Source organism: Cavia porcellus, unplaced genomic scaffold (assembly GCF_034190915.1).
Source record: "Cavia porcellus strain 051 isolate PalLab524CR breed Dunkin Hartley unplaced genomic scaffold, mCavPor4.1 scaffold_10, whole genome shotgun sequence".
NCBI lineage: Eukaryota > Metazoa > Chordata > Mammalia > Rodentia > Caviidae > Cavia > Cavia porcellus.
This window is the reverse complement of record NW_026947493.1, coordinates 63969579-64041667: the sequence shown is the minus strand read 5'-3', so window position 1 is coordinate 64041667 and position 72089 is coordinate 63969579. Positions and strand designations below refer to the sequence as shown.

Here is a 72089-nt window from a genome sequence, read left to right as displayed (position 1 = left end):
ACTGATCTGGAGGGGAGGGGCCAGCATATGCTGCCCCTGTTTGCAACTCACTAGCACAGTGCAGTGGGAAGGGTCACCTTGACAGCATGCTTCAGAAGAATTGTAAGCAACAAAGAAAGAAACTGGGGCCTCCTGGAAGAAACAAAAAAGATGGGAAGAGGGAACAACAACAAAAAGTCCCAAGGTCCCAACCCTGAGAACACTGATCCAGGACAGGTAAATACAAGGAGAATGAGAACAGCAAATGTGCAATTTCAGACACGGTGCCAGGGGACATACAGCAATATCTTCTGGATCTCATAGATGAGTTCAAAAGTGAAATATTTGACCAAGTAACGGAAGATATAAGAAGATTAGTAAAAGAGATGCTAAGCACCCCTCAAGAAGACACAGGTGGAAGAAGGGAGGAACTCAAACAAAGGAGAGAACAATTTGATGAAGAATATAAACAAAATATAGAATACATGAAGCAGATTCTAAGAGCTTACCAGGAAACTAAAAACTCTAAGGAAAGATGGCAAATCTGCTTGAAAGAAACTAAGGATAGATTATCCAAACTGGAGAGCAGTTTTGCAATGTGGGATTATGAAAGGAAAAACTCTTTAAAAATAACAAGGAAATAGGTAGTAACAATACGAAGGCTAGAAGATGACAAGAGGATCTATAACTTGAGAATAAAGAATGTGAATGAAGAAGCAGGGGTACAAACAAAGGAACTACAAAGATTATTCACAGAAACAATTAAGGAAAACTTCCCAAACATAGGAAAAGGAAATGATATTCAGATGTATGAGGCATACAGAACTCCAGCCACCTATAACCAAAGTAGAGCTACACCCAGGCATTTAATAATCAAGTTGCCAGAAATTTAGTGTAAGAACAGAATATTAAAAGCTGTTAGAAACAAGAAACAGATAACCTATAAAGGAAGGCCCATCAGAATAATGGCAGACTTCTTGTTACAAACCATCAAGTCAAGAAGAGCCTGGAGTGAAATATTCCAAGCCCTGAAAGAAAATAACCTCCATCCCAGATTGATATACCCTGCTAAACTGTCTCTAGAAATTAATGAAGAAACAAGATGCGTCCAAGACAAAGAGGAACTTGGGAAATTTGCAACCACCAACCCAACACTACAGAGAATACTGCAGGACATTCTAGAGAGAGAGAAAAGTACTAGGATTCCAGGAACAGTGGCAGAGAGGCCTCAATGAATGGAGCAGAAAACAGAATGAAGAAGATAAGCAGACAACTCGTGGCAAAAAAAGAACATAACAGAAATGAGACAGAGAAGGTTGGTTATAATCTCTAATATAGATGACCTTGATACACTAAATTAAAAAAAGGACTACACGTGGAGTAGATCAAGAGGTAGAGCCAACAGAGATGCTATTTAGAGGAAATATAATTAACGTGAAAAAAGAGTACATGGACTTAAAATCAAATATGTGAAAACAATGCTCTATGTGACAGAGAACCAGAGAATAATAGAGGCAATTAGACTAGTATTTGTGTTAGGTTGGAAAAACAGGCTTTAATAGGTAAAGAAATACAATTAGAGATCAAATCCAGGAGAGAGAAGGTTCGGAACTACTTAGGTAAATAGCAGGTTGCCCCTTCCAATTTAAAACCCAGGGTCTTGGTCAGACCCAAAAAAGTACAGTGTACCCTGCGGAAGTGAAAGGGGAGGGGTAGTCTTAAAAAAGATGGAAGAAGATATTGTTAATAGTGTATCAGGATTTAAAACCCACATTACTCACACTACTCTGCTTAGATAGATTTTATTCTGTTCCAGTTTGTCTACTTGCATTAGATTTGAGGGCACAGACAGATATCCCCAAAACATCAGGATATAGCACAGTAATCATCTTTAATTCCCTATTAACTTACTCTGGAACTCTGTATGACTTATACTGCTTTATCATGACTGATCTTAGTTAAATCTGGTTTGTTTGATTGCTGTTTGGTATCAACACATTTTATTCAAAATGATATGATTGATAGTATCAAGTCTGAGAGTATAGGCAACTACACTGAAAGTGACAAGACTCTACAATCACATTCTGGTTTGATAACTGCCTGTTTTTGAAGGTTTGTACTATATACAAAGTTGGGTTTTTATTATTACTATTATGTACTGATATATTCAATTATACTATGTCTGATGATATAGCCAATTCTATTGAAGATAACAAGAGACAACACAGGAACTATGGTAGAACTCCTTGTACAACGGTCTTATATGTCTTTTTCATTTCATGTGTTTATAGGAATATGTTTTATTTTGTCTTGCTTTGTTTTGTTTCTCCCTCTAATACAGAAAAGATAGAAATATATGCATCATGCATTAAGACTCATGCATGTATAGAATCTATAAACAGTTTATGAGAACTGATCTTATGACACATGATGAAATTAACAAATACTTGTTAGAGTACACTAAAGAGACACTAAAATACCCAGTGCTGATCTGCAGTGTCATAATGTGAAACCCAGCAATAGTATTATTCTTTGTTCAGAGTGATATTTGCCTGTTTGGGTTTGTTCAATCTCAACATAATTGAAGATATGGATAACTGCATGTATGTTTAAGTGTATAGGATTGATAACCCTATTTCTAAGTTTTTGTTGGATAGTTGAACAGAACTGGTTGCAGTCTCACTATTTGAATCCCCACTTTATATGCTCCACTTTAGTATCTTGAATAACTATTTGTAAGAGGACAATCTGTAATCATCAACTAGTGATTTCTTACTGATTATTTTTTTCTTTGAAAGTATGTATTATTTTTACTCGTTTTCTGTTTTGTTTAGTCTTTCTTTAAATAAATTTTTTTAAAAGACACTACAGTACCCAGTGCTGGAGTGTCATGATGTGAAATCCAGCAATACTATTATTCTTTGTTCAGAATGATTTTAGCCTGCTATAGCTTGTTTAATCTCAACATAAATGAAGCTGTGGATAACTGCATGTATGTTTAAGTGTATAGGATTGACAACCACATTACTAAGTTTTTGTTGGATAGTTGAACAGAACTGTTTGCAATCTCGCTGTTAGAATTCCCACTTTATATGTTCCACTTTTGTATCTTGAACAACTATTTGTAAGAAGACATTATGTAAACATCAGCTAGTAATTTCTTACTGTTTATTTTTTCTTTGAACATATGTGTTATTTCTACCTATTTCCTGTTTTGTTTAGTTTTTCTTTAAATAAAATTTTTAAAAGATTTTAAAAAATAAATAAATGAATAAAGTTTATTCAGCAAATAATTTATTCATAGTTTTATTCCTTCCCATTTGCATTTCTGAGGAAGATGCCATCCAGTCTTTCACAGAGGTTTTCTAGTATGGAGTGACTTCTTGCTCTTGCTAAAAGTTAGCCTTTCCATTTTGAAATACCAAATTCTCCCTTACCAGAGAGAAGTGCCAAATTCTTAAAATTTGCTCTAGATAGGTATGCACTGATTATTATATCCATCTTTCTCTTTTTTCCTCTATTCCAGAAATGCTGTTCTGATATTGTGGTAGTTAAATGGATTTTTTAAAAAGAATGAACTTGCCTTTGTTTGTGTTTTCTTTTGCAATATGCTTGAATAAAGTTTTTTATTGCTTTCTGTAAAACATTAGATAATCTCTTTTGGGCTTCCAGGTAAAGGCCTTATCAGCTATTTATACAGAACAAACTATATTAGGCATCAGTGTATTGACTACCCAAAGCTGAGAAAAATGGAATTGCCTTCAAGTGTTATTATGAGGAGAAAGTAACATTTAGCATACTAGGACAAGGATTACAATATTACAGTAATATACAATTGGTAGTGGTAGCATACTATGCAGAAATCAAAATGATCAATTGTCTGATGATATCAAAGAACGTATACATTTGACTATGTCTTGAGATATATATATATAAGCTTTTACCAGGCAAACAAATGAAAACTTTCAGGCCAAGACAACAATATGGGGGGAAGTTTCAATACTTGAGTGAGCATTTTTTATTTAGGAAACATAAGGTATTGAACACTGGATAACAGAATATGAAAGAGGAGCCAAGAATTTAGCTCAGTGGTGTAAGTGTCTACCTAGCAAGCATGAGGTCATGAGTTTGATTCCCTGTACCAAGAAAAAAAAGAGACAATATAAAAGGTGTTAGAGCATATATAAACCAGTTATCCTCATACTTGGCACAGTATAGCTTCTCAATAAGCATTCATTGGATGAATGATTTGGTTCTACGTGAGAAAGGTTATAAATCACATTGTAAACCATGTGGAAATAATAGCCTGAATATAACTTATGCTGTACAATCAACAAATTTACCCAGAAATGAAAATCTGGAGGATGTCTCAGAACTTTAAGTACCCCCTCATAAACATGTAAAGAGGTAACACTGTTATTGTCTTCATAGTTGGTATTAGCTCTCTCTTTAAGAATTTTAACAATTGGTTTTAGGACTATCTGACTACATTGGGAAAAAATGGACCAGGTACCCAAAACTATCATCAGTGCAAAAGCCAGCATCCCTGGTCAAGCCAAGAATGTGTTCTAAAACGAGGCATGAAATCTGGAGATCCTACCTGTGAAGTCCCTATTTCAGAACAGAAAAGGAAACTTTCTTGAAAAAGAGGAAGACAGTCCTTTGGAATTCTCTTCTTATCCACTTTTGAGACCCACACTCATGGTTTGCAACTCAAACCACTTTCCTTGTCAGAAGTCATCATCCATGTGACACTGCCAGTCAAAGCTGCTGCCAATCAAAGCTCCTGCAAAAGCACTTTAAACCACTCTTTAAAACTCTGAGTTTCAGGAGACAGAAGTATGTGATATACATAGAAACCTTCCTGGTTCTCCTAGGGGATATAATTGTTTTCATTCCTAGAAATTTGAATCAAAGTGTCTGACGTCAGCTCTAGGAGCTACAAACAGAGATTTTAGGTAACAGTTGCTAGTTTACCATGTTGTAACCGAGATAGTAACATTCATTAAATAATCTATTTACTCTTCAGTACTTCCCAACCTCTTTATATCCAGGTAAAGATATAAAACTACTTCTAGTCAAAGAAATGTGTGCAGAAAAGCCTATAAACACTTCCCCAGTCTTTTCTCCTAGCATGATGTCTGAATGAACACTACTATTAAAATTGGCACGACTACAAAATCATGAATCCTCCATCCACCAAATGACCAGCCCTCTGTAAACGTTGACACATTACAGGAGGAATAAATAAACTTTCATATATTAAGTCACAATGAATTGGAGGTAGCCTCTAGAAACACAATTTAGCTTCGTCTGATTAGTATATATTATCTAAATATTGGATTTTCAGTTATTCCTAACATAATATCTCAACAGAGATTTATTGTATCCCAATTATATGGACATTAGTGAGTATTTAGAGTATATCTGTTAACGTTTTAAAAGTGCTGTCCATGTGGACTTTATAATTTAAACAAGAATATCAAATCACTATCAATAAACATTACCATTAAATACAATAACCTTTGACACATATACATATTTATATATTTGATCTTTTCCTAAAACACAAAACCTTATCGAAAGATATAGCATTTGTTTATATTTTATTCAAATATTGATTCAAATTACTTAGAATATGCAGTATTTTGAAAGGAATATCGTCAATTTTAACAATTCCAGGGAAAAGTAAATGAAGAAGCAATCACTACCTAGCCCAAGGCCACTGTCATGCTAAATACAGTAATCAGGCTGTACCGATTCAGGCAAGTCAATCAGCATCAGCTCCTAGTCATTATTTTAAAGGCATTTAGAGGGCAAAGGCAGATTTTGAAACACTGAGACAAAGTTATCAAATTCAAGTGCTTGTGGCTCAAAAAGGCAATAAAAGAGTCAATGTTATGGTTTAGATGTTCATCCAAAACTTCATGCACACTGAGACTTTTGGGAAGTGACTGGATCATAGATGTGTGACAGTCAACTGTGGATTCACGCACTGAGGAGTTTATAACTAAATACGATGTTGGGAGGTGAAACCTGGTCAGAGCGGGTAGGTCACAGGGAGCATGGCCTGGAGTGATCTATCTCCTCCCTCCTTCCTTGACCTCTCTCTGCTTTCTTCTGTCATGCCATGGACTCCTCCTCTTTAGCCCTTTCTTTCTGCCATGCCATCCTGCTTTGGAGTCAGCCCAATATGAGCTGAAACTTACACAAACCATGAGCTCCTACTTTAACTTATAGGTGTCAAGAAAGTAAGAAAATAAATCAGATGATTTTAAAAATTAACTGCTAAAAATGTAATCGTTTTTATGTTTACTAAAGTATGGCTTGTATAAATAATATAAACATGTATTATGTTAGATACTATGCTTTAGACCACACATTACAAATATATACTAAAAACAAGTCATTAAGTAGTCACTTTTCTCTTTCATTTTTTCTTTGATTTAGAATTGCAAAATTTAGCTAGGTGTAGCCACATACATCTGTAATCCTAGCCCTCATGAGGCTGAGAAGATTGCCATGAGTTCAAGGCTACCCTGGACTACATAGCAAAATCCTGTCTCAAAAAAAATAATCAGGCAGAATTCATCCCTTTTTTGCCACACCAAATTAAATTAATTAGAATTTTGCTATACTTTATCTTGCTGTGTGCAGTACAGATTTCCACTTTAAATCATTTAGTGGAAAATTGTTTCATTTCAAAAAGAAAGTTGCTATTACATAACATTACATAACAAACATAAATAAATCAACATGTACAATCTTGCACAATGTGTTTACCATTAAGAAAACTACTACACAAAGTTATTTGTAAACTTTTTCTATACTTGAAATTTGAGTTTTCAGCAGCATAGTTCTGCAATTCAGAAATTTTCATTTGAGACCCTTCATTCTCATGGTTTAAATTAATTAAGAGAACTTAATTTTATTAAAGCTGAATGATGGTTCATTTTTATAAATCTGAAAATCAGAGAATATTTTCTTGAATTCTGTCTCAACCTCAGTGTTTGGAAGGGTAGTTTAAGTGATAATTATTGCTTTTGGAAACCATTTACATCAGGGGAGTATAAATCAATATTTCTTTGTTTGGTGAGCTTCAAAAAATACAATTTTATTTCATATGGCACATTAAATCACTTGCAATCATTTGTGAAGATCCTTTTACCATACGCAGATGAATTTTACCATCAACCAGAAGGCCAAGACTTATCAGCCCCTTGTCTCCAATAAACTGAAGTTAAAAATTTTCCTAACCTGACACAAGTACGTCAGTTTCTTTCAACTCTTAAAAAAAAGTCTTCACTGAGTTAAAGTGAGACAATGAAGTCACCCAGCCTCTGCATAACACAGCATACACTGCACACTGTTATACCACATAGCATGACAGACACTGCACTGTGGTCCCAAAGCATCAAGTAAAACAGAGTGACTTATATTTCAAGCTACATTCAGCTTATAGTGGGATTTATTCCAATTAAGACAGGCTCCATTTTTTTAACCATTTGGTACAAAGTAATTCATGACACACTGCAATGCATCCCTCCAACTTTTACCACCTAAGATATTTCCTCTCAGTGATTTGAGATTATCATACATTTTCATGAAAGCTTGACCTACAGTCATAGCCTAATATTTCTTGCCAGTTTCATAAAATATTTCAAGACAACAATATTTCTTTTTTTTTTTTGCTTTTGAGGAGAGGAGGGTGCTCTAAACGATATAACTGCATATATATTTGAGTGTGTAGGATGGAAAATGATATCACTGAGTTTTATTGGATCATTGAGCAGAACTGTTTGCAGTCTCACTGTTGGAATGTCTACTTTACAAGCTTTAATTTTGTGACTTGAACAATTATTTCTAAGATGACAATATGTAATCCATTAACTAGTGATTTCCTACTGTTTATTTTTTTCTATAAATCTGTATAACTTGTACCCTTTCTCTGTTTTTTTTTCTCCTTAAATAAAATTTTTTTAAAAGACAACAATATCTCAATATCTCAACACAGAGGATTTGTTCTCTGATGTTGTGCATCTCTAAACTTTATACCCCAAAGTTCTTCAGTCTCATTTATATTCTCCTTCGTGATATATGTGAATATAGCTAACGAGGTGGTTTCTGATATATATGAGCTTTCATCAGCTAACTCAAAATATTTCAATATTTTCCTCCAATCTACACATGAGTTGTTTCTTTAACATTCTTAATTTGTGTTTTTGTTAGAATTAAATGTATTGATTTAATTGTTTTTTCTGATTAGAATACATAATTTTTTCTTTCTTTAATGCACACTATTTTATAAGTTTATCAAATATAAAAAAGTTTCTGATGCCAAGGCAAATTCTGGAGGTTTTACAGAAGTTTTGCTCAGATTTTTATTAAATCCAAAAATAAGCTCAGTAAAATATATTGTATGCTTTTCTCAGATCTTTAAGGGTGTCATTAACAAGTTCCTCATTTATCAATCACATTTCTTAATGTGATTCCTTACATAATGATACTTTAAGTTACATTCTTTTGGACAAGAATACATTTTACATATTAAGCACAAAAACAATATTCACTTTTGGAAATAAATATGCATTTTCCTACATGCTATCCTTTCATATTATAATTTTTGTCCCTCTTTTATAGAATATAAGTACAAGAAATCATTTCTTTTCTCCTTGCAAAATAATAAACACACAATGATACATTGCTGTTGAAATTCAGTCTCTTTATCAGGAAAAAAGAAAACTGTGGTTCACGCTAATGGAAAATCTAGATTTTCTACTAGATTCCAGATATTCTGATTTTTAAAGGAAGGTAAGAACCTGAATTTTCATCAAAATGCCCAATTTTACATATTGACAACTAATTAAAGATATGTTTAAGTACTGCTCATCCAAACAAACAAGCTTAGGCCGTGTTTGTCCCATGGCTGGTTTGTGGTCAGTCAGGTTTTCATATCACTTGAATTCAGATCCTGTCTGCATTTTACTAACCTAAGGTTCGTTCACAGAACCAGATCTTGTAAATTCTTACCAAATCAACTATGTAAGGCCATTATCTATCAAAAATGCTGTTTGACATTTAAAGAAACAGGGAAACAGTGTATTCACCTAATATTTTATCAACATTCTACCAATGCATCTGCAATATTTTCATATGCTAAAGGAGTTTTAATAAGGAATGGTGTTTCACTATCTCTTATATAACCTGCCTCACAAATGCATACAATAATGATCAATATTATTACTCTTTTCCAATGAAGATCAACACTTTTCATCACATATTACCAAAAACAACTTGCAGAAAGCTTTCTATGTAAGTTCTACTCAATAGTTTTTAAAATTCAGATACATGCACAAAGAGTATCAAATTTTTCCTTTCCATGGAAAATTAGTATACAAAGACCTGAGCCCCTGAAATTCTTTTCCACAAAAATAAATAAAAAATGAGGTCCTAGTGGACTACCAGTGAGATCATCAAATTAAACTGTAGTTTAACATATACACATCAAGGACCATTATGGTACAGGTTTTAGTTTACCTTAAAATGAATCATTAAGGAAAGTTCAGGTAATTTAACTTAGAAAACTGTGAGTAGGGACTGAAAAGCACAACGGATGAAAGTATAGTCATAGAAAAATAACTGATCAAATGTGATAAGCTCTTTCTCCTAACATAAGACTTTATCCTGCGTCCTATTGACCAACATGACAAAAGTTCATGAAGATCCTGAAATTAAATAAAATATTTGTGTGCTTGTAACTTTTTCTGAGAACAGGGCTTATAACTTTCATAAAAACTTTTAGAATAATTGTTAGGACTCAGCTTAGTATTATTATCATGCTAGATGGTGAACTCAAAGAAATAATTAGAATAGCATTTCTGATTAAGAATTTAAAATAACCTAACTTTGCTTTTAAAAAATAGCATTCAAGTAAGTCATTAATAATTACTTGGTCAAGTTTTTATTAAATATGCAGTAGAAAATGATGGTTGTTCAATAAATTCATTATAATGGGTAGTGGAATATTGAAAAAAGATTATGAATTATGAAGCCAGGCAAATCTGTTATATCCAAGTTGTGTCACTAATAAACTACATGATGAACAACAAGGTATTTAAACATTCTGAGTCCCTATTTATTCCTCCATCAAAGATAATCAACAATTCTTACATAATAATGACTGAAGTTTAGAGACATTTGAATGATTTAGCAGGTCCTGGACCGTGGAAGAAACCCAAAAACAGTAAGTTTCCTTCTTCCTTTCTTTCCTATTGATATATGCTGGTCAAAATTGCCTAAAACGGCCACGTCATTCATTCCTGGAAAGTATGACGTTCAAAGTTATGTAATTTGTAAATGAAACTACCAAATCAAAACAAAATGCCTCAAAGTAAAAGTGTCTAATGTTTTTCAGCAAAGAAATGCCCTACTCCATAAAATAATATTAGCAAAAATGATAAAAATTTGACCAAACATGGAGTGTAAACTCTATCTTGCAAGCACAGGGCTTACTCATAAAAAGTAGAGGGAGATATTTTCAAAGCATAGTATTAATCAATAGTTTAAAGTATAGTGTTAATCCTGCTAGAAGGCAAACAAAGCTAGAGAAAAGATTATGAAGTCAAGTTCTATCTTTTCCAATCAAAACCAACTTTGGGAACCAACTGAGGTGAGTACACTGATGGATTTCTGGAGAAGTTGTCAGAGCTTCTGAGGTAACAAATGTGATCACAAACTTGCACCCAGGGGTCACAGAGAAAATTCAACATATAGAGGAAGTGGACTTTTGCCACTTGAAAATATCCATAATTGCCAGCTGCCCATGGCGTGGACAAAGCAGATGAAACCTGAGGGCAACCTGGGCTCCCGTTGACTCCAAAACCTACCCAAGGGAAAGTTTCTATTAATCTGCAGAAAGGCAAGAAAGTAAAAATCAATATGCTAAGTATCTGAACTGTCAAATTTCTACAATTTATGATACTACTGTGCTACTACTGTCTGTCCTAATTCAGGAAAATGAAAATATTTTTCTTTGTAAATCTATCTTAATAGTATACAGTGGCTTCTCAACTAACTTATAAATCATTAAATTGACATCATATCTTTCCTCACTGTTTAAAAGTTGTACTCCTTGCCATTTTGGTGGTGTATATCTATAATCCCAACACTGAGAGGCTGAAGTAGGAAGATCACAAATTTGAACCCACATGGGCAATTTAGTGACTTATTGAGACCCCATCTCAAAACAAAAGATAAAAGGGTATACTTCAGTTTGAAGGTTTTGTGTTCAGTTGCCATTTTGGGTGGCTGGAGAATATTCTCTCTGAAAATACATAACTATCAACCTAAATAATTGTTAGGGAAGTAAATACCTACTAAAATTTATATCAGTTAATCATTTTAATCATTATTAGTTTGATGAGACAACAAAAGATCTTCAAAATGTTTAAAACAACAGAAGGCAGTATAGAAGGTAACCCAGTTAGGTGATCAGAGCAATGGCCACCAGTAAATATGTTAACTCTAGAAAAAGAAAAAGACGCTTAAAGAACTCTATTTAGCTAATACCATATTAAATGGTCAAAAACTCAAAACTTTTACTAAAAATCAGAAATAAGACAAGTGTATCTACTATTGTTGCTTCTATTGAATATAGTTCTAGAAACATCAGCCAGAGTAATTAGATAAAAGAGATAAAAGGAATAAGGATAGAAAAGGAAGAAGTTAAATTCTCATTATTTGCAACTGACATGATACTTTACATAAAAGACTCCAAAAATTACACCAAAAGACTTAAGATTTCATAACCAGATTCAGCAGTGTAACTGGATACAGTCAATACTCAAAAATCAATAGCATTCCTGTATAAAAGCAACAAACTCACAGAGAGAGAGATTAGGGAAAACACATCCTTTACAATAGCATCCAAAAAAAGTGAAATATCTAGGAATCAATTTAACAAAGGAAGTAAAAGATCTATACATTGAAAATACAGTACTCTGAAAAAGGAGATACAAGTGGATATCAGAAAACGGAAAGATATTCCTTATTCATGGATAGGAAGAACCAACATGGTGAAAATGGCCATACTCCCAAGACTGTTATACAGAAATAATGAAACCCTGATCAAAATACCATGAGCATACATCACAGAACAAGAGTTAACATTCCTAAAATTCTTTTTAAACCAGAAGAGACCAAAAAGAGCAAAATTAATTCTGGGCAACAAAGGCATCACATTGCCAAGCCCAAAATCATACTACAAAGCTACTTTGATACAATAAGAATGGCATTGGCAAAACAAAGAACAACTCCCCCTTGCTTGCTTGCTTTTGCTTTCTGCTGCCCCCATGAACCATTTCTCCTTTGTGATGCCCCTCTGCCAGTGTGCCACCCTGCCTTGGGGCCAGACAATTATAAACTGAAACTTCTACAAACTGTGAGCCACAAACCTTTTCACGTTTAACTTTGAGTGTCAGGTATTTTGTCTCAGCAATGAGAGAAAAGTAACTAAGACATAGCCCTTTTTATTTTTTCCTTCTGAGACAGGGTCTCAATAAATTGCCTATGCTGAGCTCAAACTCTACTGCCTCAGCCTCCCAGAGTGCTACAATTTTTTGTTTGTTTAGAGACAGGGTCTCACAACGTAGTTTACTGAACTCACTAAATAGCTCAGGCTGGCCTTGAACTCATGCTGATCCTCCTGCCTCAACCTCTTAAGTGCTGGGATCTTACCAGCATGCACCACCACACCTAGCATGACCACACTTCAATGTGTGTGTTTTTTCAGGCTTGGTGGTGCACAACTGTAATATCAGCTGCTTGGAAGGCTGAGGCTGGAGAATTGCAAGTTCAAGTCCAACCTAGGCAAACTGTGACTCAAAATAAAGCAAAAAGAAAACCAAGCATCAGTGTAACAGAAGATGCAGATGCAAAACTCAAAGGCCCAATACAAAAATGGGCATCTGAGATAAATACATATTTCTCAGGTGAAGACATACAAATGGCAGATAAATATATGAAAAAATGCTCAATATCATTGATCATTTGAGAAATGCAAATTAAAGCAACACTAGAAGTCCATCTCACTTCAGAAAGAATTGCTATCATCAAGAAATCAACCAATAACAAATGCTGGTAGGGATGTGGGGAGAAAGACTATACTTCCACCACTGTTGGTGGGAGTACAGTCTGGTACAATCACTATGGGAAATCAGTGTGGAGATTCCTCAGAAAACTAGGATTGGAAGTATCATTCAGTTCAGGGATTCCACTTCTAAGTATCTTTTCAGAAGAATTAAAAACATCATACGACAGCAACATATGTGCTCCCATGTTTATAGCAGCACAATTTATAATAGCTAAATCTTCACTACCCAAGCCCATGAAACAAGGAATGAATTAAAAAGATGTGGGTTTCTTTTGGTGTAATGGAATACTACCATTATCCTTTTTGATAGACTTTATAGGTACATGAGTGCAACTCAAAACCATACTCATAAGAGAAATATATATATATAAGTTAAGACAGTTATACAGCTAGTTTTTCTCAGCCTATTGAAAAGAAAGGTTTGTGCTAATATTATTTGGACAATATTCCATGCCTATACCTTGTACTCTGAGTAAGTACCATGCAGATAACAATATACAATGTATTAATTACTGTTACTCTCCTATTAGCCTGTTTTCAAACTGTTTTATTTTTTATTTTTTCTCTTCAAAATAAAATATCTTGTTAGAATTCTCAAAGAGAATTGAAAACTTAATGTTGCATTGTTAAAGTAAACTGCTTCTTAAAAAGCACAAGAATATTTTTAGTAATGAGAAAAATGATTGACAAAATAGATAAACCAATAGAAGCAATAATTATCAGAAAGAGTACAGCTTTGATAATAAAGTCTGTGAAGCAAAACTTGAAAAAAAATCTTTGAAGAAAGGATTATGACCCTGTAGGTTACAACAAACCATTATTCCTATGTGAAAGCAAGCATTCATTCAATAAATGGATGGATTAATTATGGACAAAAAACATTACAAACATACCAATTTGTGAACAGTAGCAGAAAATATGGTCTCTCCTTGTTCTTATTCAGACCTGGCTTGTAGCTTCCAGCGTTTGAAACTTGGGGAAATAAAATGCTGTCTGTCTCTACTAGGACCCATGCTGATTGCAGATGAAGCAGTTCAGAACTGTTGGAGAATTAATTTCTTTCCCTTGGAGTAACTCTCAAGCAGTAAGAGGGATAACCAAACTCACCAGTTCTCTCACTCTTTGGTCAGGATAACACTGGAGTGTTTCCTACACTATCTCCCAGGAGCTTCCCAGGGATACTCAGTTGTAGCTGCTAACAAGAGTAAACTGTTTGTAGACACATCCTTTGGTGGTGTTCCTTTCTCTGTCCCCAGTCTCCACAATCCACCTAAACTTCCTGGATGTTACTTGCCTTCAGATCTGGAACACAAGCTGAGTTAACCTTCTGTTCCAAACATTTAGCCAACAGTGTAAAGAAAACTTATAATCAAGAAAGAAAACCAGAAATATAAACAGAAATTGTAGTAGTCTCCTTCTGAATTGTTAGGACAAGTAGACATAAAATTACAAAGTATATATTGCTATAATATTGAGGGGTTCAGTAGAATATAGCAAGCTTATACAGAAGAAAATATTTTCAGATATCTATCTTTCCTATATAGCACACAACCAAAATAACTTCAAGGCAAATTCAAAGAACAAATAATTTCCCTGTCATTTAAATGAGGAGGAAGTTCTTACTGTTAATTTCATGCAGCTAGGGTAACCTTAATTGTGAAAACTAATCAAATTTTTATACTGTGAGTATGCACCCACCCACGTACTATCTCATTTGAAAGTATAATGGAAAAATTCTTAATTAAAACACTAGAAAATCAAATCCTGCATATATCAAAAGCATATTACAACACAACCAAGTTGACTTTAATCTAGGAAAACAAGGATAATCATTTTAGGCAATCTAGCATAGTACTGTACTTTAAGATATCACTCGGTCAATAGATGAAAATCATATATATATTTCTATAGATAATAAAAAGACATTAAACATAACTTATTTGCCCCTATATTTTGAATAAAAATGCTTTAATATGATTCAGGCTAATTGAGAAAATAGGCATCATCATTCCTAATAATGAAAAAAGTGGAAGCATTTCTACTAAAGTCTGAGATAAAACAAGAGTAATTTACTGTCATTTCCATTATTTGACATTCCTCTGAAATTTCTGGTCAACACACTGAGTAAAGAAAAAGAAAGAGCTCAACATAGAAAGCAAGCAGCCAAATTATCATGCAAATTATGTAATTACCCAAAAAACACAAGAGAACTAAATGAAGAATTTTGAGCAATAACAAAATGTAATGTGACTACATTAAAATTTTAGCACACAAAGATCAGCAAATCCAAAACAAACAAAAGTTATTCAGATGTTTGAATGGAAGAGTCTTGTTACAAACATATTAAATAAAAACTATGTTCGTAAAGATAAACCTAGGAACAATATAAAATCTATGTGAAGAAAACTTTAAAAGTTTAAGAAAAATTTTAAAATTAGGGGAGATTTTCTTCTATTGGAAAATATTGATAAAAAACAACATTTGTTAAAACAATGTGTCATTGGTATAGGAAAAAAATGATAAGATATAAATATATAAAATTTAAAATCAGTGGGAGATAAAAGTGGGCTACATGTGATAATTTCAACATAATTGAGTTAGTCATTTGAAAAAATATTTATGTACCTCACACAAATACCAATATATTGTATTAATTTTAATTTTATTAATGTAGAAATTGTTCTAAAAAATAAAGGACAGTGGCAACCATGCAGGCCAGGAGGAGAACCAAGAAGCTAACCTCTCCCAATGAGCCAGCAGCAGTTATGGGCCAGACCAATCCCTTCCTGTGAGCTAGCTGCAGTCATGAGCTGGGCCAGCCTACAACTGCTAGTGGCAGCCATGTGGGCCCCGGAAGAACACTAAGAAACTAACCCCTTCCTGTAGCCAGCTGGTCACAGGCTGGGAGACCAGAAGTGCCAAGCCCACCCCATCCCCCAGGAAGCAACTAGCTTATTCAGAGAAACATAGGCTAAGTGGGAAACTAATGAAACAAAAAAACAACTTAAATAACAAAACAACTGCTTGTATTGTTGGAGTGAGTTTGCAGGACTAAAGCTGATAGTATAAGCATCTATTTAGAGGATGACAATGTGCAATATAGCAACTATGGGGGATTTCCCTCTGAAGGTGTTAGCCATTTTTAATTCCCTATTATCTTGTTGTAAGTCCTGTATTGATTTCATTGTTTTGTTTGGTTTGGTTTTATTCTGTTTTGTTTTGTTTGATTTTATTATATCTGATGGGCTGGGCAGCTTTTTTGAAGATAACAAGAGGCATTACGGTAGCCATTGTTGATTCCTATTATCGTGTTTTGAAGTAACACTTTTCACTGTTTTGTTTTGATTGGTTTAATCTGTTTTATTTTATTTTGTTTATTTTCTTTAGAGTAATTTTTTAAAAGGAGAACTTTTAATATTGTAGTGGAAATTAATCTTCCTTAAACAATAAGAAATCCAAAACCTATAATCTAAATATCTACATATTAATGTAAAACTTTTATAAAGCAAACAAATTATCATCAAAATTAAGCAAAAAAACCACAACATGTACAATAAACAAATGTTTATTGCTTATTAATTCTAAAACTTGAAATAAAATATTAAAGTGTCTATTATCTTTCAGCCTATAAGACTGGAAAATTTTTAATGGTTTTTAGAACACAACATATTGGAAAAGATGTAAGAACAAAGAAACATACTTTTTTGAAAATACAGTTTTAAATTTTTAGGATGTTCAATTGATTATCTTTCATACTTACGTATTGCTGATTTAGTGATCTATTTTTGAGAATACACTTGAAGAAATAACAGGACAAAGTTATATTTAGAAAAATGTTTATTGAAACATAATGGCAAATAGAATTTCCTCTTAAATGGAATGTTACTTGCGAAAAATAAGTAAGTTCTCAAAAAAACCAAGCAATCTTTCATATTAACATAGTCAGTGACCTATAAAATATCTTTAAATCAAATAAGCATCTTATATTCATAGGTACTTTTGTGGTTAAATGTACATTTATATATGTATGCATAATTTCAAAGGAAGGAAGTAAATATGCTAAAACATTAACAATAAATAGCACTATGTGGTGAGATTACAGAGACCTTTAAATTTCTCAGTTTTCTAATTTTACTAGGGTTTGTATTGCCAGGAAAATGTCTTCCATTTTGAACAAAAATGAATAAGAAATACCATATTTTAGCACTTTTGGAAGAGTCATTTTGTCTCACATTTTTATTCAAATTGTACTTTGAATGAAACCAATGGTGTGAATAAATGTTTACATCACCGATGAGCAGCTGTGAAACATGAAATTATGAAATCACTTGTGGCTTGATACGAAGCATGTGTTTTTATACTGAATCCACAATATAGTTGAGTTTTAATGGTTTTAAGAAACAATATCTGCTAACAGAATAGTATTTATAGCTCCAAATTTAAAGTTCTAAACCAAGAAACCATACACACAATAAGAAAAAATCATCAAGGTTTCTTTTCCTTTCACTTCTGAGGTTAATACTGAACAAAAATCCACAGAAGATAAAATTGGTGACTTACAATGTTGTAGATGAGAGGATGGCTGATTTTAGTGTTAGAGACCTCAGCTAGTATAGGCACAGCAACAAACTGCTCATTTACATTGCTGGGTCTGCAAGGAGGTCATTTTCAAGATCAAAGAAATCTGAGTTTTTATTATATTGATCAAAAGATGGTGAGTCTGTTCTTTCTTTCAAAGACATCCATTAGCTTGAATGAAAAGAATATGGTGTATGCCAACCGAATAAATTTTCTTTGTAAGTCTGCTCAAACTAACATTATGAAAATATGATAAAACTTTCACTTAAACTAAAATTTACTAACATCACAAAATTACAGGTAAAATATTTTTTCACGCACAAAATAAAACCTCTAAAAGTGTATGCAAGCCAAAAAGATATGATGCAATTGTATTAAATCAAATCAACCAGTCAAATAAGTAAATCATTAAAATAAATGTTTTAGCCAGCTGTGATGGTACACATCTGTAATTCCAGTACTTGAGAGTTGGAAACAGGAGGATCATTATGACTTCAAGGCCAGCCTAGGCCAAAGTGAGTTCAAGGTCAGCCTGAACTGCATAGTGAGATCCTGACTCAAAAGACAAAAAAAAAAGTTTCACTCCTTTCTGTAAAAACATTTTATGTTCCAAACATTTATTTACCCCTTCAGATGCAATAATGTATAAAAACAGTACTTTCTGCTGGGTAGTTTATATAATCTTTGGAAGTTCTTAGTTATATAATTATCTTTTAAATCAACCTCAGTTGGAAGAGAAGAAGAAGTCACCAAGAAGCAAGCCCTCCCCAGAAATCAGTACCACCTGCAGGTCACTGCAGGGACAGTTAGACCCCAGCACCTTCCGGTGCACAGGCTGTAAAACAAAGTGCCAACCTACAGTCTTAAGTGACTGGCTGATCTGGAGAAACACAGGCTGTAATGATCCAGATGAAATGCAATTGGATGCTTGTGGGTTTTGATGTTTCACTGACTTTGCAGGTCAAAGGACAGTGGTCTGATCATCTATTCAGAGGGTAATAGTACGCGGTGTGGCATCTATGAGGGATCACATTCTGAAGGTGGTAACCACTGTTAATTTTCTATTACCTTGTTGTGAAGTCTTGTATCATTTTCTTTGTTTTGTAGGTCGGGTTTATACTGCTTTATTTGATTTTTACTATGTCTGAAGGTATCTGCAGGTATTTTGAAGACAACAAGAGGCATTATTGTAACCACTGAATTCATATTGTTTTGAAGTCCTGCGTCACAATGGTTTGTTTTGATTGGCTTTATTGTGTTTTATTTTGCTTGGTTTTATTCCATTTAAAATAAAAATTAAAAATTTAAACCGATCTCAGTCTTATCGTGATAGGCTAAATAAAACATTTGTGTGAACAATATAGAGGTATTCATTTAAAACATTTTTTATAATAGGTTCTCCAAGAGAAGAAATATGGGGTGGAATATTTTTACTTGGAAGACATAGGATTTTGTTTGTATTTTACTTTGCATAATAAAAGTTACATTGTTTGTAAATAAGTTCTTTACTGGTGGTTTCCCACTATTTAGTGAACTAATTTATGGATACAACAAAAGTTATCATATGATTTTTAAAGCAATGTTCTTAACACCTAAGTCTACTGAATAACCAAAGCAGATATCTGTCACTCACAGCAGCCAATCTGATGGAAATCCAGGTTAAACAGTTATTTGATTTTAATGGCAAAAGCAACAGAATGCTTGAGCAAATATTCATTGTCAAATTCATCTGGTACTGGTTAACTGCTGTCTACTCATTTCACAAGATACAGTTGTTAGACTGGGTGCACAGCAAACTGCTGTAGAGGTTAGAAGCACCCAGTAAACACTGAGCTAATCAGTAATGACAAAGTTATGAGAAGCAGCCAAAAAACACCAACAGAAGTGTATGCACCTTCCCACCTCAGCCTTACAGCAGCTTAGATAAGTCTTACTACCTGGTATGCACTTTAGGAAATAACCTTAAGAGTAATGGAATAATAATTCTTCCACAGTCACAAAGGTAATAAACATTGCATTTAACCATTAAACTCATTCCTACCCTCAAATCAGGACTTTTCCATCTTCTCTCTGCTAGTCCAAACTGATTTGTACAGTAGAAATTTTAGGCAATCCAAATGTATTTTATCTTTAAATCCATTTGGATGCTACATATGAAAAATTCTATTTAACAATATAAAAACTAGAATGAGTAGATAGAGACCAAGTTTCCTTAGTTTACAAGCAGTGGAGCTCAGACTGCTATCTAAGATACAGAAACATAAGCCTACCTTTTTCAATGCACTAAGCTAATATTCTTTTTAGTTATCTGTAGTGACAAAAAGCATGGTGTCTTATGAATGCATTAAGAAAATAAACCCCTATTTCCAGTGCCAGTTCATTGATTCACATTCATAGCAGCGTGGGGAACACTGTGTCAGACTCTGTCTCAGATGGAAAGAGTGCAGGATAATGAACTTTTAATTGCTACCTCTAGTTTTGCTAAGGAAATAAGAGGGAAACTAACTAATATATGCATTTGGGAGAAATTATGATATCTTAAATAAAATCATTCCCTCTCAAGAGTTTTAAAAAGTAAATAGCGGTTATTTTGCTCCAAAGTCCCCATCACTTGAGAAAGAATAAAAAAGAAGATAAAATAATTGGTTTAATCACTCTTACGTCTCTTCTGCAATTCCCAGCAGTTGCTTCCTTTGGGAACTGTTAATATTGTAGTATCATCAAGTAGTTCTGTATCTTGTTATAAAATCAATTTTTCCATCATGCTTGATACTCCTAGCACATTGGTTGATTTTGAACTCCTTGAATAAAGCATGGCACCGTGTACAATTATACCTCCCACTGCGTATAATACTGTGCCTTGTTGTTTTTGTTGTGGTAATGGTGCTGGAAGCCTCCATACTGAGATACACCCCATGCCTTTCTTACTTTTCAAATGCTGGGACAGGGTCTAACTTGCTCCATTAATGGCCAAGGGTATACTTGAACTTGTGAAACCTCCTGTCTCAGCCTCCCAAACTGCTGGGATTACAAGCATGCACCATCCCACTCAGCTTCTGCCTAACTTCTATTAAGCAAGGTAACCTCAACTTTTTGTCACTGACATTTTTTTTAAATTTTATTTAAAAGGAAAAAGAGAAAAAACAAAACAAAACAAAGCAAAACAAAGTGTAAGGATACAATTAATACAGAACTACAAAAAAAAAAAAAAAACCAGTAAGAAATCACCAGTTAATAGATTACAATTATCATCCTAGAGACAGCTGCTCAAGTCACAGTATCAAAGCATACAAAGTAGATATTCAAACAGTGTCACTGACATTTTAAATCAAAGATTGGAGAGTTTCACTTGCTAATGTACTAAGGATGATAAAAATCATTGCAAATTACCACATTTTTGTAGAGATGAAAGTGTATCAACACAGGATTAAAAACTAAAGTTATTATTTTACTATATATAACTTTTTCTTAACAAGTGCTTAATTTGAATTATTTTCATAATTCAAATGTTCTAAATGTACGATGCTCTAAACTGTAGCATGGTAGCAAAATATCTCCAAATATTAGTAACATTTTCAACCATTTAATCTTTTTTTTTTTTTTAGGCAATGGGATGAGACACTCCAATTTTTCTGAGGAAAAAAATATCAAATCTGTGCGTTTCTTTTCTCCAGCAGAGCAAGACGAGGAGGGAAGAAGCTTAAATTCTATTTACAAGGAAAAAATTCATTTTAAATGAAAGCCATTAAATGCTAGAATAAGGATAAAGGTCAAAAAAAGAACAAAGATGGGCTTTAAGTAGAGAATAGAATTTTCTATCTCCTGAAAGGATTCAGTTACAGTTCAAGGACATCAGTTCCTATAAATCTAAAAAGCCTTAATCTATGTTAACATATTAAAATGACATTTTTACCCCTTCAATTTGTAGGCAAGGAAAACAAGCCATAGTAGAATAAAATGACTGTGTGAGATCATGAACTTGAGTATCACTAAAATTAGAATTCCTGGGTCAGACCTCAGGATATTACAGCTTAGAAATACATTTTTCACTATTACATTTGGCCAAAACACAGACGCACAAAGCAAGCCAACAAAACAACATGGTCCTTGTAGTTTGGAAAACATGGGTGAGAAAGTTGATGAAAACCTCAAAGCACCATGCTATGTGATTCTAGAAATTTTTGAAGGTAAATTTCTCTTTTCATCCTCCTCTCATTAGACCAATATTACTCTCTTCATGTCAGTCTGAGTCACTTTTCTTCAGAGAACTGATTGTCCAGCTAGTGGCATAGCTTTCTTGGATTTAAAGGTTGGCACTAATGCTAAGAGGAGTTGAGTTCCAAACTTAAAGGTATATGAAAGAAATACAAGCTTTGAGTTTGCATAATGTCAAGTGTAGAAATCAATTTTTAATGTTAAGCCACAGACTCAATCTTGTTTCAAATGCGATAGAGATTAAACGGGTAAATAAGTCCTCTCCATTCTAATTTTTATCACACATCAATCCTTCATTTTTTGTATTTCCAGCATCACATTTAGACAACAAAATTTCTAACCAGGATATGACTTCTAGTCACTGAATCTCTGTGTGCATAAAAGATTACTAATAAAATTTATATAAGATACAGTTTAAATAAAAAGAAATATTGAAAAATCTAGTCCTCTAGCCACTAACTAATAAAAGCTGTCTAGAAATATTGGCCAGCAATTTAAAAGTAAAGAAACATTTCAGTTTTACAGTTTGTCTTATTTTGCAGTTTATGGAAATTGTACAAGAAAGTGATTCTCCTTCACTGTTTGCACTTTACACCTCTAATGTTAAGGAAAATGATGCTTGAGAACAAATGTCAAGCTGGTCTTTAGTGTTACTGGAACCCAATGTGGCTAGCTGAAAATCCACATGGATGATGATTTGGTAAATAAGTTTCCTTGAGGTAATGCCACAGCTGAGTAACAAGCTTACCCTACCTGGTTTCCTTATCACCTGCTGTGGTAATAGCAACCACTTTCAAGTTCAGAGAGGTCAAGTGGTGAACTTCTTAACTTTTCCAGGCTCTGTACTTTAAAATTTGTTTTTCCATATAAAACTTTATTGATATGGCCATCCTATAACGTATTTGCTTTTGAATCACATGTAATTGACTTACTCCATAATTGCAACTTTTGAAATTATGCAATTCATAGTTTTCACTATTCATTTCAGGGCTGCTTAGGATTTCTCAGGCCCAACATGTTCCTAAAATGAATATTTTCTTGAAGAATAATTATGACCTCTCATACACAGACAAATGCTAATGAAATTGTATTAATACATGTAGGCAAATCTTGTGTTGCCTTAATTGATTTCCAAATGTTCGTAAAGAATCATAAGTACTTTTACTTTGAATTAACAAGCACATTTATTTTACATAAAGGCAATGCTTTGTTTTTCTCTGAGGATTTTTTTAAGGTTTATGAAAATTATTTGGGATAAATACGAATAGAAGATTCATTTATAGCTGATTATGAGGTTCACAGTTTGCTAAACACAATACAGACATGGTGAGCGCACAGGCTTATTATCTCTTTGGTGCTTCTAACGTCTTAATTTGTATTGCATCTACAGTTGATCTTCTCTTCGTATTCCTTCCCACACAGCATGTTCTGTCTGCTTTTCTTACAGAGTAGTAAAAGAAACAGGACTGCTGGAAGGGTTAAGGGATCCACACTCAATGCCACAATATAGGACATCTCGACTTACCAAGATTACATTTCCATGTAGATCTAGTTTTCAATCTTCCTCTCAAATTTTGAAATCAAAACCCCTAAATTTTCCACAAATTGCCCTACCAGATCATTTTTTGAACAAAAAGTAAAAAGACATGCAAATCCTTCAGTGCATTTAAAAACTAAAGTAGTCAAAAATTTAGAAACATCAATAGGGTAGGAAAAGGGGACAAGAAAAGCCAATTCTCTTTAGCTAAAGGACAAAATAATAAAGAGGTAGCCTAAATATCAGAAAACATCTTCTAACTTAGCATCACAAAGAGAGCTACCAAACTCCTGGCAGCAAGGCCAAGTGAAGAACATGGTCTATTCTTGCAGGGGTTTAACAAGGGGAATGTGGTCAGGGAAGATGAAGCCTGCCCTATAATTGTGTCCCTGTTTGCCAGTAACCATCTCTCCCCCTGTGTCAGTGGGGAACCACAGTAATGGAAAACTTTCCCTGTGCTCCAATCAGATTGTGAATTGGGAGTCTGAATTCTCACACACGTTCAGCAATATCAAGACACTCAACCCTACTCACAGATTTCAGTGTAAGCTGAAGACCTGTGCTTTTCTTTCTCTCCATCCCGACCTATGCTAAAACTGTAGTAAGACCTCTTTGCTCACAAGTGTAGTGTCAGAAAAGTTCTACTGCTCATCAGATTTAAATAAGATCTATAGTCTCATTACGTTTTAAGAACCAATACTTACAAATCTCTGGATTTTTCTCTCACTATTTTTTTTTTTTTTTTTTGATACCATGGATCAAACTCATGACCTCACGCTTGCCAGACAGGCACTTGAGCTGCTGAGCTAAACCCCTGGCCCCAAATCCATGGATTTTTGCAAGCCTGTCCTTCGCCTGTTGGTTGCATGAAACCAGACATTATGAGAATGCTTATACCACAGAAATGGGCAAGCACCACAAAATAGATCCTTTTATTCAGAGTAGTATATCCTTATGCCACTGAAAAACAATTCACCTTCCACATCTCCAGCTCCATATCTCGCCATCAGTATCTCTGTATGCCAACACAGAACATTCTGCAGAACCAAAAAATAAAGTGTGCAGAACCACAAACATACCATGTTCTTTCTTTCCTCTTCTAACATGCGCGTTTGTGCATGTTATCCCTTCTACCAGTAACACCACAATCATTACTGCATCCATCATCGTTAGCCTCCAAATCCACCAACAATTCTGCCTGGGCTTAGATTATTCCTGTTCTGCTTAGAGACCATTCTCACCGAGGAACTTTTCCTTGTCCTGGTTGCCTGACTTACCACTCTCTGTGTTCGCTATACTACTCTATGGTCTCTGTTTGTAACAAGTATCACATTTGTTGAAATTCCTTGTATACTTCTCAGAGAATATAAATACAGAATAAAACTCCTGTAAACAGAATCTGATTTAGCATGACATCCCAGCTTATACCCAGTGAAGAACACATAAAAATTGTTGAAAAATTGTTTGAAGAAAATTTTTCTCAAAGAATTCCAGAAAGATATTTCTTCCACAGTTCATTACCTTCCATGGGAAAAAAAATGCCAATTATGTAAGTGGGATGAGCTGGAAAATATAATTTGCTTTATGAAAAAAATCAGTTCAAATGAAAATTTCTTGGAATAAATATAATTCACAAGTAAAAATACCTGACTTGTGTGAATTTACTTGTAAAGCTCTATCTACTGATGTTCAAAAACTTTTAAACAGAGTTCATCATCATTAACATTATGATTACTGTGTTTTAGTTCATTTGTATTTCCATAGCACTAAAACACCACGGTCTGGTACAATACCACTGAGCACATTCCAATTGATTTCCATTTACTGAACAATACATTTGTTTAGCTCTCATCATTACTCTCACTGGACACATCCATGATATTTAAGAGGAATAAAAAACACAAAAAATAAGATTTTTCTTAAAGTAATTAAAGGTATAATGTGAAATTTTTCAGCCTGATTCAGCTCTGAAGGTACAAAACTTCAGTACTCCAAGGATCAAATTTAAAAAGAATTTTCCAAATTTTTCCTGATGGCTAGAGAATGTTCTTCACACTGTTTCCAGAAGATACATTCAAGAAAGTGCCAGAATGAAATTTTTTGTCATGTAGATAGATTTTATCTTTGTCTTATATTTGTTACTGATCATCTTTTACCCTCATTTTTGTAAGGATCTTAAAAAATTCCTTTTCATATCTCTCATGAAAGCATTTTTCTAGATTCTTGGATTTTGTGTCATGGCTCATTAGAAGGGAATAGCTTCAGGGTCATTGAAACTGAAAGTGCACTCACCCTTAGTAATCACAAAGTAGAGTCATGCGCTGCATAATGACGCTTTAGTCAGCAAGGGACCACTTATACAGCACTGGCCCTGCAAGATTATATCAGTTACTGATGTAGGAACCATCTTAACTCGTGCAAGTATACTCCATGATGCTCACATAATAATAAAATTACCTAAGGGTGCATTTACCAAAATATATAGCCATCACTAAGAAATGCATGACTGTACCTCAAAAATGTGAATGGCTCTTATCATGATCAATATCCTTGCTTTACATCATACTGGCATTGTTTGCAATACAGAAAGTCATTCAAAGCAACATTTTTAGTTAATGAAGGATGACTCATGAATACAAATTAATAATAACCATCCAAAAATCATCCATCAATAAAATTGCTATGGAATCTTGCTATAGTAAATGCATGGGAATGGTTTCTCCAATGAGTTATAGTATATCAAGATTATATACTTATTCAGATGAGGACCTGAAATCTAAATTGAACATTAATATGCTAACATTAATAGATGCTTATTACAATTACATTAATTGCTATTTGAACTGATTAGCACTCAATCAGGCACTTCACATAATTTTGGCTCCTTTGTTAATCTTTTTCAATATAGTGAGGTAGATATCAGAATTTTACAGATTTTAATTCTGCTCTTAACCAACAGTAGCCCACAAAATTAGCAAATAGCAAAATCAGGTGGCTTTTTTGTACTGGGAATTGGAAAAAAAATCAGGGTTTAAAACGATCTCTATGATTTTGCCAATATCCTGTTACCTACTCAGATGTTCCTATTATCATTTGATGCATAACAGGATAACATTATAAGATGTTGAAATCTTTTGTAACTCACCAAACAGTCAAAAAGGTCCATTTTAAAAACTTCTGTGATCCCTAACCATAGACACTGTACTAGCTTCCTTTCCACACCTTCAAGCTCAGCCACACTTTCTTTGCCCATACATAGGTCAGAAATAAATATACTCAGATTCTGTTCTTTCTCCTCTTTCTACAAAGTACTAACAAAAATAAATTGAAACTGGAAAATATACAAAATATTTTTGGATTTGATCTCTTCACTTTCTCACGTGCAGGAAGGATTAGTTGGCATAGCATGCTGCTTTATGCCCATTTTCATAGACTGTGATTTTTAATAGAAAATTTTAAAAATAAGAAATCGGATGGATTTTTTCTTAGAATAACAAATGATGATAAGAATTCAACACTCTTTTCTTTTTATTCTTCAGTTCATATTCATATATATTTTTTTCCTTTAGAGATTTTTTTGAGCAAAAGTAAACCAGGGTTGAATAGGATATTTCATAAAACACAATAGCACCCACTGGCATCAAAATTTTATGTAGGAGAATTTGATTAATACCAACCTCTAGGAAATTTGCTTTAAAACTTTATGTAAGCAGCAAGTACACTGTTCAAGAATTATGGACTGAGGGGGGCTGAAGTCTTGGAAACTCCATTAGAGACTCTAAAGAAATTTCCAAAATGAAAGAAACCTTCATAGTTCCCTCTTGTTCAATATAGTAACATCGGGTGTTCTGCTTCTGCTGCCAAGGAATTAGAAGTTGATACTCTATCACAATAACAAATAAAAAGTGATCGGACTGAAAAATCAACAGCTTTTCTCAATTTATAGGTCACAGGACAAACTACTACATTTCCACACCAGGGTGGAAAAATGAGATTAGTAGCTGACAAATTGCTGCAGTCTCAGTGCATACAAGTCTAGGTTAACAATTCTAGAAGTACCAAAAAGACAAGATATCAGTGTTGGCAAGAATGTGGAGAAAAGGAGCTCGCACACACTGTTGGTAAGAATATAAACTGGTAGTTAGAACAAAGACTCTAGCGAAAGAAATAAAAACATCTGATCTGTCCAAATGTTAAAATATGCAAATCAGAAGAGAAGAAGTAAAAGTCTCCTTGTTTGCAAACAACATGATCCTATATATAGAAAGCTCTAAAGACTCTACAAAATAAAAACAGTTAAAATAAACTTAGTAAAGTTCCAAGAAGTAATCAAGTTATTGTGAGAATTACACACTTTTATACAAAAATGACCTAATTGAAAACAAAATGAATTTTACAAAATTATTAAAAAGAATAAAATACTTAAGAATAAATAAATTCAGGAGGTGAAAAATCTTTACACTGAAAGCAACAAAATATTTATGAAAGGCACAAAAAAAAGGGAAGATATTCAATGGAGTGAAAGGATTAATTTTGCTAAAATGTTCATACCACCTAAGTAATGTACAGATTCAACATTAAGTCTACCAAAGCAATCATATTTTTTCAAAGAAATAGGAAAAAACAATAACTTAATTTCACATGGAACCACAAACTATCCTAATTAGCCAAAGCAATCTTTGTAAAAAAGAGTATAGTTGAAATTATCACATTTCCAATTTCAAATTATATAACATAGATATGACCATAAGAATAGTATAATATTAATATAAAATAGATACGTAGACCAATGAATCACACTATAGAGCTCAAAATAAACTCAAACATACATGACAAATTATCATAAGAAAGAAAATACCAATACAAGCTACAACAAACATGATCCTCAATACTAGAAGCACATGCAAAAGATCAGTCATTACATGATTCCATTTATATAAAATATCTAGAAAAGTACAATGTAAAGAGATGAAAGTAGAAATCATTGGATGCCCTGAATTTTAAAACAAACTGATTCAAGATAAATTAAGGAAGTGAAGGAAAGTTCTAAATGTATTTTGATAATGATTTTGTGCTCTATAAATTTATTTAAAAATCAATGAATTTTATATTAAAATGGGTAAACTTCATTGCATATTTCTATAAAGCCATCAGTGAATCATAAATAAGCAGTCTTCTTCAACTTTGTTTATACATCTGAACCACATGAATAAATTTTAAAATATATTTTTGTATGGAGCCCTCTTCTTGAGATTCTGGTTTAATATACCTAAAATATAAGCTCAATAGCTTTTTAAGATTTCCAGCACAGGTATTCTGGTACATACCTGTAATACTGGCACTTGGCAGGCTGAGGCAGGAGGATTACTGAGAATCTGAGGCCAGTCTGGGCTTCAGAGTGAGTTCAAGGCCAATGTGAACTGCATAGCAAAACTTTATCTCAAAAAAACAAAACAAAGAGTTTTTAATTATGCTATGCATAATTTTGATGTGCACCCATGATTGAGAACCTTTGCAATAAGTGCCTGTCCTTTCTTAAAGTTGTATAATATGTTAATCTCACCATTTCAACTTTATATTAATCTGTTCCACAATTTAGTAAAATTTCATTGTGTCCCAATTACAGTATCTGGAAGTAAAACAGAAAAAAAATTGGGAAAGCCTCCTCTTTTTTATCATGAACTAATGAATGGGGAAAAGTACAACCTAAGAGTAGTAACAATGAAATAAATTTTATAATAGAAGTAAGTACAAAGTTTCAGTACAAATAAAACAATGATCAAGGGCCTGGATTTAGCTTGCCTTGCAAGCACGCGGTTGTGAGTTCGAGCCCGGGGACCAAAATAAATAAATAATAAAAGAAAAAAAATGACCAAGTCTGAGAAACAAAAGAAAAGGTCAAGAAAACTTAAAATATAGTGATTCTTAATCTTCAAAGATTAGGAAAGAAAGAAGTAGTGAAAAAATTACTCAAAGCATACAGTACTTGAGGAAAAGCAAATTATTCAATAGAACTAAAAATTTGGAGGAAGAATAAAAAGAATATCAAAAGAGCTATTGGGGGAAAATACAGTTACACAATTCAAAAATATTAAAATGTAATGATTTTCCTGTAATCATGTACTACAAATTCAGAATTAAATAATGATACAACAAATTTACCACTTATTGTTAGTTGAATATAGTTCCTGAACATAATTCTTTTTGGTTTAGCCTTTGAAACTACTTTACAAATAATTTAGTCTAGTTGGAAGACCAGTCAGGAAGGATTGAGAACAACAAGCTACTCAAACTTCCTTTAAATACAGAAGTATTAGTTCTTGGTGAGGAACCAACAGAGAACCAACCACCTGGCAAAATCTACATCTGTATGAGTTGCCAAAATATACTGTTCCAACAAGGAAATTCAAGGAAGAGCAAAATGCAAATTTCTCAAAGGAGAATAACACGAACAAAGACATACAAAACGTGTGGCAGGGGATTTGGAAAGCTGAATACTATAGGAACAGCATTGGAAATAAGGCTGAAAAATGTGTGTCTTTATATTCTAGGCTAAGGACTTAAATTCTTCTCTTTGCACAGGGATACTGTGACAGTTAATCCTTTTACATGAACTTGACAGGCTTGGGAGGCATCCGGGGGACATTGGAGCACAGTTCTGAGTCTGGGTAGTCGTGGAGGGTGACTTCGGAATCTCTATGTGGTCATTCAGCACCTTCCTGTTTCGCTCTGTCCCCTTGATGTGCTTTCCAGCTCCTACAAACTCAGTGTCTTTGCTCAGTCATGCCTTTCTACCATGATGTTTCTGCCTTGGAGTCAGCTAATCATGGACTGAATCGCTTGAAGCCATGAACCAAATTAAATCTTTCCTCCCTTAAATTGAAGGAAAGAATAGCAACCCATTCTTTGCTTATTAAATTAGTACAAAGTTTTAAAAGCAATGACATTCAGACTCAGTGAGAATAAAGAACCCCCTCACACTCTGCTCTTTTGAGTATGAGTTGCTGCAAGTTGGAGAAAATGACTTAGAAATGTGTATTAAAATGTAAAATATGCATAATTTTGAACTAACAATAACCACTTTGGAAATTCTCTCTTGTTTTAATTAGAAATATGTGTATATGAGATAAATGTGTGAAGATGCTTGCTACAACATTGTTTGTCACAGTAAAACACTAGGGAAACTAATGGATAGTAAATAAAATACTATCAACTGTTTTAAAAAGTATGAATTAGATGTTAATGTTAGTACTGGAGAGATGTCTTTTAAGGAATAATAAAAAGTTAGATTCAATCCCCAGCACCAAAATTTAAAAAAAAGGTAGAGAATAATATTCAGAACATAGCCCTTCTGTAACACAAAATAACAATAAGAAAAAAAATCATTCATAAACTTGACACATTTAATACCCATTACTTTAAACAAGTGGTAACACTAAAAGTGATTTAAAGGGGAATTTAAGTCTCTGTATTCTATATGACTCCCCTCAGAAATCATTCCACACAAACATAAAAGAAGCAGCAAGAGTTTCTTTTATTTCTTATCCCCACACCCCACCAATTCACAATGCCTTAACGTTCATACATGAAAACTCTGAAGTTGTCACAGTTTCAAGAAAGGAAGTTAAAAGTACTGTTCATTTAATAAAAGTTCTAGAAAGTGTTCTTCAATTAAACTTTTTCAAATTTTTAAAAGTTCTCTTTACTACTTGGAACCTAAGATAAAATTCTAGAATAGTTTAATTATTTAAGCATGCAGATTTGGAAGGTTTTATTCAGAAAAGAAACTAGTATAATTACAAAAATATCTTTTCATCAGTTTTCTAGTTTATATTCCTTTACTGTTTTCTGGTAGTTTTGTCTCAAAACTCTTCCTGAAGCCTACATGGACTTTGTCAGCTCTGTCAGGACTGTGACCCTTTCACTAAGTACATCTTCAAATTACTCTCTAGACGCTGATTTCTTTTTACCTCTTCTCTTCATAGCTTATCTTCTAACCTTGGTCTCCACTTTCACATTCCAGTTTTTATAGATTCTGGCCACAAATATAATGGCAAACGGGAGCTTTTTTCAGTTTCCCAGGGGTTAGGAAAAATTTGCCAAACTGTTGGTCTTTCATTCCCGTGACCATTTTTCCTCATACCCCAAAATACCTACCATGATTCCTGTGAAAGTATAGGTAACTTAGAATTCAAATCTAACATGATGGAAAGTTTACACATAACAGTAGCTTCTATATACTTCCTTTCTATCAATATGTACCATCATGTGTGCTTAGGTGACAACATTCCCACAAGTGAAAGTTTCCAGAAGGCATGAAACATGTCTTTTATTTCATTATGTCCAGGGTCTAGGAGAGTGTTTCATACAAAAAGTGTTCATGATTTTCCTTGGATAAATGAAGGTGAAAATAATTGGATTGTTTTTAAATCAAAGAATTTATAAAGTTATTAACCTTGCAAATCCTAGTTTTTCTGATGTGATACCAACTCAGAAACTGTGATGATAATCAGATAAGGTAATTTTAAGTGAAAACAATTTAATTGCCAAGTATTATGGCAGTGAAGACTCCCTCCATATTTTTGCTGAAACAGGCCAGCTCTTTTTAAAAAATGAGAAAACATTATTTATTAAAAGTCTCACAAGTTCACTATGGGATAGAACCAGGACCTCAGAAACATAAATTTGAAGGTTCACACATTTGATTGCACAGTATTAAAATATGGTTCATGGTGAATTCACTTTAAGTTTATAGACTTTTACAAGTTTAGTTTGGAGCTGACTGTGTTTGTTTTCTCTTGTTCCCTCATGTTGTTTTTGTATCATTGTAATCAGACACTTGGGATACGTTTCCAGCAGACCTCAAAAACATTGAAAACCAAATATCTCCAAAGAATTTATATAAATAACAAATAGCTTAAATATTACATTAAAATGCATATCACATAATAATCTTGTTCTGCAATGTGCTTTAGTACAACATAAACGTCAAAAACGAGCCCTGTTTCATGTTTTCATTTAGTGCAAAAAGTCTGATTACCCCAGTGTTTGGTCTGTTGCACCTGCTGAAGCTACAGTATTGAATGTTGCAGAAGCATTTCAGTTCCCTTTTTTATTAAAAGTGCTCAAAATTGTTTTCATTTAACAATTAAAGACATTTTATATTTTTAAAATTGCATGTCATTACATGTATTGACTTAGTTTGTTTTTTTCTAACTCTAATGATTTCTAGTTTGTGCAAAGTTTTCTATCATGGATAGAAATAAGGAGAGTTGTGTATGCTAAGACCATTGAATGAGGCTGTGACTGGGTCTCTAAATTTACATAATGACCAGATCCTTCCTTCTCTTTGCTTTAGTTTATTTTTTCTAAATCTCAAGGAAGTAAGTGTCTAAGATCACTTCCTTCCCTTGCATCTTAATATATTATAATTCTATTGCTTTCCCATTGTAATCCTTCAAGTTAAAAAAAAAACACAGCTCTAATTCTGCCTTATTGTGTTGACAATATATGAACAGTTCTTTAAAAACATTCACATTATGGTCGACACAAGCACAAAATTATTCAGTGATAGTTGACACCAGTCGATTCATTCAAATTAATACTCTCCGAGCTTCTACTTGATTCCGTTCAAACAAATGTTTAAAAGCCTTGGGGAAATCACATGCAAATGTAACGACCATTTACATGGTTCCCCTTCGTCAGCTTTACCTGTCCATCTAAAACCAAAGCCTTTGGAAGGATGCTGAGTGCTATGCTATTCTGGAATAAGAGCCCCCCGAACTTGGGAGGGGAAATGAGCCCCTGTTTTCAGCATCCAGTTTCTGAGCAAGGGATCTCCCACCACCTGCTGCTTCCTAGACTCCGCAACTCCTGCCCGGCTGAGCTTTCCCGGGAAGACAACCGAGAGCTGGGAGGGAGGCAGGAGGAGGAGGAGAAGGTGGGTGAGAAGGGAGGCGGGGAGCGGAGCGTGGCGGGCCGGGGAGGCGGGGCCGGCTGGGGGACGCCTGGATAAATGGGAGCGCTGGGTGCGGGGTGCGGAGAACTCAGCCTCGCAGGAGCCCGGCAGCACCGAGGACAGCGCCCGGCAGCGCCGCCCCGCTCTCCGTCCTGCTCCCCGGCGGGCGCCCCGCACCGACCGACCCACGCGCGCCCCTCACCGCGCACACGCCGCCTCGCTGTACGATGGCCGAATCCCACCTGCAGTCAGCCCTCATCACCGCCAAACAGTTCTTTGAGATCTGGCTTCATTTCGACTCCGACGGTGATTATCTTGTCTTTAACCGTTTCGAGACGCCCCTCTCTCCCTCCCCTCTTCTGGCCCTCTCCCGGACCCCCCACCCCACTGTCCCCCCATTCTGTTCTGTGCTGCCCCTTACTCTGTCTGACCCCATCTCCCCGACTGGCCGTCTCACCATCGACCTGAAAGTTTATATTGCTTTTTTGCAATCCGCGAACAGTACACTTGCGTCTTTCTAGGAATGGCAATGGTAAGACCGAGAGACAGGGATTGGGGAGCCCTGCTCCCCAATAGTTTCTGTGGCTGTGACCGTGCTCTTTTGCCCCCGGTGCTGCTAAAGTTTGACGCCCCGGGAGGGTAGCGCTGCTGTGGCTCTACTTCGCGGCTTAACCCAGGTGGAAGCTGGAGGGAGCTTCTGGGGTACCAGGAGGGGAGCACTCCTGGGAAGGAGCGAAGAAGAAACTCGGCAGGAGCCAGCTGACACCTGGCTGCCTCTTTGTCTTTGCAGGAAGTGGTTACCTGGAAGGAAAGGAGCTGCAGAACTTGATCCAGGAGCTCCTGCAGGCGCGAAAGAAGGCTGGATTGGTAGGTTCAAGTCCGTGAAGAGGGAGAGAGACCTCCAGCCCTAAAACATGAACATGCATGTGTTTGTATAACGAGCCAGCGGGGCCAAGGGCTTTTGCAGGGAATGTAAACGTTTATTAACCGAGATGGAATACTTTGCATCTTTCCAAGTTGCACAGTAAGGAAAAAGAGGGTGATGGAAGAAAGGAAGGGGGAAGGAAAAGAAGCAGAGAGAGAGAGAGAGAGAGAGAGAGAGAGAGAGAGAGAGAGAGAAAGAGAAAAGAGAGAGAGAAGAGAGAGAGAATATTTATATTTACATTCTCTCTGTTTTAAACCTTACCATCTTAAATCAGAGTTTTAAACATCACATAAAATAATGGATGATAGATACATTTGTGCTTGCTTTCCCCGGAAAGAGAGCAGAAAACCGTGGATGGGTAAACCGCTTAGCAGATCACCATTTCTGCCACTTTGATTTGGTTAGGTAATTTTTAACTTCTCTTTTACTGCCATGAGAAGTAAGGGGGTAGAAATACATTTCTGCCCCTTGGTGGTCAGGAAACAGATCTGCAGATTGTGAACCTCTTATTCCACTGTTAATTTTTGCTATGGTGCTGATGTAGTCAGGAAAATGAAAACGCAGCCCACCTTGACCCTTCTCACTTTCGATAGTAGGCCAATTTGTAACCTAATAATGAGCTAGAATTTGGCGAGAAAGGCTTTCATTTCTGTAGTAGGAGAAACCCCAGAAGTTAGAAAAGCAAGACATTTTAAGAATTCTATATACTGTAAAAATAAAAAGAAATATTCTGATGGAAAACAATTGACAATATTTTGAAAAATGGCTCTTTGTGGTTTACGCCATTAGGGATTCAACATATGACAATTCTTATTTAAGAAAAGATGTCAAATTGCAAATAAAATGTCAGTTTTCGAGCATTTGTGATGCACATGTAAAGGAAAATGAGTTAAGAGTTTTACCAGTGTTTTGGAGTTTATGTAAGTCTGTCTTTCACAAGGAAATGTTGGATTTGGGCTAAATATTAAAGGTCTTTGACTTTTTGGATTATGATAGGAAAGACTTCTTATGTCGTGAATTAAATGCTTATCATCTAGGTATATTATACAGCAGATGACCACTGCTAGTATTGAGAATATACATTTTTTACAAATTTATTTTTGTTCTATATACATTGAAGATTACTAGTACACATCTCTGTACAACATATTCAAAAGAATCCCAGAGGACTCCAGACTCTGATTGTATTAAAATGCAGTACAGAACTTATCAGTTGCAGAAATCACTGACCAAATTCATTTCAAACCAAATTATACTCTAGGGATTGTTTTAGCCTGACTTAATATAATATAAATCTAAAAGTGTAACAGAATAAAACCAAATAAAATCTCTTATATACACTCCATCTTCCTCCCTTTACGCATCACTGTGTGAACAAATTTATGCATTACTGTCTCTATAGTTCTATGGATCATTGGCTAATAAAACCAAAGAAATTATTTTCCTCATCAAAGATAATTATATATATTATATATACTTAAAATTCTGATTAGAAGTCTTATGCAAGTTGCTTTCAGCAACCAAATGATTATATTCTAATTTTTCCAGAAGTGATTTTACTATTAAATGTATTTTTATCTTGAGATTCAAATATTATGGGCTCTATACATTTTTTCAGATTTTTTTCTCTCCCATTTTTCTATTTGTATCTTTTTGAAAACAGTGTGTTCATATTAGAGTTTTAAAGAGTTTAGAGATTCACTATTTCTTCTACTGCCTACCCTGCAATTTTCAAATATATGAACTTCCAATTACTAGAGTAGAATTCTATACTCAACTTGCCCACAGGCTATACGATTGTGCTGAGTTACTCAGTACTCTCATACTTGAGTATTTCCTGGGTTATATGGATAGGCTTTGAACAGTTAAAAAATCTAAGTCAAAAAACCTAAGCCAAGATCTAGATTGAAAGATTTGTGTATCAGATACATGTTTCATAATGCTACCCAGCACATTACAATTGGCCTACTTTTATGTATTCTCTTTTTTGAAAATATGAAGATTAATCTTACAAACCAGACTTCTTTGCATTTCTTGCCATAGTGTAATACATTTTGTTACATCATATGCATAGTATAATACGTTTTGTTGTATTATATGCCAAACCAATGGCAACATTAGTAACGTGAAATTTCAAAAATTTCACCAAGTGAATGTAACATCAGTGAGTTACATCATCCCAATAAACTTCTGAAACCACTACCACTTTACACTAAACATAATGTTTTATCTTTAAATTTGAATTGGTTTTTATCAATCTTTGATAACTATGTGTTCAACTGCTTAAAAAAGTAGATTTTGATCCTACTGTCAGCTGGAAATTTCCAAAAAATAAATATCAAGTCTGTTAAACTAGTCATATTACACAATTTGAAGATTTAAGACTTACTGCTTTTTTTGGTTTACTTTAAGATATGCATAAAAAATAAAAGGACTTATAGTCCCACAGTTGGCATGGAATTGACACTTGTTTTCTAACAATTTTTCCTGTATCAAAATTTAATAAATGCAAATTGCAATCTGTTCACAGAATTCAAGACTATGGCATAATTATATTATTTTTTTGCTATTTATCACATTATTTCAACTAGAGATATCTATATTGATTGCAAAAGTATTTTATAAATACTACTATTAGTAATAGCCTCAAAGTAGGCTTTAAATTATAATAACCTACCTATCCCTTGAGCAAATATGTGGTACATAATTATCAATTTTAGTTATGATGAAAATTGAGACCTTAATTTACATTATCAAGGACATAGAATAGGATATTAGTGAGGGCTGACCTACTTTAAATAGGTTTCAGTTAATCCAACAGGGCTATTTTAAATAGGCTCTCTTTGAGACCCGAGAGTAAAAACTTAAACTTCCTGAATACCAGTTTTCAGATGACTGGTTTATAGTTCATAACTCTCTAATCTGTCAATATATAAGGAGATTATAAAAGTAGTATAATATTGAGAAAAGCAAGCCAAATGAGAAGATAGTGTTCACTTAGTCACCCCTAAACATGTTTATTATACTAAAATACATGGGGAAGAAAATATAATCCTGGAAAAAGTGGAAACAAGGCCACACTGGGAACCTGGTGAAGGCAAAGTCACAGGCATATCAGTGGTCTATTGCCTGGAAATATTGTGCTGGAAATATTTCTTGTTTAAAAAGTATATTACTCTTCAGTATTTACATTTTTGCTTGTCCAAACCAAAAATACATTTTACTGATTTTCATGAATAAACATTGTGTTGGAGTAAGAAAAATGCTATAGGACAGGACAGTGTGACAATATAATATATTCTTTAATGAAGAAAGTGATGTTTAACGTATATTAACAGATGTCATATTTAAATTCACTAATGGTAATAAACCAAATAACTTCCTATATTTTCATAATCTGAAAACTAATAGATGGGAAATGATCGTGGTTCATTCCAAAATATTAAGCATGATCACAAATCTTTCATTTGAAACTAATAAATACTACATATTACATTTTGACTAATTTCATGACAATAGCTCATCACACATAATTCTAAATGCTTTCAATTGTGGCTTCTCTCTGCAGTAATTTATTAACATCATGACAGGTATAACCGGGTATTTTTCTTACAAACTTCTTACCTGCTTTTGTATAATTTTAGGAGTTATCGCCTGAGATGAAAACTTTTGTGGATCAGTATGGGCAGAGAGAAGATGGCAAGATAGGAATTGTAGAGGTAAGTACTATACACTTTTCTGATTTACTAAATGAGATTCATTTTTGATGTTGTACCCAACTCAAACACAATAGGCAAGATTCATACAGATAATCATCTTGTATTCATATATATATATATTTCTGAACTCCATCATATATATAATAGAATTGAAAGGGATGCTAAGAGTTGACCAGATTTAGAGCCTGAATAGCATATTACAAAACCGAGACCCAGAGAAATGAAATGTTCAACATCTGGTCACGTATCTGTTTGCAGGCATCAGTTCAGTTAGAGAAACAAGTCACCAAGTTCTGGATGAATATCCATCACATTATACTATTTACTTTCCCTTCATTAAACTGCCCAAGTATCCAGTCCATTGGTGATTATTATTGTTTTTCAGTATAGACTTTTGTTTTGTAATTTAAAATTAAATATTTGCATCCCCTATTAAAATGTCTTAGCTAAATTCTTCATGCTGATTCTAAAGTCAATTTTAAATTGACATGTGCCCCTAGTAAAAACACAAGGACTTCCTTTAACTAAAGCTAGTGAATACTTTATGATCTGCTATAGATGCATATTTCCTTTGAGTCTCTGCAAAGTAAAACTGTGGATGTTAAATCTTACTTTTTGACAATGACTTTTCCTATTGAGGATAGTTTATTTTGTTTATTATTGAAGGAAGCAAAATTTTGATTATGCAACCAATATGAAGTCTCAGATTTGTAAAAGAGCTGTTTCTTCTCTTATTCTTACTTTTCCAAATTCTAGTGGTATTTCAGGTTCTATCTTTATCTCTGCAAACTATTAGAGAAACATAATGGAAAGTTTTGCCCAGAAAAATTAATAATGTGTTACTTTAGAATGTGCCAAATCACAAGCATAATTGTGTTTTTCATATAATGATCTCAGTATATTAAAATATAAAGTTTTGGCTTTCAACAACTTATATCTTTGATTCAGAAAACTAACCTGGTTTTAAATAATTGATATTATTAGGACACTTATGATATTGGTGCGAAATACACTTATTTTTAAACAGCTACCATGAATAGAGTTAAGGGAGGACATACTATTATTATCTTTGTAATTAAAATTTTTCCCTGGAGTATACATTTTCCCCTTTGCCTATATGTGACTCATTACTATATAAATAGATGATAGTAATGGGACTTACAGATTGAGATAGAAGCCAATTAATAGACATATTGAATCATTCAGAATAATAAAGTCATTAAAATGAACATAAATGATGTAAGGTAAATCCAATTATTCAAAACAGCTTGCAAATCAGACATCAGTGAAATTCTAGATTGGCTGCTTCACAATTTATACTTTCAGTTCCAGTAGGAAAGAGACTGCTATCCTGTGTTTAACATAGCTAACCCCTGAAGGACTTCTGCAGGTCCAGCTACTTATTTTGGTTCATTTCTTCAGTGATAGTAGGTTATGTAGTAAAAAAGCACAGATCATATTGCATGCTTTTTACACTTTTTAAACGGACAAAGTGGACGAACACATTTGAATTTAGGTTTTACTATGTATGATATAGTTTAATTTTGTATGACTTTTTTGAAGTTTAACATGAGTGAGAAGCTAGATGTCAACTCAGCAGATGACGTGGTGGAGGCTTAATAAAAGATGTTTATTTCATCACAAGTTTGATATGCTGGAGATAAGCTGTTACAGGGAAGATTTTCTGTGTGAGGAAAAATAAATATAGCTAACAAAAGAGGATAAAGAAGGTAATGTTGGCTGAAATGAAAAACTGAGGAACTTTTATAGAAAAAAGAATAAGAGTTTACATGTGTGTGACATGATATTATTCATAAAGTTTTTTCAAATAAGTTATCTCTTTTGATTCTCACAACAAAAAAATAAAGTAAGTCTAACTATAAAATGAAGGTCTATCCTATAATTGAGGAACTGTAAGTTTCAGCAGAATTTCTCTCAAGATCAAAGAATAAAAAACAAAACTATCACTGTTAGGACAAAAACGTGGTCCCCTAAATTAATTTGCCTACTTTTATAAACAATTAGAAAATCTACACATTTTCTCTATTAAAAGGAAAGATGTTTAAAGTTTCAGATATTTGGTTAGTTATGGGAAAGTTTTAAAGTTAGCCGGGTTAACTAGGGTCACAAAGACTGCAAATGCTTCCACATTCACAATGGAGTTACACCTTGATAAACCCATTTTAAATTAACAAGCATTATAAATAGAATACGCGTTAGTGCACCTGACCTACCGAACACCATTGTTCAGTAGCACAGTCCTCTGTAGACCTCTGGTGACTGCATGGCTCTTGGGGAGCCGTGGATCACTGTCACTGCCCAGTGTCACAAGAGAATATCATCCTACTGTATATTACTAGCCCAGGAAAAGACCAAAACTCAAACTTCAAGGTACAATTTCCATTTAATGTGTACTACTTTCACATCAACATAAAGTCAAAAAAATCTTAATTTGAACAACCCTAAGCCAGGGACCTTCTATATGGAGACGTTCTTTAGGCAAAGAATTTAAAACATGATTTGGAAAGCACTGCAGATTAGTTCAAGCAGAAAGAGTTTAAAGACAGAGAATTGAGACGGGTTAAGAATTGACTAAAGGTTTTAATGTTGTGGGACATGGAACTTTTTGCTAAATGGAACCCTTAAGAAGAACTAGCCAAAATTCCTCACTTTATGGATAAGGAGACTGAGATCCAGAAAGGTTGAATAATATGTTTGAGATCCCAGCAGAAAGGAGTGACATAACCTGTATGCAAACGTAGATTTGATTCTGATTTCAGAATATATATACATATAGTTATATATGTATATATACCAGATTACTAGTAAAAATGTAAGAGGAAAGGACCCAGGTTGCACACATCCACTGAGAGAACTGGAGAACGACAGAACATGGACAAGATTGCCACTGTAGTTCATATGCAAGTGATTCGACCTAGTGTGGTTAAGTAGGAGTTAAGAAAAAAGACCTGAAAAACCCATGGGAAAAAGAAATTGCAAGTTACAGTAACATGAAGAAATGAAGAAGCGGGATGTAGAGGGTGCCTGAATGTGCCCTTTGGTATCACTAGAAACTATTATATTAAATGAAGTTCATTTTTTAATCCAATGTGATGTACAATATTACTTGCTTAGAAATCTTACATATCAGGACACAAATTCTAGCCAGAAATAAGGGAACCCAAAACTCAAAGCTTTCCAAAAATTATTATCTCCCTCCTCACATTAAGCACCACATAATGTTAGGGTTCAAAGAGAAAGTAAGTTAGATTTGCCTGTACTGTGATTTGCTGTGCCTACATGATAGTTATACATTTGAAATCTAATCAAAGCAAACTAATGTCCATGCAGTAGTATGCTTCCCTTATGCAACTGGCTACATTGATTTAAAAGACCTGAAAATGTAATGATTAATTTTTTAAAATTCTAATGTAATTAAATGACTGACGTTTTTCCAATAATATTCATTTGTTATCTAGACACATACAAAAAGGAAAGTAATGTGCAGATATGATTTCTTCTGAGCTTAGTAATTCCATGCCTTTAGACTTAAAAATTCATACAAAATTCAGTAATAACAAGCAAAGTTCAGTAATAACAAGACTATTAATCTGAACTCAAAACAGGAGCACTGAAATTCTGAGATAATTTAACAAATACCATGGCAGTCAAAAATGTTCTAAATTCACGTAGACTAACAGCTCTATTGTAAAGAAGTTCAATTAAAATAATTAAACAGGAAGATTAAATGATTTACCAGAGAATAGAATTTTCTTCTCTAGGGCTTATGTGCAGTTCAGATATCTCTTTAGCTGGATGTCAATTTATAAGCTTTTCCTGGATCCCTTGGGCAATGTGTGGGAACCTACGATCCTCTCTACTCTGAGTGTTTCTATCTGTCCAGGTCAGTGCATCCACTGAAAAAATAGATTCAAAAGCTATTTTAATCCTAAAACTGTAACAATCCTCCCAGGGAAGCAGCCACTTCTCTAGATGTCTCTTTTTTTCTTCCACAGTGGAACTTGAGCATATGAGGTTAGCCAGGGTGGATGTAATTTTTCATTTGTCCACCTTAGAATTTAAGAAAATCACTGACAATATAATCCCATTTTAAAATTTTCTTTGCATAGAGCTTTCAACTATTTATTAGGGAAATGTTTTTGGTTGAAGATTTTAATGGAGAACGATAAAGATAAAGGTCAAAGATTTCAAAATTCAGGAAAGTCAGATTGTCTGATTTTTAACGTTACCTCTAGCTCAAGCTACAAGGTAAGTGAGAGAAGGCTATTTATGTTCTCTGAAATTCTATTTCCTTGGCTGTAAACAAAGGCAACCATTATCAACTTCAAATGATTTTTATGAGTATTGACATCAAATGAGATAATCCTTGGCAAACAAATTCCTGGCATACTATAAAAACTCAAATAAATGTTTTGTTGTTATTATTAAATATAAAAATAGCTTACTGGAAAATGTATACTATTCTATGTGCCAAGCCTTGTCTTCCCACATCTTACATAGTCAAATTTAAATAATTAAATTCAAATAGCTTTAAATTTATGAGAAGATTATTTGCCTTCCAAATTCCCTGGACTCAAGACTCATCAGCTAGGAAAAATGTTTCTCTAGTTCCCCAATGGAAAAAAGTGAATGATTGGCTTATAGGTTCTCAAGAAGGCAAACATACACCATGACTGTGGTTAAAAGTTAGGAATTACACTTCAAATGTATGTACTTAAAATATTTCTCCCTGCCCTTTATGTCTTACTCTTCTCACACCTCGTTCTCAGCTTTATCACTGTATCTCTCTCCTACTTTATATCAGTTTAAAAACAATTTTTTTGTTTAAATCATCTGTCTCCCTGGTAGTGGCTGCCAATCACTGGCCCCCAATATACTGGCCTAGCAATTAGTAGTCACCTGAGGCACAGTTAGGAATTTCACTCAACTTCAAATAAGGTAAGAGCTCCACATTATGTGTTATGAAAATAAGAGACATAGAGGGAGAAACTCTGTCAAGGTGCAGTTTCCTGGGAGCCTGATCTGTGTGGCAGCATGGTGCTTAGGAGGATTATTAGAATCACTTCCTCTGGAAGAGAGGGAAGAGAACAGGATATAGGCAGAGGACAGTGCTAACCTGTGACCCAGCTGACCTACAATGAGCTCTGAAGCTGGCTGACTTTTCAGAGATTTCCCTGGTTTTCAGTGAGAAGAGTGGACCTCTCTATTGCAGTGTAGTTTAGTCACAGGCTGCAGCCTCCCTGGAAACACAGATGTCTTCAACCCATGCAATTCCTCAAAAGGTCCTGACAACTGAGCCCTCGGCAACGTTCTCAGAATCTGAAGTGAGCTCTGGGTAGTATATCACAATGTGCACTCCAACGCTTACCCACAGCCCAGTAAGAATTATATACAGTGAAGCCTTGTTGCCACTTATGTACATTTTATGACTCTAGATAGTCAATTTCTTCATTCATTGCATGAATAAAATATGCACAGAAATTTATTCAGTTGCTGGGTAAATAAATAAGTAAAATGTAGGCTTTATCCTCAAGGAGATAAGCAAATAGAAAGAAAATTTGCCTCTTCATTCCTAACAGCAAGCAACCAATTCTCACAAGGGAAGATCTAAGGGATTCTGTTTGTGGCCACAGCTATGTGCTTTCCATTCACCTCCTTGATATTTTCTACTCTCTTGAAACCCATAAAATTTTGGGAGTTCGTAAAAGTGCAGGTAGGCAATTCAAGGATTAAGAAGTCACCAAACAATTTGGAACAATAGGACTTGGCATTTGTCTGGATAGCTGTAAGTGAAAATAAACTAGCTCTACTTAATGTCCTCTATAAAGGACCTTTAGCATGTTGGAGACATACCCTTAGGTATACAGCTAGAGACTTAACTATACTCAGATTGAAAATTTGAATATTGATTGATATGCATTGACAGTAGTAATAAAAGACAAAACGAGAACACCACACAGTGAAATACACCTTAAGATAGGATTTATTTTATGTTCATTACAGCTACATCCTACTCAAACAGGTTTATTGGTTTCCTTTAGTGGCTAGCATTCTTATAATAATATTTTACAATATTCATTTCTAATGTTTCTAATAGGATAGTGTATGTGTTGAATATAACAAAATAAAACTGAAACAATGAATATATTGCATATAGATATAATCGATATTTTTAATAATTAAAAGTAATACCAAAATAGCATAGGTAAAAGTATAAGTGCATTTTATACTAGACATGAAAATCAATTTGACATATTTGACATTCTAGAGACCCCATGACTCTGTGACAATTATATAAACTTTGATTTATGAAATAATGATTAAATTTTCTTAATTTTATATTTAATCTTCACTGGTTATTTGATTATATTTTTCTATTTTATATATTTGGAAGATTTGGGCAAGTATAATTTTTTAAGAAAAAAATAATCTTTTTGTTCAAGGAAATGTATTAATTATATAAATTCATATAATATAGAAAATTATAGTGATGACAGCAAAGTATTCACTCTCATTATGTTCAGTCATGATAAGGAGGATTTTTAATGAAGAGAAGTTATCCACCAATCCACAAACTTTTACTTCAGGCACTTACTTTTACTGGGTGATTAATCAGAAAGAATAATCAGAGGATGCAGATTGAAATAGATGGCCTGGGACAGTGGTGGCAAACCTATGGCATGTGGGCCGCAATGGGCATGCAAACATGCTCTTGCATGCAAGCCAAGTCACCCCAGAAGCCAACATTGGATATTCAGGTTTAATTGCAGTGCTGGCACTTAGTGATAAATAAGTAGATTCTGGATTGCAATATGAGTACTTGGTCTACAAAAAATTCACCACCACTGGCTTGGGAGAAGTCTACCAAAACTTAAAAAGCTGCATACCAATAACTAAAGAAACCCACCTTATTGAGAGGTTGTCAGAAGGACTAAAAGTTTAAGGCCAGCTTTGGCAACTTGTTGAGACTCTGCTTCAAAATAAAAAGTAAATAATTCTTGGAACGTAGCTCAGTGGTAGAGCTTGAAGTTACAAGGCCCTAGAGTGAATTCTTTATACCACTAAGTAAATAAAGGAAGGGAGAGTTGGTATTGACTATTTCTGTTTTTCTAGTGAACACATACATTCACCACAACCCTAAATAACATAGCCAGACATTCAGCACCAACTTTCAGCTCCACTGATCAATTTGTTCTTCAAAATGTCTGCCTCTCATTTACTTCCTCCCTCTTTGAGACATATAACTTTTCATTCTCTTCACCTTTTGATCCCTTTATTTACTGTATTATTCCTTCTTCCCTCCATACCTTTCAGAAGTCTTAAAAGAAGTTTTTTTACAACACTTTGAGGAAAGTATTATTACATCCTAGTGAAGCCTGCACAATACTTCAGGGGTATGATTGCTTCTTCCTTGCAGACATGTTCAGCCCAAAACTCCCCCTTCACCCTCTATCACCTCTTCTCCTTAGCTTTGGTGAAGACCTACTTTTGGGCTTGAGTTATATCGGGCTACAGTAATAATAAAAAACATTTACATCTACTTTCCTTTAGCAGCCCACTTACAAGGAGAGAAGGGGACTTTTTAAGGAAATGATGTTTTCAGTGAGTAGAAACATAGCCCATGTCCGGACTATTGTGTCATACATATAAGTCACCAGCAGATGTATTGTTTGCATTCCAAGGCTGAAGAAACAACCAGTTGATTTGTACCTTCAAGAAGCTTGTTGCTTACTTAATTTATTAATAATTATCAAATTAAAGTGATTTTCAAAGTCAACCAATCACCACGTTAAATCATTGAATCTTTGAACATTGAATCAAAAATTCAGGTTTTGAATTAAATTGTTTCTGAGGTGTAGAATTGTATAATTCAAGAATTCAAAGAAATCAAAGATCACAAAAGAGCCTTGAATTTAAGAAGAGACCTAGATATCTCTCTCTCTCTCTTTTTCTCTCTCTCTCTCTGTCTCTCTCTCTGTCTCTCTCTCTCTCTCTCTCTCTCTCTCTCTCTCTCACACACACACACACACACACACACACACACACACACACACACACATACAGTGTTAATATGAGGGTTTATAAATGAAAAGCTGATTATATTTTTTAAATTAATGATAATAATCTCCTATTTTTTGGTTATATTATCTTCTACTCACACTACTAGTCTTTACTTGAAAACAAGATGTTTTCTGACTGGATCGTACTAAACATCCCAAAAAATATATATGACCCTTTCCCTTATTCTTATCCCCATCTGTAAATCCTATAATCAAAAGTCTTAATTTAAGATGTTATTTGAAAATCTCAAAACAAGATAAATAATATATCACATAGGTATATGGAAAATGAAATTGCTTGCACATAAGGTAAAATGATAGTTTTAAAATTAAGTGCTAGGTTTTTTAATAGAACTAAAAGGATGAAATTTAGAAAGAAAGAAAAGGTATATCACCCTTTCCTATAATCTTGTGAAAATTTGAACATTTATAATGAACCTAAAGTTAATCTACACTGTAAGTTCTTGGTCTGAATTCTAGGGATGAGGGTCCATATCTGTATTTCAGGGAATTCCTCAGTTTCTGGAAAGTGAATTACAGCAAGTATAGGCTCATTTTTTAAACAGTGAAGATACTGTGATTCCAACAGAAGGTGATTTGAACCCAGGCCATTTAAGAGACATCGATTTTGCCTTCAACTCCTTATTTTAGCAATAAGGATATTGAGGTCCAGAAATGGCTGAGGGAGTTGCTGGGGCCCACAGTTCATTAGCAACTGAGCCAGAAATAGAACTCACGTCTGCTGTGAGGCCATCAATCCAACTCCCTCCTCCTCTGCATGCAATAGATAGATTATATTAGTCTTAAAATGGTATCTGAAGCTCTTTTCTCTTCCAAAAAAAGTATCAAAGTTATGAAATGAGTGCTAAGGGGAAATGTCATAAAGGCACACAGTGAAGATCGAAAATTAATCCAAGCCCTGGATTCCAGCAATGCATGTCTTTTTAGCAGAAAACAACAATTTGAGCACTAACTTTGTGATTACTGTTTAGTTTCCCACTGTTCATCAAGAATTGTCCTTTTGACTCTGTTTTTACTTATTTGCAGTTTTCTTTGGTTTATGTTCCCTTGCATCCCACAGTAGGCTTTGTCTCTGAACTGGGAATGCATTTTCTCTTTCCTTTTCTCTACATTCGTGTTTCTCAATTTTGTTTCACATAAAATTTGTGGCCCTTCGGTGTACCATTCTGTACACCCTGAAAGGAACAAGACCTCTCAGGCACAGGATGCAAGAAGTGTTTGAGCTACCTAGAAGAAGCTGCTTGTATGTGCAGTAGACAAAATTGGTCCTGTTGCCTCATCCCATCGAACACAGAGCAAAGCACTCGGGGGTCCAAGAGCATCAAAAGACACCGTGGTACCCCTGCAGAGCAAAATACCCAGAGAAGGGAATGTCAACTGGTGTCTTTTTCTCTCCTACTTTTCTGAGCAATAAAACTGCTCCATTCGTTGGAGCAAAGCTAAGCAGCAGCTGATGGCAGAGACCTGTTTTCAACCCCACAGTTTCGTTCTCTCCTTTTATATCTCTTCCAGTTGGCTCATGTATTACCCACAGAAGAAAATTTCCTGCTGCTCTTCCGATGCCAGCAACTGAAGTCCTGTGAAGAATTCATGAAGGTAGAAGAAATCTGTCCCTTTAGGAAACACTGCAGAAATCAGTACGGCTAGCTTTTTTAAATTCGGTTTTTCTTATCCTATATTTTTTACAGACATGGAGAAAATATGATACTGATCACAGTGGCTTCATAGAAACGGAAGAACTTAAGGTAAGCAAATAACAACTTACAATAAGATGTTTTCCTTTTCAATGCAACTATGAACTGCTCAGGGCTTCACAGTATTTTAAAATTTTTTCCACAAAAGAAACGAGTGTGGCGCAATGGCACATTTTCTCCCACTCTTTCACATCATTAATGAAATACCAGATCAAGACAAAAACTTTAAGTTCCTTCTTATAATTCTGTTCAGCAAGGTGAGAAATTAGCATTTGTGAAGTACATAATTTGTTGTAAAACAAATAGGTAGGTGATAGATAGAATTATGCACTGGCTAAATAAGTCATACTTTTCCACTGAAATTTGATTTTATAAACTAATGTATGTAATAAACTTCTTTTCCAAAAGGCAGACAAACTATGGGACACCTATTATATTCCAGCTAATTTACATACATTTTATTATTTAACTTTTCCTTGAGTTCAATAAAGTTATTATTACTTGAAGACAAAAGGCTAAATGAGCCACCAAAGGCCACATAGAAATGAGACTCAAGGCTGCAAAGTTTAAATTCAGATTTGTCCATCTCCAAAGCCTATAGGCATTCCTTACAACCAACAGCTTCTGAATAGCAATAATATTTATAAAAATCCAAAAAATATTTAAAGTTTTAATAAACTGAAACTTTGGAAATGACTTTATAAATTCATATCTCATTCTGTACTCAGGTGGTAGTGATAAAGTGAGATATTAAGATGAACAAATCTAAAATCAAAGTTACCTCAGGGCAAATGTCTGCATCAATCTATGCAATGCTTTCAAAGCAGGAGTGATGGTGTCTTCTTCTCTGATACATTGTGAAATCCAATTGAGATATTGCACTGGAAAAATCTTCTATATGATATTATCCATGAATTCCGTTTACCAGGCTTTTAGAAATGTATCTTTCATCTCATTTCCTCAAATCTCAGTCTAAAAGACCACATATGTTCTGATAATTAAAAGGAAAGTGGCTAATATTGATTGAGCAGCCGAATATGTACCTATTATGTAACAGACACATTACTATGCGCTTGAAATTTAACATTTAATTCTCACCAAAAAACCTTTCAAGGCAGCTAGTATCATTTCCAATATACAAAATGATTCAAATTCAGAGCAACTGGATCATTTTTCAAGACCACACAGGTACTTAGAAAAAGCACCTGAGTTTGGACCCATCATATTATTGCTTTCTCCAACAGCACCATGTACTTCAAATTTTGTTCATTGAAAGTTACTTCTGCTACTGGCTCTATGGGAGAAGATGAGTATTGAACTGTTTTCCTAATCGTGGTTGAACACAGTTTAAAGAACACACGTGTTAAGGAATGGAACTGGGACACTCGCACAACTACAATATTGCCGAACCATAGTCAACTGCAGCCTATAGAAAGTATAAACACTTTTAGTGGGAAGTTACTGGCAACCACGTCTTTTATGGACGTGCAGCTTTGCAATTATAGCCTGTCTGCTGACAATGGAGCTATTGTGTTTTTATTCTTTAAGCCAAAAACATCTTTTAAAAATCCTCTCGGTTCAGAAAGAAACCCTTTGCTCATTTCTGACACTGACCTCGAAACATTCTAAAAGTCTCCTTCTTTGTTCTAAATTTTATTCTCAGAAAGAGATTCTAAATAGAAGTCCTCCTCTCTGGGGAATTTTTGAAGATAATTTGGCATTCTTTTTTAATAGATCTTTCAAGAAAGCTAATTTTAAGATTCATAATAGAGTACAACATCTCTTGCTCTCAGACATGACTTTGAATCTCAGTGTCTCGAGGTTTCTCCCAGGCTATTTTTGTGACCACCATTTTAGTCTCTGATGAGGCTTTTTAACCCAATTAATCTCTGACAAAAGCCTCAGAAGGCTCAAAACTAAAATTCACCCCCACCAGATAACTCTGAATTTTCCATACCTCACTTTCCCATTTGAAGCAGACGTTTGAAGTGAAAATAAATCTGTCAAATCAAAGAAACAGTCTCTTCCTTAAGAAGAGTGAAATCAAATCTGTCCAGCAGAATTGGCACTTTTGGGGAAGAGATAATACTGCTGAACCAAAGAAACCCAGTTCTTTGATAATAACTGCATAGCTTCCATAAGTGCATTAATTCATTTTCTGAAAAAATAAAACAGTTGTAAAGAAACAGCACTGGACAAAATGACAGACTTATGCTTAAGTACGTATACGGAATTTATATGGTAAGCTTTGAAAAGCTTTTACTTGATTCATTTCTCTATTTTAAAAAATTGATACACTCACTCCTTAGCTCCAGCTGTCAAGTTAATAGTCATCATTTTTCACCCTTCCCATGTTACTCTCTATTTCAGTGTGACTCGCACATCCTTCAAGGTTTAAATGTGATCATCTATAGACAACTGCTTGAATTTGTACAGTCAGCTGAAGCATTTAACCAGGGATTCTTTGTATTACCCCACAGCTAGATGCTAACCAACTGGCCCTCTGGAGAAACAGCTTTATACTGCCTATAAACTGATATGAAAATACAGCCGAGGGGGGTAGAAAAGATATGTAAAATTAGAGTTCCATCACACAGTGCAAAGGTTTAGGGAATGGCCCTTTTCTTATAGATGAGTCATGAATACTTGTGAAAATAGCATTTGGTAGAAAAGTATCCATTTAGTTTAAATTCAGGTTCCTATACAGCATAAAGTCCAGATCCTTCTTTAATTGAATTTTAAAAGCTTTATAGCTCAGACTACCATAGAATGTGTCTCAATAAAAAACATGCACAAGTCAAAAGCAGTTTCTTTACAGGAAAATCACAAGAACAGAATGGTTTAGTCTCATTTTTAAGGTCCTCTGTGGAAAGGACATTGTTCTATCCTAGCAAAGAGCATTTCTGGTATGTCCCTTTTCAAGGCATCTGAAATGGAAGCAGACTGTTCACCATTGCTGTAATTTATCTGAGTGTTTTTGTCTTAATAGAACTTTCTAAAGGACCTGCTAGAAAAAGCAAACAAGACTGTTGATGACACAAAGTTGGCAGAGTATACAGACCTAATGGTAAGAATGATCTTGAAAAGACAATGGCTGAGAGCTCATGAAAGACAAATTTCTTGCTAATTCTCAAGGCTACTGTACACAGGATGAAATAAACCATGTGGGCATATAGCTATCATTTCATTTGAAATTTAGGATACTCAGGAATGCTCACATCTTGCAAGGCTGAGTTCTTCAGCCACTGGTTTTGAGGCTCAATTAATGAACATTTTCTTTCTTGTTAAGCTACATGATTTTTACCTCTCAAAAGATGACCTGTTGTCTTGCACTGTTCATGTAATTATATCAAGTTATATGTCTTATGAATATATTATCTACTACATGCAAATTATGAATTATATTACCTTGAACTCATTTGTGTATTTTTAATACTTTAATTTTATTAGTAGGTTTTAGATATATACTGGTAACATTCATCATATGGAATTTGTACCTGCACACAGTTTATCTTGCTTCTTTTTTGAATTTCTCCTTCTTCTCCCTTCAACTCCCCTTCTTTATTTACAAAAGCTTTGTTTCTATTTTATCCTTCTATTTTTTCTTGTCCTTTCTTTCCTACTCCCACCCCTTTTCCTTTCTCATTTGAACATTTTCTTCCTATTTCCCAATATCTATTATGCATTTTGGTCTGTATTTATACTTTTTGTTTCTCATATCAGCAAAACCATGTGATATTTTTTCATGTGTCCAATTATTTATATAAAAATCTAAATTTTTATCACAGAGTGTCATAAACTTTTTTGGAGTTTAAAGAACTTCTAGCTACTTTAGTCATTAAGCAATTTAAAATGGTTCTCTTTTATATTACTTTGGAGTATTATATTAGTACAATGGGTAGGGAAATCCAAGTGCACCCTGTCCCTGAAACTTTGGCAAATAGCATAACCAAGATCGAGCATAGAATACAGATTGTAGAGTCAGGAAAATGCCTGACACAGGCTCCTAATGTTTCAAGAACAAATAAACAACTAAATTAATGAAGTTCTAGACAAAATAAACCAATGTTTATGATGTTACTTTGTTCTAAATGGGTAAAGTTTACTCATTTTAACTTCAGGAGTGACATAGATTTATACATAATCTAACCAATATGAAAGTAATGTGAATTCCTATTCTGACTTAAAATACCTATAAAATACAGCTGTCTGTTATAAAAGTAGCTATGTTACATTAGTCTGCTGAGGAAGTCAGACTTTTAGTTACCTTGAGAAACAATTTTAACAAGGTTCAATTATATTTAATGTAGCTGACATTTACTTTCAGCCTCTTGCCCTGCTTCGGGAAAACAAAAACACTAATTTATTCACCAAACAGTGATATTTATTGTAAAGTGGGGCTAATCTTACTTTTAAAACAATCAAAAAGATTTTTTCAGATTCTTCTTTAATTCCTCATTATATTTCTATAGCATTAGCAAATAAATATGAGACTTTCTTGCTATTTGTCACAATAGGCAGAACTAAATTCTAAACCTACTTTTTGTTTGGTCGGTTTATTTTTTCTTCTTTTTTAGAATTGGACAGTAACCTATATTCATCAATTTTTGTTTCTGTTTTGATCTTAAGGTTTATCTATTTAGAGTTAGGCCTCTTTTCCTGGTAGAAATTTGAAGCAGCCTTTCAAAAACTACTCAGATGGGAATTTCCCCCTGTTGAATTGCCCTGGCACATCTGATTAAATGCCATAAACCAGTTCAAACCCAGGAAGCAAATTAATCAAGAACTAATTAAAATTTTAATATATAGATGGGGAAATATTTTCATATGGCCATTAAACTATGTCATCTAGTTGTCCAGTGTCTCGGCAGACATTGTCACAATATTTGAATATATGGTCAATGGGTCATAAAAGGCTGTGTCATTATAGGACACCAAAAAAAACCCTGCTTCCTACAAGAATTCTTAGAACGTCTCAAGTGACAGAATGTCCTTTCTTCCTTAAAAAGACCTCACTAAACCTTTATTCATTGTAACTTCAGCATATTACTTTCTTCTAAGAAAAAAAAATGCTACTTTTCACATGTTTAGTATACACATTTCATATATTTTAATGTATTTCATATATACTACTTCTATATCATATAGCAATAAATTGATACTTTTTCAAAGTGTGAATTCTTCACAAATATGAATGCAAACATCTTTACAATTGTTCATGTCTCAGAGTAGGAGACATAACTATGTTGGAGAGCTGAGAGCTTTACTGAGTATCTCATGCCCAAGGAAAGATAAAACAAATCAAAATTACTAAAAATGTTGTTCTCTAAGGACTTATTCATGTTATCTGCCTATTGCTTTTGTTTGTCTATTTAGTGCTCTAAAGAGGTACATATTTATTTTCAGACCATCATCTGGAGAAGTTCAGGAGGCCATATCATGCCTGCATCATCCCTCCCACATATCAATACACATTCAAAATAACTTCCAAGAAAAATAAGTTAAAATGTTCTAGAAGCCTTAGTTAAGGTTACTATTACTCCATTTCACTGCTCCTTATTGGTCCAATAAACTCTGACAATTGATACATTACAAAATTGGAAGTATGCTTTAAAAGTTTTAAACTATGTTAGTTTCTAAACTTTCACTACATATATAAGCACTTGATAAGTTAAGTTGCTTGATTTTGAATGTTTGCCTGCATTCACTAAATCATTCTGCAACAGCTAATACTCTGTTTTTATGTTTGGAAACCAAAATAACCCAAGTTCTGTCTTTTAGTTGAAACTCTTTGACTCAAACAATGATGGGAAGCTGGAACTGACTGAGATGGCCAGGTGAGTTTAGGAACTATGCTAAGATTACAGTAAGCTGGTCCTCATTCAAAAACCAAATCTATTAACATGTTTTTCTCTTAAAAGGTTATTACCAGTGCAAGAGAATTTTCTTCTTAAATTTCAGGTACTTGACTTTTTCCATAGCAAATAATATGTACTTTGAAAAGTTGGAATGTGAGAGATTTGTGTAGAGAAATAAACTGAAATGAAGTAGTAGTAGTTTAATTTTTTCTCTTTTTTTCTAGGGAGTTAAAATGTGTGGGAAAGAATTCAATAAGGCTTTTGAGTTATATGATCAGGTATAAGTATGTTCTTTTTTCTTCTTTTATGTTTATTGTGATAAAAACAGCATAAGATCTACCTTCTGAATTTTTTGGGTGTAAGATACAGTATTCTTTACTAGACAATGATGCATGGCAGATCTTTAAAATTTTTTGACCTTGCATAATTGAAAATTTATTGCCACTGACTAGGAGCTCTCTATTTCCCTTTCATGAACCCTGACAATAATCAATTCACTCTCTGTTTCTATGAGTTTGACTAGTTTACATGCATCATATAAATGGTACCATGTAGTATTAACCCTTCTGTGACTGACATTTCATTGAGCAGAGTGTCCTCAAGGTTCACTTATTTTTCAACTACTTCAAGATTTCTTTCTTTTTTAAGGCTAAATAATATTCTATTACACACACATAAATCTAGATAGATGATAGATAGGTAAGTAGACAGACAGATAATAGATAGATACATAGATAGAATTACTTTATTCATTTATTCATCAGCAAACATTTAGGTGATTTCCACACCATTGCTGTTGTGAATAATACAGCAATGATAATGCAGTGTTACTATATCTCTTTGACATCCTGACCTTTTGGATAAATACCCAGAATTGGAATTGCTGAATCACATGGTAGTTCTATTCCTAATATTGAGATGTCTGCATTCTGTTTTTCATGGTAGATGCACCATTTGAATTCTCACCTAGTATACGAGGGTTCTCATTCTTCATGTTTTCATAATCCTATGCTGGTTTTCTTTTCCTTATATGTCAGTGGCCATCCGAAGAGGTGCAAGGTGCTTCTCATCGTGGTTTCAATTTGCATTTCACAGATGATCAGTGACATAAAACTCTTTCCATATAGCAGTTAGCCATCTTGACAGCTTGTTGAAGAAATTTCTAGCCAAGTCTTTAGCCTATATTTCAAAAAGATTACTAAGGTCTTTTGGCTATTGAGTTGTAGGAGTTCTTCACATAGTTAAGTATTATAATCCTTATATATATGGAAAGCAGCACTTTATCTGATACATAGTTTGCAAATATTCTCTCGGTTGTTTTTCATGTTTTACTCCTTTCTATACTATTGTCAGTGACATTTCTAATCCATTTTAGGTAACTTACTGTTAGTATATAAACATATAACTAATTTTGGATATTGATTTTCATATTTAGTAACTCTACTAAACTTACCTACTCTGAGTCTTTAGATTTTTTATATGTAAAGCTATCACCTGCAGCTGGGGATTTAGCTCAGTGATATAAGTACCTGCCTGAAAAGCACAAGGTCGTGAGTTTGATCCCCACTTAAAAAAAAAAAAAAAAAAAAAAAAAAAACAGGGACAATTTTGTTTCTTCTGTTTCTATTCGAATATCTTAAATGTTTGTTCTCATTTACAATTTGTTCCTTAAAATTTTTAAAAATGCCTACAGAAAATAAAATCTCAAAGTTCCTATTATAATACACATGGCAATGACAAAGGAATTAAGGGTTGTTTTATATATATATAATATATATATATATATACCAATTTCACACAAGGAATATAAACATTATGTCCTGCAAACCTGTACTAATAAAATAAATTTTAAAAAGAAACATGGGCCATTAAAACTATATGACCAATTCATTTTTCTGTGGAAATTTTACCTTGGTATATTCACATCATACACATCTTGCATCATATGCTGTCCCATGATTTACCCTGCCATGAAGTTTGAACAAGGGACCAAAATCTGAGCCTCAATTTCTTCTTTTGTAAACGAGAGATAATACTGTCTTGCAATGTGAAGATAACGTAGGATAAGATATCCTGGAGAAGCATCCCACATAGCAAATCGTGTGTGTAGGAAAATCACTGATGTCACTCAATCATGTTGTGGGCTTCTTCTTCCAATTACTCCTGGATTTGGGCTCTAATACAACTGCTACCTCTTTGTGTGACATGAGCCCCCCTCATAGCTTATCAGGCCTCAGCCTTCTCACTTGGCAGAGCAATACATTTAAGTCTACTTACGGTAACTGGAGATAATATTGTTAATAGAGTGAAACCATAAATGTGCAAGTACTTTGAAAAGCTCAAGGTATCTTACAGATGTAAGGTGTAGAGTGTTGCCTCACCTATTTTGCAACTTTGGAGCAGCTAAAATGTTGAGACTCTGCTATAGCAGGTGAGGACATCTGCCAATTGCACAAGAGATTTTCTGAGCTTTCCACTACAGTACTTCTGTTTCATTTCATTCACTACTACCATAGATGGAGTTGGTCACATACTAATGATTTTTCTTCCTCCAGGATGGCAATGGATACATAGATGAAAATGAACTGGATGCTTTACTGAAAGATCTGTGTGAGAAGAATAAACAGGTAATTTAGTTACTATTATTTCTTATTTACCATGTTTCTGCAACCCCACACCTACTTGGGAAATATGCTTCAAAAATTTATCAAGGAGTAGAAGTAGATTTTGACTCTTAAATTGGCTTGTTTAAGAATTTAATCCAATTCTTTTCTTAATGGATTGATATAAGAAGCAGTTTGTACCCCACATCTTATTAGTTAACAGTGGTTAATTAGCCTCCATATTTAACTGGATTACATTGCCGTCTATGTTCTATGCAGGATCTGGATATTAATAATATTCCAACATACAAGAAGAGCATAATGGCTTTGTCGGATGGAGGGAAGCTGTACCGAACAGATCTGGCCCTTATTCTCTCTGCTGGGGACAACTAGAGTTGAGGCCACCAATACTTGCTAGTGATACATTGTATCTAAAAAATTAACTGTGCACTATAAAGGAGTAGGCTGTATTTTCTTTTATATCTGTAAATTTTACCGCATAATTATAGATAATTATCCAGAATGTGTGGCACATTCTTTTCTGCTTGTTTCTATACTGTTTGTAATGTACAGTTTTTGTAATTATGATTGAAAAGGAGAAGGTCTATATTTAGGCCAGTCAGTATACTCAATTAAAAATAACCTATTTTTGCCTTTATAAATACAGTTGCCCATGAAGATTCCCCTGAAATTTGTCACCAAGATTAATCTCTAAAATTTTAGTCTCTGATGTAAAAATGCACATTTACCACTGAATAAAAACCACACATGACGAGTCAATGATTCTTATTTTAGGCAGTCATAAGACTGTTCCACAAAGTACTTTCATATTTCTGTCAGGAGAAATGTGCTTTCACAGTTAAATACTCACAAAAAATACCAATAAATAGTCAAATTGTGGCTTTATGAAGTAAGCAGTCTCACTAGAGATTTAGTTCATTAATCAACATGTCTGCAGCTTGAATTTATCCAAACTATTGACTCAAATTGATGTGGTGTCAAGAGAAGGCAGCACCAGTTGACACAGATCTGATTCGAAGTCTGTTTCCAACAAGTCTACTGTCAGAGTACGACTTTAATCCATTTTCTATTTTCATGTGTTTCTGATGATAATTATTCTGGTAACTGCTGTTTTATGTTCTATTGTGTGTAAGCTCTGATTAAATTTAATATGCTAAGTATCCTGGTGTCTAGTTTGTGTACTTCCTGGATTTTCTTTCTATGTAGAACTGTTCATTTCACCAAGGGTATCTGCTGCCTCTGAAAATATTTTTTTCTAGCTATAACAACTCTATTTTTTACTATAACTGAATTTTAATGTAAAATTCATAGCATCCTGATTACTGAATGTTATATCATCAATACTTTTGTGTATTCTATGGATTCTATATTTCACATTGAGATTAGTATTCAAAATAGTTCTATTTCTATCTGCAAATAGTTTCAAATGCGTTCAAAATAGCATCTGAAGAAAAATGCTACTGTAATCATTATTTTATCTAGCAAAAGAGATCCTAAAACCTCCTTTGGCCCACCAGATCTAAGTCACAGTTTCACATACGATAGCTAGAATATCCTATACTGGTTATAGCTGACATGCAATGGATGGTGATTTTATATTCTCTATAGAGAAAAGAGTAATGTGAGAAATGTCTATGTGGAATTTATAAAGTTACCATTAAAAAGTTAATGATGGTTCTGGATCAGTGTGAATGTTCCAATTCAATTTATTTTTTCAATTTATAAAAATGAACAAAAAAAAGCTGTGAGCTATCTCCTTCTCTCAACAATGAACAGAAAAAACATCTACCAAAAAATAAAAAGTATCAATTGATGGGAGTGGTAGATTGGCTTTGCCTGCAGTGTATAAACGGAAGCACTTACATTAGATTGAATTTAATTAAAAAGAATAAAGAAAGAAGAAAATACACTTTATGTTTTCTATTTGTTTTTTCTACAAAATGTTGACATATAATCCATAATTAACCCAAGTGTAAATGTAGAATGCTCAAATTATAGTAGCATAAATAACAAATGCATAATGAATTACTAGATGACTCCTTGAGTTAAGGAGTATCTCTGACACTAAGATTAACAATCAAAGAATTTTTTAAAATTTGTAGTAGTTAAAGATTTTTCCAACTGATATATCAAATACTTCATTCAAGTTCTCTGATGGAACATACAGAATTTTCTTACATTTCATCTGTAGAAAATCATTTTTCACTACAAAATACATATAAATTTATATATATATAAATTCATATATATTAATATATAAATTCATATATATTAATATATAAATGCTTGGCTAAAATATATATAAATGTCAGGTTTGGCATTCTTACAATGATGGCATGGAAAAATGAAACAACAAAAGCAGAAAGGTATTAAGGTAATAATCCTAAAGACACTTTTTAGAGAACTGACAACAGCAATACTCATGAATCTAGTACGAAGATTATCATGGTGAACCTTAACAAGTCTATTTCTTAAGGCAGGAAAAAGCATGAAGAATGAAAAAATATCTAAAAAGGTAAATGCTGGACTAGCCAGAACAATGCCTACCTCATACCACAAACAAAGTGTTTGGTTCTAATCTAAATGCAAAAAGTATTGAAGAGAGCCTTCAATACCACAGGCATGAAAACATTTCTTAACCAATTAAGAATAAACAGATTGAATCATTGTGCTCATTAAAAGTAAAAATTTCTGTTGATGAGAAGACACCAACAGTGAAAAGTGGGAAGAAGATATTTGCAGCACTGATAACTGACAAAGTCAGATACCCAGATACCTACGAGTATTTAAGAACACTGCTCTTAAAAATCAATTTAAAATATAACTCAATTGAGAAATGGGTAGGAATCTAAAACAGAAATTTAGGATACCTAAATGTCTAATGAGTTCCAAAAAACCAACCAATTTATCACTAATTGAGAGAAATGCAATTTTTTTTTAAAAAGTGATCCCAATATATCCTTATCAGAAAGGTAAAAAATAAGAACTAAGTGTTGTGAGGATGTGCTGCAGCAGGAATTCTTACACATTGCTTAATGGGATTTTAAATTATACACACTTTGCAAAGCCACTTGGCATTATTCACTAAATTGAAACATATGCACACCCTATAACTCAGGATTTTCATTTCAAATCTTACCAGCCTAATAGAGAAAGGTATATATATATATATATATATATATATATATATATAATATGCTTGATTAAAATATATATGTTTCAGGTTTGAATATATATATATATAGTCACTAAAGAACAATCATGTTCATGGTAATACTGAGTTTGACACAGGCTCAAATTAGTAACTGAAATTTCCATTAAACACAGATAATGGTATATTCTAAATATGGTATATTCATATACACCTTATTCTCAAAAGAATATTATAGAACAAAAAGAACACACAGCAATTGCTACACATAAAGCCATAAACTAAAGAATATATTTTGGGGGACACTACCCACTTTTCCAAAAGCAGCATAACTATTAGGTTAGAGGTCAAGACAGGGGTTAGTCTGAAGATTAGAGGAGGAAGATTAGAGGAGGAAGAGAGTTTTTTTGGTGGGGAGAGCGAGGCTTCTGGATTCCTATGGATGTTTTCTTTCTTGACCTGGGCAGAGGTTACAGAGGTTCAGGTAGGGATACTGTATATTCATTTTGTGATACTTCATGATTTGTGCAATTTTAAATCAGAAAGTTCAAAAATCATCTTTTTATTTTAAGGCTTTTCCCTTATGATTGCATTTTATAATACTCTGTTGCTATTGTCTTGCTTTAAGTTATAAACTACAGAGACATCTTTCTGTAAACACAAGCTTAACTAATTGTGTGACCTAGGGCAAGTGACATGACTTCACTGAGCCATGGGCAATCTCCTCAGCTGTAAAATGAAAGAATGAGTGTCTACTAAAGTTTTCCCCATTCTAAAATTCTATTATCCAAAATCATTTCATTCTTTTTAATTTTATGTTTATTAATACATGTTTGCAGTACATAATGATTACATTCATTGCAGGGGTTTGGTACATGTCAATAACACATCTTAATTCCCTTCACATCCCCTTCTGCTGCCCTACGCTTCCCTTCCTCCATCTCTTTTTACTTTTCACATTATTGGCACATTTTAGATGTACATAGTGATAACATTCATCATACAGAATTCGTACCTGTACATGATATATGGCTTCTTCTTTTCCCCTTCCTCTCCTTTCCTTTTAGCCCTTCTTGCCCACTTTATTTACAAAAGCTGTACTTTCATTTGTTCCTCATATTCTTTTCTTTTTCTTGTTCCCTCTTTCTTTTTTCCCCCTCCCCCCTTCTCATTTGAACATTTTTTCCAGGTTCCCAATATCTATTGTATATTTTGATCCTGATTTACACTTCCAGTTCCTCACACCAGAGGTAGCATGCAATATTTAAACATGAATATCCCCAACTTGTCTCACTTAAGAGGATGGTCTGAACGTGCATCCAGTTAGCTAGAAATGTCTCAAGTTTGTGGAAGGATACTACCCCATTGTGTTAAAAAAAGAACCCACATCTTTATTCATTCATCGGTTGATGGATATTTGGGTTGTTTCTAAGATTTAGCTATTACAACTGTGCCACTATAACCACGCATTAAATATATCGCTATGGTATGATGCATTTAATTCCTTTAAAAAGATACCAAGAACGAGAGTAACTGGGTAGAATGGAACTTCTAGCTTCAGATTTTTAGGAATTCTCCACACTGATTTCCACAGTGGTTGCAACCAACAGTAGAGAAGGGTTCCTTTTCTCCACAACCTCGTCAGCATTTGTTATTGGTTGATTTCTTGATAATAGCCATTCTTTCTGGAGTGAAATGGAATCTCATACTGTCTTAATTTGCATCTCTTGAATGACAAGTAATGTTGAACATTTTTTCATATACTTACTTGCCATTTCTACCTCATCTGAGAATTGTCTATTTCAGATGCCCATTTTTTAATTGGGTCTTTAAATTTGGGGATTCAGTTTCTTGCAAGTTCTTTATTCTTGATAGTAGCCTTTTGTCTGAAGAACAGCTATCAAAATTTTTTTCCACATCATAGATTGTCTCTTAACTCTATTGGTATTTTTCTTGCTGTGCAAAAGCTTTTTAATAAGACAAGATCCCAGTTGTTAATTCTTTGTGATAGTTCCTGTGCAATTGGGTTTTTGTTCATAATGTCTTTGCCTACACTGATGTCTTCAAGAGTTCTGTCTGCACCATCTTCCAGTATATTTACTGTTTTTATTTTAATATTTAAACCTTTGATCCATTTTTATTTTAGTTTTGTGCATGGTGATAGACATGGGTGTAGTTTTAATCTTTGGTATGTGGAATGCCAGTTTTTCCAGTAACAATTATTAAAGAGGGTTTCTTTCTTCCAGTAAAGAAAAGTGTTTGACTCTTTTTTTAAATATAAGGTGACTGAGTATGTCTGAAGTTGTTTCTGCATCTCCTAATCTGTTAAATTGATACTCAAGTCTATTTGTTTTGGACTGTTTTTTGTTTGTTTGTTTTTGCCAATATCATGCTGTTGTTATCACATCTTTGCAGTATAATTTCAGGTAGGGATACTGATGCCTTCTGCCTTGCCTTTGTTACCCAGAATTGTTCTTGCTATTCTAGTTCTCTTCCATTTCCAAATGAATTTTAGGATTGTTTTAACTAATTCTGTGTGCCATGCTATTGAAATTTTGACTAGGACTGCACTAAATCTATATAACAATTTCAGAAATATGACCATTTTAATTCTCTTGGTTTTTCCTATCCAAGAACAAGGGATATTTCTCTATATTCTGATATCCTCTTTGATCTCTTTTTTCAGAGTACTGTAATTTTCAATACAGAGGTTTTCTACTTTCTTCATTAGATTGGTTCCTGGGTATTTCATTTTTTGGATGCCATTTTGAAAGTTGTTATTTCCCTAATTTCTTTCTCAGTCAGTTTGTTATTTGTGTCAAGAAGATTACTCATTTTTGAATGTTGACTTTGCATCCAGCTATGCTGCTGAATTTGGTTATCAAATCTAGAAGTCTTCTAGTCAAGTTTTTAGGGTCTTCTATGTAGAGTATCACATCATCTGCAAATAATGATAATTTTACTTCTTACTTTCCTATCCATGTTTCTTTAGTTTCTTTCTCTTGTCTAGTTGTTCTGGCTAATGTTTCTAGAACTGTTGAATAAGGGTAGTGACGGTGAAGATCCTTGTCTTGTACCTGATTTTAGAGTGGACGCTTTCAGTTTTTGCCCATTTACTATCATGTTGCCTGTTGGTTTGTCATAGATGGATTCTATCAGATTGAGATAAAGACTATGTATTCCAATATCTGTAGGGCTTTTTATCCTGACTTGTTGTTGGATTTTTGTCAAATGCCTTTTCTACATATATTAAGATGATTATATGCTTTTTGTCCTTGGCTCTGTTAATATGCTGTGTTACATTTATTGATTTTTATATATTGAACCATCCTTGCATTCCTGAGATGAATCCTACCTGGTCATGGTGTATAATCTTCTTGATTATTTCCTGCATTCTGTTGGCCAGTATCTTATTGAGAATTTTGTTTATGAGGGAGATTAGTCTGTAATTCTCTTTTTTTGGTTGTATCCTTATCTAGTTTTGATATTAGGGTAATGATTATTGATTTGGGGAATGAATTTGGGAGTACAGCCTCCCTTTCAGTTTTATTAAAGAGTTTGAAAGTGGGGCTGGAGGTTTAGCTCAGCAGCATAAGCACCTGCCTTGCAAGCAGGCAGTCGTGAATTCGATCCCTGGTACTGATAAAAAGGAAAAAGACAAAAAAAAAAAAAAAAAAAAAAAAAAGCAACATCTCTAAATTTCTTGTAGAATTCAGCAATGAGTCCATTAGGGCTTAACCTTTTCTTTGTTGGTTGATTTTTAAATATACCTTCAATTCCATTGATATTAGTTTATTTAAAAATTTTATATCTTTTTGATTCAGCTTTGGTGATTCATATGTATCTAGGAATCTGTCATGTCTTCTGTATTTTCCATCTTATTAAAATACAGATTCTCAAAGTAGGTATCAACAGTCTGCATTGTTCAGAGTCTGTTATGATTTCACTGTTTTTCATTCCTAATTGTGTGGATTTTTCTTTGTTTTGATAAGGATAGCTGGGGTTTGTCAATTTTATTTAAGCTTTCAAAAAAAACAAGTCTTTGATTCATTCTTTGCATTGTTTTCTTAGTCTGCATTGCATTAATTTGTTTTCTGACCTTTAGAATTGCCTCCCTCATTTGAATTTTGGGCATGATTTGATCTTGTTTTTCTAGAACCTTGAGGTTCAACATTAGGTTATTTGCTTGAGCTTGTTCTGTTTTTTTGATATGGGTATTTACTGCTATAAATTTCCCTTACAGGACTGCTGTCATTGTGTTCCGTAAGTTCCAAAGTATTATACTGGCTTTATAGTTTAATTGTAGAAACTATTTTTTCTTTAATTTTATTTGTGACTCATTGGTTATTCAAGAGGGCATTATTTAATTTCCATGTGTCTATGAAGTTCTTGTGGTTTCTTCTGCCATTGATTTACAGTTTCAGTAAACTATGATCTGATAAAATGCATAATTTAAATTCCTTTGCATTTATTTAAGCATGTTCTATGAGCCAGTATGTGCTCTATTTTAGAGAATGATCCACACATAGTTGAGAATAATGTCTATTCTAATGTTGTAGGATGGAATACTCTGTAGATATCCACTAAGTCCTTTTGTTCACAGGTTTGGATCAGTTCTGATATTTCAGTGTCGAAATTTTTTGTCTAGTTGATCTGTTTTTGTGAAATTGGGGTATCGAAGTCCCATTACAATTTTGTTAGTGGCTATTTGATTTTTCATGTCCATTAATACTTGTTTTATATAGTTAACTACACTGGTATTTGATATATATGATTGTTATCTCTTCCTCTTGGATTGCTCCGTTTACAAGGATATAGTGAGTTTCTTTGTCTCTCTTACTCAATCTTGGTTTGAAATTCACTTTGTCTACATATAGAATAGCTATCCCTGCTTTCTTCAGGGTTCCTGTTATATGGAGTATGATTTTTCATCCTTTGACTTTCAGTCTACTAGTTTCTTTTTTAATTGTTTCTTGTATGTAGCACAATGTTGGATATTACTTCTTGATCCATTCTTCCAGTCTATTTCTTTCATTAGTGAATTAAGACAAATAACATTGATTCCTTTTTTTTCCCTTGTTTAATCTTTCCTAGCTTGGTGTATCCATTTTGTTGGGGTTCATGAAGTTGTATTCCTTATGATATTTTTCGAGAATGTCCTTTAGACTATTTTGGACTGCTATTTTAGTGATCATGAATTTCTTCAGGTGTTCTTTGCCATAGAACTATCATATTTCTCCATCAATTTCTAAAGGGTTTTGTGGGGTACACCAATTGGGGATGGAGGTTGTTTGCCTTTAAGACTTGAAATACTTTACTCTAACCTCACTTTGACTCGAGGGTTTTATATGGGAAAGTGTGCTGTGATTCTGTTGGGGATTTCTTTTGCTTTATAGTAATTTGTTTTTGTTTAGTTTTCTCTAGCAGTTTTTTCTTCTCTAGCAGCTTTTAACATTTTGTTCTTGTACTAAATTTCTGGAATCTTGACTATTATATGCTTTGCTTTAGATTTTTTTTAAATCATAGGTAACTGGAGTTCTACATCCCTCACTTATCTATGTCAAATTCTTTTTCCCTGCTTGGGAAATTTTCTGCCATGACTTCTGTGAACAGATTTTTAATGTCATTTGCACTATCGCCTGCTTTTTCATTGAATCCAGTCAATCTTATATTATTCTTTGTACCATCCAGCAGCTGCTAGATTGATTTCTTTTTTACTTTGATTCTAAAGGGAATAAAACCAAGCAAAATAAAACAAGATAAAAGCAATCAAAACAAATCAGTGCAGGCAACATAGTCCTTCAAAACAATAGGAAATCAACAATGGTTACAATCATGTCTCTCCTTTTCTTCAAAATAGCTGCAGATACCTTCAGACACAGTAAAAATCAAACAAAACATTACAGAATAGAACCAATAAAAGCAAAACAATGAATGCAATAAAGGACTTCAAAAAAAGATAATAGTAATCCACAATGGCTAGCAAATATTTTTGTCTTTGAAATAGCTGCACATGCCATCAGATACAATAAAATTAAACAAACTACAACAGAATAAAACCCAACCCAACAAAGCAATGACAGTGATACATCACTTCAAAACAAGATAATACGGAATTAACAATAACTACCACCTTCTGAAGGAGATACCTCATAAACGCTACGTCCTCTGAATAGATGATTAGACTACTGACTATGGACCTGCAAAGTCAGTGAAACAGTAAACACTACAAGCATTAAGTTGTATTTTACATCAATAGCCATCAGCACAGCCTGTGTTTCTCTGGATCAGCCTGTTGCTTATGGCAAGGGGGTGGTATCTGGCTCTTCTTGTTTCCCAGCCTGCATGAAGGAGCTCTATGAAAGGGGCTGGCATCTGGCTTCCCCCAGCAGCCCACACATGGTGCTGATTTTCTGGGAGGGCTTGCTTCTTGGTGACTTCTCTTTATCTTCCCCCCAACACAGTCTACAAATGGCATTGACCAATGGGGAAAGGCTGGTATCTGGCAATGCCCCAGCAGCCCACACATGGTACTGATTCACAAGGAGGGCTTGCTTCTTGGTGACTTCCAGTTCTCTTTCCCTGCAGTCTACAAATGGTACTGTCTCACAGGTTGGATTGATTAATGTGGGCTCTTGTTATTTTTAAGAAATCATTATTTCATGATCGTTAATCACAATCCTGTCTTCCATACCTGAGATTCTGTCTCTTCATTGGCTCATTCTGCCATGTATACCTTCAACTGAATTTTTAATTTCCTGGATATCTGTTTTAGTCTGTTTCGTGTATTTCATTTCTTTCCTAAGTTGGGTATAGTTTCCATCATTTTCCTAAGCTCCTCTATTTTTTAAATCTGCAGCTACTCTACAGTCATTAAGTATGTCTTTTCATTATAGCCACGTTTCTGTAGCTATTATAGTCACATTTCTGCAGTCATCTGAGAAATTATTACTGAAGTTTTTTTGCTAGAGCCTCATTCACTTGCTTTGTTACTTCCACTGTTACCACTTTAATGAGTTCAGGTGGGTGGCTCTCAACTTGTTGCACCTCATTGCCCCTTGTGTTTGCCTTTGGTGGGCTGAAAGTCTAGGGTTTCATCTTTTTAAGTTCTTTTTCTTTGTTTACTTCCTGGGTTATGATTATAAATTGTTTATGGCTAAAAACTGCATTGTTAGTACTTAGAGCCCTTAGGAAATGACTACTTCTCAGGGACATCTTCCAGGTGTATCTAGCTTTGAGTTTTTAAGTCCTTTGCAAGATTCTACCTCCTCAATTTATTGTGGATGAGAAGTTGCTATCTGTTTGGCCAACCCCCTGGTTCTTTGGCACTGGCCTATAGTATTATTTATGAACTTTAGGCAATCTCAGTTTTTGTATACCAGGAAAAACAACTGATTAGAACAATTATGTCACCTTGGTTACAGGAATACAATCAGCAATAACGATAGCATTAAACACTACCTATAGACTGTGGTAACTATTAATTTGCCACTTTTAACCATATGAACCAGATTTGTAGTTATATAACAAAATCTAAAATGAACCATAAAATTATATACAGTAAATATGCCCTTGATACGGCAGTTTTAGTCTCAGGAGAAAAACTTTACAAGTGACTAGGAGGATAGAAAGATAGAAGAAGAGATTAGAGGCAAGGCTGAAAAACAAAGATGATTACACAAACTTTGGCAAGCCAATAAAGAAGACAGGATTGAAAGAGAGAAAGAATATAAATTAAAACAATAACAGAACATCAACAAAACAATAAACCATGTTCACATTCATATAAAAACAAACAACAAGAAAAAACAAAACAAAAATTAAGTAAAGAAAGAATTCCCCTTCAAGGGATATCTCTGCTGTCACTGGTAGACAACATGGACACACAGATTCTGGATTGATTAATCCCAGCACAGCAAGCCCACACTTTCGGTTTCACTGAAGTTCAGGCTGGTTTCTGACTATAAACCTGAAACTCAGTTTGTTCAGCCTGTGACATTCTGTACACCTCCTGCTAGCTTGGACTCAGCTCCCTGCCAACTTGAACTCAGGAGCCTCAGCCAGATCCTGGGAGCTGCTAGAGGGAGCCAGCCCACAGCTTTGAGTTCTGAACTCAGGCTCCTCTTTCAGAAGGATCAGCTGCCCCTTTCTTGGGGATGTCTGAACCTGAATAACTCACCAGTCACTGTAGTCTTCTGTGTCCACTGCTGTTCCACTGGTATGTTTCCCCATGAAGGTCTCTGAGGTCACCAGCAGTTACTGCACCTGCAGGCTCTACCTGCCCCTCACACGCAGTGAGTAGGTTCAGTGGGGGGAAGATCTGCCTGCCACTTCCTTCTTTATTGAAGTCTATCTCTTCTCACTCCCAATGGGCCTCAATTTTTGCTTCAAATCCTTCCTGGTTCCCAGGGACCCATTTCCATCTTTCTCTTCCTCACATTGCTACAGTTCAGCATGTGGAGACCAAATCTCGAGGCTCTTTCTCTGCTGCTCACCACTTTACCATCTTCTCAAAAGCTCTCTGTCACTTTCATTCTTGCTGCTTTAACTTCCACAAGAAAACTAAGCAAACAATGACTGTCACTTCATACCTGAAATATTTCTTGGAGAGTATTACATGTTAATTGTAAGATGAGCGACACTTTTAGCAATAAATCTCATGTTAATTGCCTACGAACTCTCCCATTAGTGCAAATAAAAGCAAAATTCTTAAAATGATACTAAGTAGAGAGTGACAATAATAATTTTTAGGACAAAACATTGCTGTACTGGGGCTGGGGATTTAGCTCAGCGGCATAAGTGCCTGCCTTGCAAGCAGTCGTAAGTTCGATCCCTGGTACCGATAAAAAGGAAAAAGACAAAAACACTGCTGTACTTACAGCCCAGGTTTGTCACAGAGGGTAGTGACTATACATTAATAATGTTTGCTTTTCTTTCAGATTCAGGAAGAAATTTTAGCACTGGAAATCCTCTTTTTTGATACCTTCTGCCATAGTTACAATGTTTGCTCCCTCATCTACCTATTGTAATATATATATTAGTCATGCAAACTCTAACAGATGACTGTTAGTAGAAAAAATGCATATAAGCTCATAGAATCAGAAATTATAAATACCCCATTAAGTTGCCAATAGGTAAAAATGGCAACCATGAAATTCCCAAGGGTAGAGATGTATGCAAATTCACTATAATTAAGCATAATTTAAAGGATCTGTCACTTGTTTCTTATAAAAGTGGCAAATAGTCTTCCTTCTTGGCAGTTATTTGTTGAGATTGCTCTGCTCAATTTTTGAAATAAAAATCTGGAAATGTATATCAAGAGAATGCAAAAGATTCATAACTTTCATTTAACAACACTATTTCTAGAAATCTATCATAGGGAAAACGTTCTATGCACAAAGATGCTCATATAGTTTTATTTGTAGTAATGAAAACTAAAGATAACCTGTGATCTTACTTAAATGTGGAATCTAAGAAAGTTGAGCACACAAAGTAGAGGGTAGTATAATTGTTTCTAGGAGATAAGGGTGCAGAAAGATGAATTGATCAACAAATGGACCAAAAGCTTTCCAATCTATTGCACAGCAGGGTAAATATGGTCAATAATAAAGTTTTATATATTTCAACACACTTAAGAGTAAATTTTAAACACTAACGTTGTTGGAAGAAAAAGTAGGTAGAAATCTTGAAGACATAGGGATAGGTAGAGATTCATGAACAAGAATCAAACCACTTGCAAAATACTTAACAGAATCAATTACTGGGATCGTGTCCTATTAAAGTTTTTGAATGTCAAAAGAAATCTTCAGCATGGTAAAAAAAAAAAAAAAAAACACAAACTAGGGAAAAAATGAACTATTCCTCAGACAAAGGACTTCTGTCCAGAGCATATAAAGAATTTTAAAAAATCAGATCCCCGAAATTCAAAGACCCATTCCAAAAATGGGCATCAAATGCTGGAAAGGCTGTGGGGAAAAAGGAACTCTTCCGCACTGTTGGTGGGAGTATAGACTGGTGCAACCATTGTGGAGGTCAGTCTGGAGATTCCTCAAAAAGCTGGGCTTGGAGGTTACATTTGACTCAGCTATCCCACTTCTGGGCATAATCCCAGAAGAAATGAAAACATCATATCACAGTGATATATGTGCACCCATGCTTATAGCAGCACAATTTGTAATCGCCAGATCTTGGAAACAACCTAAATGCCCATCAACTGAGGAATGGGTAAAAAACCATGTGGTATTTTTATACAATGCAGTACTACTCTGCTATAAATAATGATTACACTGAGATATTTATAAGTAAATGGCTGCAACACAAGACCATACTCATAAGTGAAATAAATCAAACTCACATGTGTAAGTACCATATAGTCTCCCTAGTGTAAGAAATGGTAAGAGTACAGAAGATACAAAAAGCTCAATAATTACAATGAAAGGATAAAAATCTACTTAAAGGGTAAACATAATATCTCAGGGAAAATGTGGAAAAAGAAAAAAAAAGGGAAAAGAAAAATGCCTAAAATTATATAAACGCACTAGGATAGCTAAGATGATTGTGCTACAAACTCTATAAGTTCTTGGAACAAAATAGTTAACATTCATAGGATTGGAATAATTGTGCATATTATTGTACAGTAATATGAGGAACTCTTGGACTCTGGAGAGCATGGCGGACAGACAACAGCAACTACTGAATGCTCTCTAAAGGCTCGGCTCAAAGGCCAGGAATGATGCGGACTAAGGAGATACGAACCAGTAGAGATATGCTCTGCTGACTCAGGAACGAACTGGGCTGAGAGAATCCAACTTGGAATACAGTCCTGGCGCTAAAATAGGAACAGAAAAATCTCGGTGTGGAGGCTCGACTCCGCGCCATTGGAAACCGTGGTTTGGATTTCCCGCCGCCAGGCGCCCGGCTACCTCCACAGCTGCTCGGCAAGGAGAGACGCGACCGCCGAGCTCTGGGAACGGGAGTCTGGGAACGGAGTCGGAAATGCGATGGACAGGGAGGAAGGCTGACTGGTGGCGAGGTGAGCGAGGAACTGACTCCCTACCGCAGTTTGACTCCAGCGGAGGATTTTCTGGGCGCGGGCAGTCCTGTAAGAGCAGGGTGCGGTGGCAACTGCAGCCGCACATTTCCCTCTCGGACGGGATTGGTGAAAGGTGCCTGGCCGGAGGTACGCTGCTGGCGGACTCTCTAGGCTGGCCCAACCCAGATCCCAGAGCCTGACGGTGGCCCGGAGGAGCGACCGACTTCCACGTAGGCTGCCTCCTCCGCAACTCCCTGGGGCGCAGAGGTGAGCGGGAAAAACTAGCCAGCGCAATTTGATCAAGCTGTGGCTGACAGGCAGGGAAGCCGGGCCTCCTGTGTAAGATTACATTTTATAAGGAACAGAAAATATGGGGAAGGGAAGCAACAAAAAAGGCTCCTCGACCCCCAATCCTGAGAATCAGGCAATAGTGGACACTGTACCAATATACATTAAGCGCCATTTAGAGAGCCTCATAGACCAATTCAGGAATGAAGTTATCAATGACCTGAAGCTAGAAGTATGCAGAATAGTTAGAGAAATGCTAAGCACCACCCAGGAAAAAGCAGATGGTGGAGTGGAAGAACAGAAAAAGAGGGGAGAATTGCTTGATGGAGAAAACAGAGAAAGCATTGAGTATGTGAAGCAGGTGCAAAGGGACTACCAAGAAATCAAGAAGTCTACCCAAGACTGGCATAACAGCTTGAAAGAAACTAAGGACAGACTATCTGAATTGGAGGGCAGACTTGAAACATGGGAGAATGAAATGAAAAACTTCTTAAAAATAACAAAGAAACACACAGCAATAATACAAAGACAAGAAGATGATAAGAGGAGCCATAACTTAAGGATTAAGAACATAAAAGAAGAAGTAGGGACACAAACAAGTGAACTACAAAAGCTACTCACAGAAATAATCCAGGAGAATTTTCCTAATTTAGCAAAAGGTAAAGATACTCAAATGTATGAGGCATACAGGACCCCAGCTACCTACAACCCTAACAGAGAAACACCCAGGCATATAATAATAAAAATTCCAGAAATTCAATACAAGAACAGAATATTAAAAGCTGTAAGAGACAAGAAACAGATCACTTACAAGGGAAGACCCATCAAAATTACAGCAGATTTCTCTTCACAAACCATCAAATCACGAAGAGCATGGGGAGAAATAATTCAAGCTTTGAAAGATAATAATCTACAGCCAAGATTGAGATATCCTGCACAACTGTCCCTGGAAATTGATGGAAAAACGAGGTGCTTCCAAGATAAAGAGGAACTGGGGGAATTTGCAACCACCAATTCAAACCTACAGAAAGTATTGCAGGATATTCTAAAAAAAGAAAAATACAAAGAACCCAGAAATAGGGGCAGGGAGGCCACAATGAATAGAGCAGAGAACAAAACGAAGAAGACAAACTGACAGCTACTGACAGAAAAAGAGCTCAACAGAAATGAGACAGAGAAGATTGGATGATAGGAACAGCTTTTTTTGGAGAAAATGACATCTTAATAGGTAATGCTGATTTAGTACCATCTTGTTTTGAAGTCTCATCTAGCTTTTGTT

The 72089-nt window shown here is 34.5% G+C and overlaps 1 protein-coding gene across 1 annotated transcript; it reads left to right on the top strand.

Annotated features, from left to right (window-relative positions):
• Positions 1-33484: 33484 nt before the first annotated feature.
• Calb1 (calbindin 1) lies at positions 33485-58021 on the top strand. Its single transcript, XM_003479985.5, has 11 exons — positions 33485-33723; positions 34208-34284; positions 37987-38061; positions 47676-47759; positions 47852-47908; positions 50847-50924; positions 53639-53694; positions 53779-53818; positions 53940-53993; positions 56271-56342; positions 56598-58021. The coding sequence occupies exons 1-11, from the start codon at positions 33645-33647 to the stop codon at positions 56709-56711; spliced, it is 786 nt and encodes a 261-aa protein (XP_003480033.1). The 5' UTR covers positions 33485-33644; the 3' UTR covers positions 56712-58021.
• The last annotated feature ends 14068 nt before the right edge of the window (positions 58022-72089 follow it).

What these genes read in the sequence shown, in the direction of transcription:
- Calb1 (XM_003479985.5), top strand. Translation starts at nt 33,645, where the DNA reads ATGGCCGAATCCCACCTGCAGTCAGCCCTCATCACCGCCAAACAGTTC. An exon ending in CGCGAAAGAAGGCTGGATTG is followed by an intron (nt 34,285 to 37,986) that starts GTAGGTTCAAGT and finishes GTATAATTTTAG; the next exon opens with GAGTTATCGCCTGAGATGAA. An exon ending in CTTTTGAGTTATATGATCAG is followed by an intron (nt 53,994 to 56,270) that starts GTATAAGTATGT and finishes TTCTTCCTCCAG; the next exon opens with GATGGCAATGGATACATAGA.